The sequence below is a fragment of the Cricetulus griseus genome, chromosome 3 (assembly GCF_003668045.3).
Source record: "Cricetulus griseus strain 17A/GY chromosome 3, alternate assembly CriGri-PICRH-1.0, whole genome shotgun sequence".
NCBI lineage: Eukaryota > Metazoa > Chordata > Mammalia > Rodentia > Cricetidae > Cricetulus > Cricetulus griseus.
The window spans coordinates 258,458,453-258,530,541 of NC_048596.1; positions in this window are offsets into that span (position 1 = coordinate 258,458,453).

The window sequence follows — 72,089 nt, forward strand, 5'->3', positions numbered from 1 at the left end:
TTTTTGACACTATTCAGGATCCCTGTCTAGGGACTTGTACTGCTCATAGTGGGTTGATTCTTCCTATATCAATCAACAACAATGACAATTTCCCACTAAGTCAAGCCAATCTGGATAATTCCTCATTTACTCTCTTGTCACGTGATTCTGGGTTATGTTACATTTGCAGAATTAACCAGAATATTTGGTGTACTATAACATTTAAAGTTATATATATTTTAAAGTTATATATACACTAGTCCCTTGTCTATTGGAACCTAACCATGCAGCAAAATTTTAGATTTTCTGTATTCCAAGTGTCCTTAGTAGGGAGAAGTTATGATTCCATTAGTGTATGCAAATAAATACTAATAAATCATGTTTTTATTAATGTTGATAGTTATAAAATACAGTATAGAAAATCTTTTTATGTTGAAATTTTCCTTGTCTCTAATATTTCTTGACCTTTGAGACAGAGTTAGTATTTACGAAGTGTCACGTCGTTAGTTACTGAGCTCTTGATGTTAGGTATGCAGTGTCTGTCCCATAAGATCAGGCTACATTATCAGTTTAAAATATAATAAACAAAAAGATTATATCTCACTCATGCTATTGGGAACCAATAATTATGAATGAGGTTAAAATGAAAACAAACACAGTTTCAGTTGGCGGTGTCTCGAAGGCCTCCAATGGTATTTTTTTCTTGATTAATATGCCATTATTTGACTTTTATTTTATTATTACATGTATGCTATGATTTGGCAGGGTCAAGACAGGATATATAATTTGTGTTGCAGAATTTAAAGTGAAGATTATGAGTGGTTCCATGACAGTGGAGGTTTAGATGAAGGATGAGGCCCTTCTGCTCATGGTGACTTTTACAAGTTATTCACCCATGAGGTCAGCCCTGGGAGGTAAACTCTGCTCCCTGTGGTCATTCTGAGACCCAGACAGTCTGAACTATCAGGACAGCAATGGTTTCTGTGGCAGGAGTGGCACATGAATTCACCATTTTGCCATTGTTCCAAGTAAGTCACACAGCCACATATAACTTTGGCACAATTTGGGAAATACTTGGTCATTGTTATCTTGGAAGACAAACTGGAATGACTGGTGACCAGTGCTGAGGATCACCCAAATGAGAAGAGTGTTTCCTGGGTGGAGGAGAGTCCAGTCTGGCTCTCTAAAGGAAGGGTAAAGGGAAAGCTGTGTTATATTGTGCTGTGGTAGATGAATTTTGGTGTCCTGCCCTACAGAGATCCCTCAGCACTCAAAGTGACCATCCTTCTTTTTGTGAAGCTGAAGGATGGCTTTCTGCCCCCACACTGGACAGACTGAGAGTGCAGGGTACCCTCAGCCCTGACGGGTGTTTTATAACAAGTGTTCTCCAACTTTAGCATGCTCAACAATGACTGAAGGCTACTAACCCACCTTCCTAGAGATTCCTGAATCAGCAGTAGGTCTGAGGTGTTCTGGTATTTTCCTAGTAATGATAAACACAACAGTGAACATCCCCCACCCACAGTCCCCATCAGCTCATATGATTATATAAGCTGAAAAGCTCCAGCAGCTTCAGCATACCAGCAGGTGACATGAAGAGTCAATGGTGTGTCTGTGATCTTGAGTCAAAAGACCTGAGATCCAGGACAGTGCTGTACTAGGGTATCAAACCAAAGGATTAGTACCAGAAATCTGAGCCTGAAGAGGGAGGCCTGTGGCCATGGATAAAGATCGGCAGACAGAAAGAATCATTTCTTAATCTTTGGTTCTACTCAAGTCTCTTGTGGACAGGGTTAAGTTGGGGGTGGGCTCAATCTGCTTTATCCAGTCTATGGACTCAAATGTTAACCATTATGGTGTAGATATGGAAGTGGTCCTTACCTTCCCCACATGCAAAAAAGAGCTCAAACATTGAAGGTGTGATCCCAGGTAGTGGATCCAATCATTTAGAGGTGTTTAGATCTCAAATGCTCTGCCCAAATCATCAAGTCAGTAAGTAATAAGATGGATGCACATTCTGATGATGCAACGGGGTTGGTGGTGGTGGAGGAAACTTTCTGAGGTGGAGCCTAGTTAGGGGAAGTAGGTCACACAGATGCACCGAGGGGATACCTGTGGGTCCCTTCCTCCTCTGGCTTCTGCTTCAGGTGACATGCACATGAGCAGGAGCTGTGCAGAGTTCCAGCTGGCACAAGGAGGAGTCCAAAAGGAGAAGAAAATCCTAAGCACTTGAGTCACAGCCATTAAGTACCAGGCTGCTTAAAATGTCATTCTGATAAATGGAGTGGTACGGGTGAAATTCCGGCAGGCACTTGCAGTTTAGATCCCATTCCCGAGGGAGTCCCACTCAGGCCTTTTGTAGGATTTATTCTGAGGTTTTCTTCACTTTTTGGATGCTTGAAACTGTTAGGTAAATATATGTCTATGCTCAGAGATGAAGTTTTATCATCTCTAAAGCAACAAGACACTTGCCAGTTCTGACACGGTCTAATGTCTCCAGTGCTGCAGCAGTGCTTTGCACTGTCTTGTTCCTTGTCCCCTGTGTTCCTTGTCTTCTCCTTTGGGCCCTCAAAGCCAATTTTAAATTCTTAAAGTATTCCCCCTTTCCAGTTATGTTATTTTCTGGGAAACGAGGAAACCTGGGTGGATGAGCAGGCAACAGAATCGTTACCCAGATACCTCTTAATAAGAATGGCAGAATGTTTCTCTTCAGGTACAGGCTGGCCACCCATAGATATCACCCAGCCATGGTATATCAGGTTGCAGTGAGACTAGGCACCTCCTCTTCTATTAAGGCTGGATGAAACAATTGGGTAGGATGAATGGGTCCCCAAAGCAGGCAACACAGTCAGAGACAGGCTCTGATCTCAAGATAAACAGTGAATGGGGGGGGGAGAGGAAGGAGAGGAAACTCTTGATTGAGATGTACAAACAAAATAAATAAATAATGAAGAAGAAGGAGAGGAAGAAGAGGAAGAGGAAGAGGAAGAGGAAGAAGAAGAAGAGTAGACTGGTAAGGGTCCCTGTGCTTGGAGGGAAAGAAGGGAAGGAGGAAGGGGAACTGGGAACTCAGACACAGGCTCCTCTTGGGATGGGATGTGTGGTAAATGGAGGAACTGTGCTCAGCTCGCACTTGTACATACCTCCAGGGCTTGCTTCATGGAGGAATCTACTTCTGAAAGTGCCCACGTTTTGATATCCCATAAAAGGGGCTTACATGAAAGAAGAGAGTTGAGCTAGTACTGTGGCTTCCTGTCTGCAGACACCAAGTTTGACAGTGCTGGGTGCAGGGAGCATGAGAATTTTGCCCCTCACAGTGGCTCTGTTTGAAACTCTTTCATCAGATCTACAGGCTGATGAGAGGAAGACACACCCCTCCTCTTTCCTCCTTCCTGCATTTCCCTTTTTTTCTAACCAGAGCACATTATTTTATATGACTGTGACATAAGAACTTATAAAATAATTCAAGGACAGCATATAGTCTTTAATGCAACAGATTGTTGCCAGCATTTCTTTGCATTCTCCTTTTTATTCTTTAAAAAAAGATATTCGCAATCACAGTGAATATTAACTTCTCTTACTTGATTTTCCTGAATTATAACCATGACTGTAACATCTTTTAATACAGAGATGCATTTCTTAATCTTTCCTGTGTATTCCATCTATAAGAGATATAGAAATGAGATACCATAAGATCCACTTCAAATCTCCTCTTTGAAACATTGGCTGGGTTCTTTGTTAGAACACTGAATTAGCCTGGTGCCTTTCAGATAGGATGCTCAAAACTCCAAAGGAACTCTGCACTAAAGCACTCGCTGATGCTTTTTTGAGACTCGATCTGCTTCTAAATTTAAATACAACATTTGATTGTTCTAACCCTAAGATTAATGCTTCCTTGAGCCCCTTCCCAGGGGTTAGCTCCTAAATCCTCTGTGGATGTCAAGTTTCCCCATCACCTACAGGAAATCCTGCTGCATGCCCAGCCTGGACAGATCTGTTTGCAGCTTCTCAGTGAAAAGGTTATGAACCTGTGGCCACACTGGGGGACAACCTATAGAGAAGAAACCCACTGCAGTGCTACAGAGGGGTGGCTTTTGTGGCCTCCAGGTTCCTTGGGGAGAGAAAGACTTGTTTGAGTCCTTTCTCCAGGTCACGGAGCAGTGGTGTGACGTGAAACACATTGACAGATTTTCTCTGTGGGATGTCTCACAGAAGGCCTGTGAGGCTCATAATTGACAGAGGCCTTCCTGGCCCTGCTGTGTTCAGCAATCCTGTAGAAATTAGTCAAGTGGAAAGAGGCAAGAAAAACTGGTGGTCAATGTTTTAAAAATTCAGATGATTCCAGGCATGGTGGCACACATCAATAATGCCAGTTGTTGCCAAGATGAGACTGGAGGATCACAAGTCTGAGGCCAGGGAGACCTTGCACAAAACTTTTAAGAAATTTCACGCCGGGCATTGGTGGCGCATGCCTTTAATCCCAGCACTTGGGAGGCAGAGGCAGGCAGATCTCTGTGAGTTCGAGACCATCCTGGACTACAAGAGCTAGTTCCAGGACAGACTCTAAAGCCACAGAGAAACCCTGTCTCGAAAAAAAATAAAATAAAAAAGAAATTTCAGAAAAAGTTTTGCTTGTTGTCTGCATCGGCCATTACTATTTCTAAGTACCTAATCCCACTTACCAAGACCGGCTGCTGGCCCTGCCTGTCTGGGGGTCATCCCAGCTGCAACCTCATCCTTGTATCCAATATCCATACTGTTTGGTTATTTCTGCCATATACAGCTTCCATATTGATCTACTTCATTTTCTGACTGGGCTATCACATTTCACAGTTTTATCAGTTTTTGGTTGCTGAGTAGATTTCTGTGTCACCATAGCAACCACTCACCTATCCAGCCCATCTCTCTCTCCATCTTCCCAAGTCCTGCCTCAATGCCTCTCACATTGTTCTAATAGGTTGCACCTTAATTCATTTTTCTCAGCATCCTTGTGATCAAGTCACTCATCTTTTTATAGGTCACACTATTTTTAGTGAAGTCTACAATCTGTGGCCTAGTCAACAGAGGGCTGTGGAGTGTGTTGCCTTCTTCCCTTCTTGTCCTGATCAATTATCATACAATATTGAATAGTGGTTCTAGAAGACACATCTTGCAAAGATCTCCACAGTCCCGATACACACAATGATCCATTGGTGATCATTCAGAAGTGGCTGTCCCAGAAGCTCATTAAAATGACATTGGTATCTCATTTCTCTGTGACAAAGTCTCAGGAAAAGATCCATGACAATATATTTCTATGCTAGACCCCCTCTCCAACTAGATTCAAGATGGACTCTTATGATGTCTGATTCTGCATACAAAATTTTGTTTGTAGTTAAGCTATAACATACTAAGAAAGCTGTATATACTAAGCCTCCCTGGGCACTTGACTAGTTATGTTGTGTTATTCCTTTAGCTTAACATGACCTTATATCCAAGTCAGTCTTTTTGAGGGAGAGGGGGAGAGAAAGGAATGTGAGGATAATTCGGTGAGATAGTAAACAAAGGAAGACTTTGTCACAAGATAATATAATGGCATAGCAAAAAGTGTAAATACAGAATGTCCAAGACCTGAGGTTCTGCTTATTATGCATGTTTTCATATAACATGGTGAAGCCATGGGTTTAGTTACTTTTTTATTGCTGTGATAAAAACACCATGACCAAAACAACTAGTAAGAAAAAGCACTTGATTTGGAGCTTACATTCGAGAATTTGTACCTTGATCTGAAAGTAGGAGACATAGAAAAAGACACAACACACTAGTACAGGCATTAGTCTTTTGAAACCTCAAAGCTGACCCCCAGTGACAAGGCCATGCCTTCTAATCCTTCCCAAACAATTTCACCAATTGGGGCCCGAGTATTCAATCATACGACCCTATGGGGGCCATTCTCTTTTAAACACTACAGCCATAAACATTCAGGATATCAGCAAATGGTGTGTGTGTGTTATGCATTTGTAAGAGTATGTGTATATTTATTCATTTGAATGTATGTTGAGACTAGAGGTTGACGTCAGATGTCTTCCTGTTGTTTCTCACTGTATTTTTTTGAGTCAGGGTCTCTCACTGACCCTAGAGCAGCCATTCTCAACCTGTCATGACCCCTGCTGGGGGGTCGAATGCCTCTTTCAAAGGGGTCACCTAAGACCACTGGAAAGCACACATATTTACATTAGGATTCAAAACAGTAGCAAAATTACAGTTACGAAGTAGTAATGAAAATAACTTTATGGCTGGGGGTTCTCACAACATGAGGAATTGTATTAGGAAGATTAAGAACCACTGCCTAGAGCTTGCTGTTTTGTCTGGATTGCCTAGTCAACAAGCCCCTGTGAACCTCCTGTGTGCACCTCACAGTTCTGGGGTTACAGATGAGCAGCTGTGCCCAGCTTTTACACGGGTGCTGAGAAATGCAAACTTGTGTCCTTATGTTTGTGCAGTAGACACATTACCTGCTGAACCAGCTCCTAGCTCCTTTCCATGTTTTTTTTTTTTTTTTTTTTTTTGAGACAATCTTGTTACATTGCCCAAGCTGGGCTCACATTCTTGGGTTCAAGTCAATCTCTTGCTGCAGGAGATTAGAGTCTGTTCTGTGCCACTGTATTCAGCTTCAAAATTATTCATTTTTTAATAATGAAGCACACTGGTATGAAATAAAAGCAACTAGATTGTGCCTATATGAGGATTAAAACCTCCAATATGGTTCATAACTTTATTTTGTCAGTTTAAAAGCATGAGGGCTTTTGTTGCCTTTTATTGTTTTACTTGTAGCTTATTTTGAATGGAAAATGTTTCTTCCCTAATACTAAGAAAATATGCTATCTTGTCTAAAATATGTACTGCAAATTAGCATATTTAAAACATTGAGTCAATGTTGGTTATCTCCAGTATTGATATTATTGATTTGAAAATTATTTTTAAAATTCTCTTTCTGATATTTTCCAAACATATTACTTTTGGAATCATGAAAATGTAAGTTTACCTTTATCATGAGCACTGTTAGGATTTGGACAGAAAGAGAGAAGCACTTAAAGGGTTGAATGGGAGAGGAAAGGAGAGACAGGGGTGTGTGTGTGTGTGTGTGTGTGTGTGTGTGTGTGTGTGTGTGTGTATGTGTGTGTGTGTGTGTGTGTGTAGGCAGCAAGAAGAGACACATTTTTGTGTAAGTCCCTGGGATATATTTTAAGCCTGTGTTTTCAAACCATGGCTTCCGATTGTGAGGAGCCTAGGATTCAATCATAAGGCTATGAAAAGATTTCTCATATAAAATTTCCCAGCATCCTTTAAAGTAAGGTACAGACAATGGCTTCTTTTTAACCATTATACTGAAAATAGCAGTGAATTCCTTACATCACTTTAAAGTAATTTGCATATTGATAAATGAGTCACTAAATGAGGAAGGTCTGGTGTTTTAAGAAAAACATTTCCTTCTCTCTCTGCTTCTCTCATTGTCTGGCGTCCTCTCAAATCATTCAAGGGGATAGGAAGCCTAGTCCCTGTGGACCAGGATGTCCCTTTGTCCCCAGGCATGTCCAGAGCTGAGCTATCCTGGATTAGGCCATGAATATGCACAGAGCAGGACTCCTGACTCTGCCAATGACTGAATTACAATTTCGAAATGGAATGAGTTAGATAGTTATTATCAGTGTAATTATTCATAAATGTGCCTAATTATTCATAATTATTCAGAAGCATATTACTTCCCTGATTGCCGTGAGTGATCCTTGAGCTCAATTACAAGTGGGTTCTGGTCACAGGACTCCATTTCCCCTTCCGACTCAGTGAGTCCGGATCTTCTCTGCATAGTTTTAGGAGCCCTTGGTGTCATCTGGCCCTTTAAATACACATAGCAAATCTGCTGTTTGAAACCCCCATGGCTTCAAAGCCCCCGTTGTCTTTTTTCCCCCCTTTCCAGTCCCACACTCGTCTTATTTGGGTTCAGGCTGTTCCTTTGAGGGCGCACAGTGAGGCTGTTGTTTAATTAGGACTCTTGTTGTCATTCCTGTGTTTGATATCTTAATAACACTGGAGATCACACATAGGAAAACAGGCCAACAAGAAAGGACCCTCATGCTTGGGAGGCAGAAGCCCGGGAGGCTGGGCCATCCCACTAGATCAGCTGCAGGAGCTTCTTGCAGTCAGGCATCAGCTCCCCTGGCAGGTGGGGGAAAGCAACCTTATGCTATTTAACAGGCTGCATTTGTAGCCTGTATACAGCCACCATGCTACTGAGGGCCATTTTGAAACGGCTTTAGCTCAGAAAACATTTCCTGCTCTTTCTGAAGTTCACTGTGTTCTCAACATGGTGCTCCTTGGACATGGGCTCGCTCTTGTGTGAAGCCTCACCAATACGCAAGCTTCCGTGATTGAGCCACAGCTCAATTTTCCCTCCCCTCTCTCCCTGGAAAACATTACAGCAATTACCATATTGTGGGGCGGCATTATGAAGTGCAAATTAGCATATAGATTAGTTCCGGGGGGCAGGGAGGAGAGTGTGTTAAGATCTTCCTAATCATGTATGGTTCTGCTACACAGAGCTCTGGGCAGAACTCTTTCAGGTCCTGGTCGTCCTGTCCTGTGTGGGTGAACGTATTAGGTGGGTCTCAGTGGGCAATTTCTGCGGGGGCAGGGGCACAAAGACAAGTTGGCTCTGATCATGCAGATATAGCCCTCAGACATGGGCAGCACAAGTGGAATGTTCGTTTCCTGCGTGTTGAGGTTTTCACCTGCTCCCCCTCCCATAATACAGTATTCCAGCTTTGGATAACAGCTTTGGTTATCAAGATCCATTGTAACAAGAATCACTACAAAATCAGGTTTTGCATTTGGTCCAAGAAAGGAAAAAGATTCAAGTTTTACTGGCAGGGTAGAAAGGGACAAAGAAAACAAAAAGGTATAACCTAGAACTAAGAAGTTTTTGTTTTTCTTTATTTTTACACATTTGTCAAAAAAGACAATATGTAAAAGGGAGAGGGCCCCTTCCTTGCCACCCACAGTAAACATAGCCTTATTTCCTCTTTACAGGTTTGCAAGCAATCATTTACTTGGTCTAGCAGTTCACGAGTTCCTAATATCCACACAACACTGTGAGTGGAGCAAAGTGTAAGGTACAGCCCTAGTCGTCAAAGTCCCCAAGTAGAATCTTCTGAAGGACTGATGCAGAACATAGCTCTGATGGGTGAGGACTGAGTTCAGAGGAGGAGCGTGAGGACTAGAAGGGCCTCTATTGGACTAGAAGGAAAACCTCTATTGGATTTGGAGGTTGTCTTGTCATAAGAATAAGCCTTTCCTTAAGCATGCATACTTTAGAGAACATACCAAATGTTTCAAAAGTCATCCAGCATCCAGGATGATGCTTGATAGGGTTCAAAGGTCTGAAGTTCTGGGGAATGGCACATTTTAATGGAATAAATACAATTTAGAACAACCCCTGTCTTTATTTATGGCCACCTTCTCAACTGTGGTCACTTCTAGTTAGGGTCACCTACTCAGCTAGGGCCACCTTCTCAGGCTTTGGTTGGGATGTAGGAAAAACTGCCTCAGCAGAATAGAAAATGATCCCCTGGAGTAGATGGACTGAGAAGATAGGTGAGCCAGGGCTGGCCAGAGAAGATTTTGTTCTCCCCAGTGGCCCAAAGGGTCAGAAGTCAAAACACTATAGCTCAAACCTGACAGATGACACAGGAGAGGCTAAGGCACCTCTTTGCTTGCAGGGCACATCCAGGAACAACAGGTATATCGGGTCCCATGAAGATTTACTCAGGGATTTGGTCAAGAGACAGATTGCTGGACAAGATAGGGATGGCTGGATCATAAGAAAGCTATTTGCACATGTATGATTTGGCACCCCATTCCAGGCTCCAGCCCTGACATCGATTACCAATCTATCACCCCCTAGGCCCTAACAAGACATCAGGCTACATTCCTTAGTGCTTCTCCGGCTCATGTCTCCACACGCCCCAGGGTCTTAGAGAAAGGGGTCTGACACAGCATGTGCTTGATAAATATTTGTGGAGAAAATGTTAGATAAAATGTTAAAAACCCATTTATTCAATTTAAACTCCCAGGTCCTGTAGCTTTCATTGACTATACTGATTCCCACCAGTTATTATTGTCATTTCATGAAGCAATTATTACTGGTACTGTAGCTGTTTTTTTCCTAGTAAATCTTATTTTTCATTTATGTATTTAAGCTATAATAGAAAAAATGTTGACATGAATTAAATTTAACAGAAGTTTCCCTTGGGTAAGAAGGTTCTGGAACTAGGCAGCATTCCAGATAGAAGTTGGTTCACAATGCTCCTCTATTCGTAGTCGGAAAAAGGAAGTGACACCCAGAAAGGATCTGATAGGGTATCGTCAGCATTTGCTTTATAAGGACAAGGACTACCAGTTAGCAGCCTGTGATTGGCTGAAGCTTCTCTGCCCTAGATTAGCAGAGACTCAAGTGTCTGTTATGAGAACGTACCCCTACCTAATCTGCAGTTTGTTTGTGTTAAATTGGATTGCAATTCCCAGGTATGGAAGCAGCTTTGAGACAAATTTATCAGTTTACCTTTTGTTCTTATCTCCACCACAGCATTTAGATCCATGCATTACTCAATACAGGTGTGGCTGAGGCCTGACACTGGAGGGTGCACTGACCTGGCAGGATGGGCACTTGAGGAGGAGCAGAAAGTAGGGAGCTGACTGTGTTGATAGACATCATGGGAAGGAATATGCCATAACCTCTTTGAGCCTCCATTTGCTGATATTACAAGTCAAGGATAATTCACATGTTGCTTGTATAACAGAGGCAAATAAGTTCTTTTTGTAAGCATCCCGTAAAGTACCTCATACTAAAGTCTTCCTTCAGTTCTCATTGGTACTGTACATACAATGTAACTTCTGTATTGAGCCATGACCTTTCTGAGGGAAGAATGGAGGTTCAGAAGTACTAATGTGTAGGAAAACACACACACCTCTTGTGATTTGTTTGCAAACTAGAATAGAGAAGGCCAAAGCCAGGACACTTACTTGATTTTCCTCCTGGTATCTTGTGATACATGAGACTGATGTCCAGGACAGACATCCCTGAGCACATGAAGCAAGACATAGAATGAGTCTGGCCCTCACACCTATTTAATTTGAATGAAGGCAGAGATAGACGATTCTTCTGAGGTTATAGGAACATAACCAGCAGGCTAAGTGAACCAGAGCACAGGAAGATCTATAAGGACTGGAGACTCCTGGAAGTGGGGCAGGGAAAGCTGTGGGTGAAGCATTTCTGGTGGTGGAGGTGACACTCAGCCACTGCGATGGAGAATGTATGTCTGGAATCACACAGCTTGCTCAGGACTCATGGGGAGGGGAAGGTTTTCCAATGCGCTTAGGACACAGTTTCCCCTCCATTCTTCATATTTTACTTATGGGTATCTACATCATCAGGTTCAAACACACGCAGAGACACACAGACACACTCACACAGACACACACAGAGATACACATATAGACACAGACACACATACAGATATACACACAGATATAGACAAACACAGACACACTCAGATAATTCTCTCTCTCTCTCTCTCTCTCTCTCTCTCTCACACACACACACACACACACACACACACACACACAAACACGCACGCTGGGGACCTTCTAATTTTCTTGGCAACATGGTTAATGAGTTGTGTTGTATCTGATAATGGGAGGAAAGTGTCCTTTCAGAAAAGACTTGGCTATATGTTCTTATTGCAACCTCACACACAATTCAAATGACAAGCATGACAAATAAGATTTGAAGATTTGATTCACAAAGCCCAATTCAGCCTGCTGTCCCCAGGCAGTCATCAATTTGGAAGGAAAAGCCTCTTGTCATGTTTCTGTGCATTTGTCTATCCGTACATGAGTACTGATGTTTGTGAACTTACGTGGAATGTTCATCTCTTTTGCATTTTCCATCAATAACATTTTTGGCAGTGTCAGGTATTTTTTGTCCACTTCTCAGAGATAGTGAATGTTAGAATTAGGGATTAAGAAGCAGAAAGAACAGGACTACAGACTAGTGCTGTTTCTGGATTTAGAGCCTTAAATAATTATCTATCTATCTATCTATCTATCTATCTATCTATCTATCTATCTATCTATCTTCTATCTTTAGTTAGCCTTATATTTCTTTCCTAGCACCTGACTTCAATATCTTCACTGATCAAAACATTCCCCCCTCTCCCTTGTCCTTTACCTTTACTGAGATAAACTGAACTTTATAATTCTTTCAATTTCTTTTAAAAATCTCCGTAATTGCCTAATACCCCATTGCCAACAGCCCTCACTCATCCATCGACTGCAAAGGCAAGTTGTAATTCTGTCTCTGGTTTGCAAGATTCCCTACTAAACCGAAACCCTTAAGCTATGTTCTTGCAGACTGGGACATTAGCAAGATCTCTCGATTGAATTACAGAATTGCATTCCACCAAGGATTCAGTTTGTAGAGTACTTAACATTGAACTACATGAGGAGGCACAAGAGTAATGGGTCTTTTCAGTAACATCAGCCTTTTTCCCTTCAGTAAATCAAAGGCAGTATTACGAGACTTTCAGTTATATGGCATGAATGGAGTTAAAAGAATACAGGGGTTGGCAATAGCCCCCAAATTAAAGCATTTCTGCCATCTCCTGGAGGCTTATACTTTTCCTTGTAGTTGTTAATATGAATAATTTAAGAATCTTGGAGCTTTTCCATGATTTGAAACTTTTTTTGGGGGGTATATATTCCGAAGCTTCCATTGCCCTGAAAGCTGAAGGAGAAGAAATTGCCTGCCTTGTTTCTTCTTTCTGTGAGGGACCGCTTTGGGGATTTTCTGATGTAATTCTTTACAGCTGGGTGCTTTGCCCTCCAGCCTTGGCACTGAGCTTATGGGGTCACTGCTAGTTGTGATACAGCCTGTGTGCTCTCCTGGCTTTGACACTGACAGACCAATATGATAAAGGGGTCACCATGGAGGCTTTCCCACCTGCAGTCTGTAGAGTCGATTTGGCTTGTTCACAAATCCATGTACCACAGGTTTGATCACTAATTTGGTGTACTATTGGATGGTAGTTATGAGATACAAGCCACTGGAAAGAATTCAGGCCTTTGTGGACATGCTCAATAGGGGGTTTTGATATACTAACTTCCATTTCTGGTTTCTGTATGCCATCAGGTTTGCCATGTGCTCTTGCCATGATGTGCATTAGACCCAAGGGCAATGGAGTCATGTGACCATAGCTGAAAACTCTGAAACTGTGAGCCCAAATAAGCCTTTCTTCTTCTTCCTTTCCCTCCTCTTCATTCTGAGACAGTGTGGTTTCTCGCTAGGTATGTAGCCAAGGATGAACTTTGAATTTGAACTTCTAATCTTCCTGCCTCCATCTCCAAATGCAAGATTGCAGGGACACGCAACCATGCCTAGTTTGTGTGGTGGTAGTGATTAAAGCCAGGGATTTGTACATGCTAGGCAGGCACTCTACCAACTGAGCCACATCCCAGTCACACCTTTCTTTGATAAAAGCTGACTATCTCAGGCATTTTGTCTCGGTAATAGAAAGGTGACTAATATTCTCTGAAGCCTGCAGAGGCAACACCTTGGACCTGAGTGACCTTGTCCGGCTGGGAGTTGCAGCTATAGGCTTCTTTTACTTCTGATCTGGATTTAGCTTTCAAAATGGTTCTGAGTCTGGGAGTCTCACTTGTGTCTTCCATGATTTCAAGAGCAATGTTCATTTTCTGGAAAATGTCTGAAAACATTACTAATTTACAGTTTTAATTTACACCTTCTTCACATGAAGGAGCATGGAGAGAAAAGGGGAAGTGTGAAAACTATAAAACTTGGGGACTAAAATCCTAACAACTTTCTTTTGAGTCGTGGAATGATTCACATCCCTATTGTAGCAGTATTTACACAAAATTTTGAAGTACTTTTAAAAAGAAAAAGATTAACTACAGTAAAAGAAAAGCTCAAACCTGTTCAAGTTCAAAAGTAAAGAAAATCCTGGAAAAAGGAAGGGAATTATCAATACGTGGAAAGTAGTTTGAGGCCAGATATGGTGGCACAGATAAAATCCCAGAACTCAACTGCAGGAAAAAATTTAAGACCCCTCCCTAAAAATAAACAGCAAAAAAGTTTCAAAACAGAGGAGAGGCTACCTTAAATGCCCTCCCCTGATAATGAGATTGATGACTGACGTATATGCCACCCGATAGCCCTCATCCAGCAGCTGGTGGAAGTAGAAGCCGACACCCACAACTTATCACTTAACTGAACTGGAATCCAGATGCAGAGAAGGACGAGTGATGAGCAAAGGGGTCCAGACCAGGCTGGTGAAACCCACAGAAACAGCTGACCTGAACATCGGGGAACTCTTGCTCCCCAGACTGATAGCTGGGATACCAGCATGAGACTGGTCCAGACCCCAGGAACATGGATTTCATTGAAGAAACCTTGGATATCTATAGGACCTCCTGTAGTAGTTCAGTACTTATCCCTAGCATAGGTGTGGACTTTGGGAGCCCATTCCACATAGAGGAATACTCCCTGAGCCAAGACACACGGGGGTGGGCCTAGGCCCTATCCCAAAGGATATGATAGACTCTAGTGACCCCTATGGAAGGCCTCACCATCCGGGGGAGCAGGAAGGATATGTGATAGGTAGGGTTTTAGTTTGGGGTGGTGGTAGGGGAGGACGGGAGGGAGAAGGGAACTGGGATTGTCATGTAAAACAATCTTGTTTCTAATTCAAATAAAAAATCTGAAAGAAATAAAAAAGAGAAAAAATGTTTCAAAAGAACTTAAATGATTCTAAAATGTTTTAAACTCTTTTTATCAATATTGTTGCATGTGACAGGAAGTTGTAAATCATCCAGAATCTTTTACATGTAATATCTCATTTATCTGTATTTTGAGAAACCCTGTAAGCTTTGGGCATGTTTCCTTGCCCCTTCATGTAACTGGATAAAGACCCCTGAATTTAGGGTGTAAGGGAGAGGAAGAGGGGATCGTTGCTAACACAGTGAAGCTGGAAACCCAAGCACCAGCTCCACTCCAGACCTGCACAACCAAAACCCCATGTGAGCAGGTTGGCTATGAGAATCTAGAAACGACAGATTCCTGCTGATGACTGGTGTGAACCAGGAAACACTTCTTCCTCTGAAGGAGGCTGCCTGAACATCACACAGACACACAGACACACATATACACACATCACAAAGTACACACACACACCACACACTCATACACACACTACACACACACACACACACACACACACACACACACACACAACACACACACATCCCATACACTAAATACACACACACATACACACCACACACAAACATATACCATGTACCACACATACACACCACACACATATACATACACTACACAAACACACACACACACCATATATTACACATCCACACCACAGACACATCATATACCACAAACACACATGCATACTATATAGCACACATACTTATACATTACACACCACAGACACATCATACACACATACACCCCATATATCATACATACATACCACATAACACACACACACACACACACACACACACACACACACACCTATTGCTGCATGTGTGAATGAAGCTGTTTTCCTGTCTCTATCTTTAGGGACCTGTCTGGCAAAAGGCGATCAGGCTGAGAATTTTCCAAGGAAGTGCTGCATGAAGCTATTTTTAATAGTCCCACAATGTTTCAGGCATGTTTTCTGCTTCTTCTCTTGAACTTGTCTGAAACTGTCTGCTAGTTAATTTTGGGGAGCAAGCTAAAGTGTGTGAGAGGTATGTAAATTAGTGAGAAGTGCAAAAGTCAATCCGAAGCTCTAGAAAGCTCTGGGTAGTAACATAAACAGGTGCCGGCAGCAGGAAGACTTTTGTTGCCTTGTGATGTTCCATGGGCACAAGCTCTTTCTGTGCAGAGCTGACCTGCTTGCTTGGATGCTCTGCTGTGAGTGAGTCTGGTCCTGGAGCCAGAGGTGGGCCTATGGGAGACTCCCTGGGCATTCTGACTGCCTCTGGCCAAACAGGATTTTCCTTGTGGAGCTCAAGTGTTGGTGAAGAGAGGACATGTGACTTGTCTCTGGATGAATGCTTAGTAGGACAGCAGCTGGTGTTTCCTTAGGGATGGCATGAGTGGGGCCATGCCTTCCTCCAGAGGAAAACTCCCAAGGAAAAATAAGTTCCTACCAACCATGAGACTATTTCCTTCATCTATTGTTTCTAATGAATATTTCATGACCAGTTAACCAACAGTCTGTTGTCCTTCTAATAAAGAAGATATTATAATCAATAAAATGTATTTATTGCCCTCATTTTAAAGTCTTAATTAAGGACCCATCCCTCATGGAAGCCCCTTTGACAATAACATTAAAAGTGTAAGCAAAGAGGTAAGAAGCCTCTGTCCATTAAAAATGCAACTTTATTATCTGAGCCCATTAAGTGTGCTTCTTCAGTCTACTTGTAAAACAATGTAGTAATTAGCTTGTTAGGAAAAGGATAAAGAATATAATCCAGTAAGGAAAATAGGAAAACTGTTCACTCACTGAGAATTCTGCAGACAGAACCCTATGGACAAAATTGCTTCTAAATTTGAGGAATTTAGAAGTTTCTGTGTTGCAACTTCTATGTCAGAGATTCAGTACTGTCAAAACAAGTAGAATATCCCATGAGACGTGGAGTTTAGAATGGTCAGGATCAACTTAAGCAGGCATACCACACAGAGTCCTGCATCAATTAAGAATGAAGATGCACTTGGAGAAATGTGTCATGAGGTGGTTTTGTCACTATGCAAACATCTCAGCATTTCCTAAGTTCTTGCAGAAGATCAGCTATGTCACTTATCACCCAGCCTTGATATCTTAGGAGACCACTGTAGCCTATGCAGATCTTTGTTGACCAGGATGCGGTTATGTGAGTTAGGATTGTATTTCTTTAAAAAATATATATTTATTAACTTACTTTGTATGTGCATGTGTGTACATGTCCACATGCCACAGTGCATGTGGAGAAGCCGGAAGACAATTTTGAGGAGTTAGGTCTCTCCTTCCACTATATGACACTCAAAATCGAATTCAAGTTGTCAGGCTTGGTGGCAAGGGTCTTATCCATTGAGCCATCTCACCAGCCCATGATTATTTCTAAAGCCACAGTTCTCATTCTTTCTTTTATTTTCATTGTTTTAGTTTTTTATTCTTTCACAATCCCATGCTTTGAACTCACGCCCCCTCATCATCCTCTCTTAATCCCCTCCCACCACCCCTGTTGGTTGTCTCCTTCCCTCTTACTTTATTTGTTTATTCTCTTACTGGAAGCTCAAGTTATGAGCTCTAAGTTTTGGAATCGGTCATGCTGTATGCCATTGGAGATTTTCTGTAAGGCAGAGAAGGAGCTAATAAGAAGGTAGTTGAAAAGCAGCCAGAGTAAGTGTATGTATTCCAAAGCAAAGTGACGTTGAGAGGCTTCCTGTGTATTCAGGGCTCTTGGCTCTTCTAACAGGGAAGATGGATGGAACCCCAAGCTGTCCACTAACCGCTTAGCCACTGGAATTGGTGATCATATCATGAGCCTTTCTCCTATGTTGTCTTGAAATAAGTCATTCTTCTTCATGGTATTAAATTCAAATATAAAATAGAGTCTGGCTGAATTTTAGGGAAATTCCACGTTGTTTCATTTGAGAAAAAAAAAGAAGGGAAAATGAATTTAAACAACTGACTCAAGATGGCATGGTGAGGGGACAGAATTTAGGTGGGGATTCACTTCATCCTGCTTGTGGCTTTAGAGGTAGAGGGACCAAAAGTGCCATTTGAGCACTCATTGACCAATAGTTGTTGAAGTTTCAGTTCAAAATGACAGCCACATTATGTATTTCTGGTACTTAGTCAATGGGAACATGCACCCCACTAATCAGAAAGAGACACAAAGAGATCACCCTTTCCAGAAGATTGAAGTCAAAATCAAAATTTAATTTCTATGGCGTCATCACAGTCAATGTCATCCCATCAGTCATTTATCCTACCAAAGGATGAATGGAGAATGTATTAAACTTGGGTTGGCTTTGATTATCTTGGCACTAAAACCATTGGTAAAGTAGCAAGGTAAATCTTACTAATATCTTGACAATGTTCAGGATTGTAATTATGTTTTATGTAGGTTTTCTTTGATTCTACCAAATTCACTGTGGTAATCATTTGTATGAATTTTTAGTAATGTATCTTGTGCACATAAAATGCAGGAGTAGAATATTAAATAGAAGTAATCCTTACTCGATAATTCTGAAAGGTAAAATTATTTCATCAGTTACCTTTTCTTCAATTAAGGAACAACCAATGGATTGCATTTTTTAAATCACTATTTCTGCTCATTGGTATCTTGTCAAAATTTAATGACAGTGAGAACATATTAAAAACAAGAAAGGCACACCTGTATACTCTTATTTTCACACTGGTAAATTAGTTTTGGCAAATAAAATGGACAATAAACTAAGGCCAATGTCTGCCAAGTAACCTTTATTTTTCCTGAAATTAAATGATGTAAAAATATGCATTGCTGTGCCATCTGGTGGTTCCATATGGATCAACATAATTGAGTGTCAAACTTACATCATTCCAGTATTTCTCTAAATATGAATTCTTTATCCTTGAAGAGGTCTACTTTATTACTGCAAGTAACACTCTCCAGGTACTATTATTTTTGAGATTAAAATATAATATTTAAAGTGAAAATATGTCCACTAAGATGGCTTTGTGGCTCATGAGAATGTACACATCTTTGGCATTGACTCCTACTAATGAGGTTTATTTATTTATTTATTTATTTATTTATTTATTTTTGGTTTTTCAAGACAGGGTTTCTCTGTGTAGCTTTGGATGGAGCCTATCCTGGCACTCGCTCTGGAGACCAGGTTGGCCTCGAACTCACAGAGATCTGCCTGCCTCTGCCTCCTGAGTGCTGGGACTAAAGGCATGCGCCACCAACACCTGGCAATGAGTTTGAATTGTATTTAGAAACCACTAAAAATGGTGGTAAAAATGATGTCATGCCCAGCTTTAGACTTGTAAGAGGACATCTATTAAGACACCAGAAGTATTTATATCCTGGCTCATTTCATTTTTTAAAATACTATTTCCATGTAACTTAACATTTCAAGCATTGCTCTCTGCTTATTCAGATGGTGCTTTGATGGTAGACCACATTAGCAGCCAGTGCATTAATTTTTGCAGTTATCTTTGCCTTTCTCAGTCTAGACATAATTTTCCATTGTGGACTATGGTATGGCCATCATTATGACAGGTCCTTCCTACAGCTCTAGCTCAAGAACCCGCTTTTACAGTACTGTTGAATATGCCTTCCTATGGCTAGGATTCTGGGCCACCACACCTGGCCCCTGAGATCCACTTTTAGCTCAAACTTTAGGCAGAAAGTAGGTCTGGTAATCAACAGAGCTTTTCTTTGCCCCTCTGGTAACCAAGGCTCCTCATTGAGTTGATGAGGTCAGCGAAGACTAAGCACTAGAGTGGACAGGGAGAGAGTACAAGTGTCCTGATGGGTGGGCTAGAGGCTTCAATACCATAGTGACGTTTTGAGCAAGGAAGGTTGGCAAGCTGCTTGTGGGATAGCTTACTAAGGGAACACAAACACTTCCCCAAAGATCAATCCTAATCATGATAGCTGAGAGAAAAGCCCAACAGCCATTATTTGGTGGAGAGTCAAGAGCAGGAAGGGCACATTCAGAAAAAGAAGAAAGAAAGAAAAAAAGAGCAAAAGGCAGATGGGGCTCCTCTGAAATATCCCTGTCCCTTGACTTATGATAGGATTATCCACTATGAATTGAAAATGTGGTAAGTTGGTTCCACTTAACCCACTGAGCATTCTGCCTTAGATGCCAGTACCCTGTAGATTGTTGGCTGTTTTCCATTGTGCTCATGAGGATTACTGAGGTCTGTATACTGCTGCCACCAAGTGCTGCTGGAAAGAGTGTGGCCACCATCATGTGCCCAAGAAAAGATCCAAGTCAAAAATCCAACAGCAGTTTCTGCTGACTGCATCTTCCTTTGATATCATGCAATTCTTAATTATAAATCAAGCCCTCATAAATCATGGACAGCATGCATTTGTCACCAAAACAGCCTAGGTGTTAGCAATTGTGCTAGAGTGAGAGCACATAATAGCCCTTAAGCGTCTCATGCGCCCTCTGTAAACTCTACTCACAAGTGTGTTCAAAGTTATATGCAGTTCTCCCTATTATTTTTTATGGGATGAATAGTGCTTCCCTATTTATTCAACAAAGTCTTAATCCCTAGAACTTCAGAGTGTCAGCTGGTATCTAGAGAGAGAGGGGTTCATATTGCAAAGGCAATCAGTTAAAATGAGGTCTTTAGGTAAATCTTAATGGAACATGGCTGGTGTCCTTATTAAAATTTGAACACAGAGACACACTCACTGAGAAAACACCTATGAACATGATTTCAGAGACTGCAGTGCTATGTCTAGAAGCCAAGAAGGCATGCTGAAGATGGCCACCACTTTACCAGACGTAGTAGAAGAAGAAGAAAACTGATTTTTTTCTTAGGAGGAACCAATCTAGTAGACATGGTTGTCTCAGATTTCTAGCCTTCAGAAATTCTGGGAGCTAGAAGTTGTAAGGTCATTGGGTGTGGTTAAAAATATGTAAAATATGTATTAAAAGTTAGCTTAAAACTTGTAACAAAATTGATATAAAAACATCTATACATAGGTAATCATAATTTGCTACAGCATGTTATACGTGATTCATTCTTGTTTAGGGTGTGTGTGTGAGAGAGAGAGACTTGGATTCAATTCTTATTTTTTTAAAAAATAGATCTACTAGGGAATAGATGTATTTAAATACTAGCTATGTGACTTGCTTGCATCTTAGCTGATGACTTCATTAGGATGGAAGCAAACATGTGGGTGGAAGCCATCTTTTACTAATGTTAACGAGTACATGCCATGTGACGTCACCACCATCTTGAGTAAGATTACCATATGGTATAAAGCAACTAGAGCAACAATTAGAAAAGTGCTTAGTCCTACTGAACTCTCTGTGTATCATCATCTCTCTCTTTTAGACTAATGAGACAACTGCAGGTCTCTAAAATATTTTGGATTAGTATGGATTTTTGTATGGCAAATCCCTGAAGTTATAGATGTTTATTCAGAGTAACAAAAGTTGATTTAGAGACTTACATGTAACTACCTATGTCTTTGACAACTGTGTTCAACACCAGGCATCTAGAAAATTTAAGTAACAACATATGTTTGATAAATAAAGTATGTTTAATAAATAAGGTTTATAAATTCCTAAGGTCTATTCAGGTTAACAGTAACTGACTTGAAGATATATGTCTGGCCTCTTTGTCTTTGCTAATTTTGTTAATTTATGTTTTCAAGATTAACCCTAAAGCACGTAACTAAAAACAAATAAGGTTTGTTTAAAATCAGGTATACTTAATACATAATGGTCCTCAAACACTTCAGAGATCTGCTGAATATGGCATTTAAAATGTTTAAAGAAAAAGTTTCCCATGGTAGACAGAAATGCCAGCTCCTAGAGGCAACTTCCAGGTTTCCAAAGAAAACAGATGGTACATCAATGACCAATGATGCCACCTGGATTATGGTAATTAATCACTGATAAAACTGTCCCAGGCCTCCCCTGCTGCCAGGACCCTATAACATGTAGGGACTGGGGGATGCTGGGAGAATCTGGCAACCAGAATCCTCTTTGAAATGTTTGTAGGCACCTCAGTTAGCCCTTTGTCCCAGGTTTGAGAACTAACAGAAGTCTAAGCAAGGATGCAGCAAGGTTGGCTCCCTGGGCACAGATTTGCTCAGCCCTGGACTCTGGGTCCTCATCAGTACCTTTGGAGTTGGCAAAAACAGAGGAGGAGATCTGCTGCCAGGCTTCTGTCCCACGGGGGTCTATTTCTGACTATATGCTGTTTGTTAAGCCTGTTATGCAACTAAGTAGCTCTGTGGCATGTTCAATTATCGGCCATAGTCCGACCTCTGTCTTCTCATTTGTTAAATGAGGGAGCAGACCCATAGGCCCCTTCCAGCTCTTTACGTCCATCATCCGAGAAAATGATTTTTTTCTTAAAGGAACTTTAAAAAGGAGTCTAGCTTGTCAAAGTGTTGGAACATACTTAGCTGTTTTTATGGTAGGGATCAAAAGAATCAAAAAGCTGCTGCCTCTCGGGGAGCTTTATAGCCCCCATTTCTTAGCAGAAGCTGCAGTTTAATATGGTTATGGTACCCCTTAATGAGGATGCCTTAATTCAGGAGGGTGCCTATCATGATGATCGCTACAAAGATCACTGATTTGAGAAATGGTTCTTGGCTTAATGGGTGCTGAGAATGAAGGCTGACTGATTGCCTCTTTCTTGGGCTAGGAGTGTTGATGTTTGCTCTGCTAATTGTACTTAATTTACTGTGAAGCTTTTTCTTTTTTTTTTCTCTCTTTACCCAGACACTCCTGTTGCTGTGTGGGCTGGTGCTATTGGGCAGCACACTGAAATTGGAGACCTTATTACTCCTGCACCATGTGAGACTGTAGTGAATGCCTGACGGTATCTTTAATCTACCAAGGAAGTGAACTGGAGTTCCTCCAACATTTCCCTCTGCTTGCCGCATTGCTGTTTAAACCTGTCAATAACTTTGTCCACTGGGTGTGTAAACTGGTAAACTGGCGGTAGTGACAGTAGTTATCAAAAACAAGGCTAGATTCATTATACTTCTGGATAGTTCTAGAATGTCTAATACTGAGGCTCAGTGGAAGCTTGGGTTAGTAGGAACAAAGGTCAAGAACTACAGTGAGAAGAAATAAAACAATCCTGGGGCAAAAAATACATTAGACCCACAGAGCTTATGGAAAGCTTAACAGAGCAGTGTGTGTCTGTCCAGGACTTTATACATGGGCTGAGGAAGAGATTCAGTCTTGGGTCTCTTCTGGGAGAGCAAGGGTCAGAGGGAGGTGGGTGGCATGTGTCTGAATTGAAGGCTTTTGGTTTAGATGCCCCCCCCTTCCCGCCCCTGCAAACCAGAAGCACACCTCAACACACCCAGAAGTCAAATAAATCCTAATCTTTGCCATAAGCTATTGTGGCTTACAGAAGCTGCTGCTTAGCCCTGTGAGTTGGTTTGTCTTATCTCCTCCATGGTTTATAAGAAGTTTTTAATGACCTCAAATGGAAAGTGTGGGCAGATCTTGTCAGCTTCCTTCTGCTGGGGTTTGCTCCTCATAGACCCACAGGCCTGGTTTCCAGGCTGGTACTGTTGGAAAGCAGTTGAGTTTTTAAGATATGGGGCCCCATGGGAAGAGGTTAGGACGTGATGTTTCCCTTAAAAAGCATGTTGGTGCCTGTTCACTCCTCTTCGATACTCAGATTCCAAAACAGGGATGTTGGTTTCCATCACCACATACTCCCTGCCATGATGTTCTGACACAGACTCAAAAGGAATGGAGCTAAAGGACCACACAAGAAAACCTCAGACATCATAGGCCAAATCAGTATTTTCTCCTAGTTGTTCATCATCTTAGGTGTTTAGTCACAGGATGGACCGCTGAATAACACTATTAACAAATATCAACACCCCCTTCTTTTTTGCTAATGGAACGCTGGCCATGTTGGGACTGGCCGTGTTTTCTTGGATGGGCTGTGATTGGTCTTTCTGTTTGATATCCATGCTTTTTTTATAGCTGTGTCAAGTGGTTAAGCCATGTATCCCAACTGTGGTCAATAGAACAAGAGAAAGTCAGAAATAGGGTCACTTGATTAAAGAAAACACCACCGGCAGATACCAATTGTTATGGTTAATTTTATGGTCAGTATGACAGACCACGGGAGGTTCTCAGATTAAGCATTATTTCTAGGGATGTCTATGGAAAAGACTGCATTTGAACTTGTGAACTCATTAAAATAGATTTCCCTGAGAAGGACAAAAAATGGAGGGAAGAGGAATTTGCTTCTTTGTCCCTTCTTCATTGTTGGAGCTGAGGCATCTTATTTTCCCCCTCAGAGTGAGATTTATACCATTGGCTCTCATGTTTCTCAGGTTTTTAGACTTGATTTCCTGGGATATCAGACGACAGACAACAGGCAGATGACAGGATGCCTTAGGGTTCAGAATCACATGATCCAGTTCCTAGTTGACATCTATCTATCTATCTATCTATCTATCTATCTATCTATCTATCTATCTATCTATCTATTTATCATCACTTGTCTATCAATCCATCCTGTTATTCTCTACAGTGCCCTGACTGGTACCCTACTCTCTCCCTGCACCTTCCTACTTCAAGTTGGGAGATGCTGTCTAAGGCTGTGTGAGGTTACAAGTTATTAGGACCACAGAGAGGAAAGATGACATCTGGATTGTCTGTTTTATTAATGCAAAAGGTTATTCTGAACTCTCCCTACCCCTGGACATTTTGTCATATTGAGTCCTACTCAGCCCTTAACTTTTGGATGTTTCTCTCAGTCAAAACCATCACTGAAACAGAAAGGGGGTGACTTACATACAGAGGCACACCAGTGTGACTTGGGAAAGATTCCACCCTTGGAGATGTATCAGCATTGTGTGGTATTTAATTTTTGTCTCAATTGGCTGTTTCTTAATCAAAGTTGAGCAGGTCTGTGCCCTGAAGGTTTTGCATTCTGTTCATCTTCCCCACTTGATATAGTAGTATATACAGAATCACGTGCTGCAAGCTCTACGAAGGGTAATAAAAATGGTGGAAGTGATTGCACCTATGCATTATACGCACATTTGCAACTGTTTGATTTACATTATATGACATTAGCCACCTCCAGTTCTCCAAGGGAAGCTCAGTTGAAAATCAGTGGTCGCTCTTAGAACTTCAGTTCTGTCTCCCCCCACCTCACCGAAGATGGCTTGAGGACTGAGAACTAGACAATTAACCTCAGGCAGCCAGCTCTGGAAGCCAGGTGTCTCTGGCTCTTCTACTGAGATTGATTGCCCCGTGTGTCAGCCTGAGCATTCCTGAGTAATTAGGATGCACTTTGTTGGCAGAGACAGTCTGACCTCACCTTGTAGAGTCATCTGAAGCATATGAGCAGAGAACTCCCTCCCCCTTCCCCTTCCAAGGCATACCTTTGCAGCAATCTCCTGGCAGATACTTTATGACATGTTGTCATGACATAAGCTCATATGTATGAACTGCTTTGCACTGTCCTGTGCCCCAGGCCACTGGGGGAAATGGTTAAGCACTGGAAGTTCAAGCTAAATAATATACTTTTAATGAGATCTTGTGAGTTGCAGATCAAAAGCATTATCAAAAGGTAAAAAGTTCAAAAAAAGCCCTACACACGAATGCTGAGTTTGACTGATGTGGCTTTCCCTGATCTTCTTGATAGAATCCTTTTTTTTTTTTTAAAAAAAAAAAAAAAGCATTTTTAAGTTTTTGTTACTAAATGTTATGCTCTGACACACTTTTGTTGCTTTTCATTACATGGGAACAAGAGGAATGTAGATGGAAATGAGGACACCTCCATGTGAGAATATAGGTGCACTTGGGGCTGCCATCCACGTAGGGTAGCCCATCAAAGCAGCACCAGGTTAGGAGACCCCAGCTCTGCTCCCTTGCCAAATGCACCCAATGAAACATTCCTGGAAATTTCCTCAGTTAGAATTAAGAGGCGGCAGACAGGAATCAACAAATAGGAGACCCGACACCATTTTTCAGTTGACCCTTTGAGGTAACAGCCATGAATAACATGTGCTTCTTCTAACCTTGATTTTAACCACGAGTGTAGCATTTATCTTAAGGGCCCTTCTGCGAAAGTTCCTTTCTAAATACTGTCTTCACCTTTCAGCTCTGGGAGGTGAGAGCAGAGGGTGGAACATTTATGGACCCACCATGTGCTGTCTCAGCACCAATATCTCATTATGCATGCAGTGTCTAATTTTTGTAAGAACCCTGGAGCTTGGCCTCACTGTGTGCATATTACAGGTAAAGGAGTGGTCAGAGATACCTGGACAACTGTTCAGAGTCTCCCAGCTTATAAGCAGCGCAGCTGAAATTTGACACAGCTCTTCGGGTCTACAGCTACGTTTCTGTACCCTGCTGCCTCGCTCTTTGCCCCTCCTCAGAATGCTTCCTGTGTGTCCCGTGAATGTTTGCGTGTCTGTGATCTTTCTGAGTTTTTATCAAGACATTTTCTAGCCTGCTTCTAACTCTTTGTCACGCAAAGTATGGCTCTAGAGCCAAGATCAGTCACCTGGTCTGGGACCGGGTAGAAAATGTCCATATGTGGATTCCTCTGTAGAAATCTGGGGGAGGAAGAAGATTGAGATGTGTTTTACACACACACACACACACACACACACACACACACACACACACACACACGTATATAGTATATGCATGAAATCAAACTTCTGGACAAACTTAGTCCTTCATAGAGTCACCAGGGATTTGTGATATGGTGGGCACCGTGTGAAGCTCTGGGCCTTCTCGGTGCCTTTCTTCATGCACATGCAGCATTTTATTTGTAGGCAGATCTGTTAAATGGCCATTGTCCCTGCTGATCATGGACACTTATTTGTTCTATTCATCTTTGTAGCCCTGGTGTCTACCACTCTAGAAACTGCTAATTGACCAAATTTAGGGAACTGCTAAGTCCCACGTCATTTTCTTATAGCAAGTAGAGACTGTAGACTGTATTAATCAACTAGACAAGTTTAGAAGATTGAGTCTAATTCCTTTTTTTCATTTTTTTTGTGGAAGATTTTTGCCTAATGAAAAGATTAAGTTAGAGCTGGGGGTAACATGGCAAGAGTCCATGATCAAGTTGACCAGCCAAATTAACTCAAGTCTCAAAGAACCTGTAAAAGGGCCTGTGCAGATTATAAAGAAACAACTTCTTTGTAAGGCAGCCTATGAGGAAAGAATTTATTTTGTGACTGAAAGGGATTAAAAAGGTTTGTTTTGAATACTACTGGAATTCAGTTGTGGAGAGGGAGGAGGGTTGACCAAAGGAGCCAAGGCAGGGCTGGAGAGACCTGCAGAAACAGTGGACCTGATCTGCTGATAGAATGGAGACCCTAGTCATAAAGCTGGGGAAACAGCATTGGACCAAACCAAACCCTCTGAATGTGGGTACCAGCTAGGAGCCCAAGACGGTCTATGGGACCTCTAACAGCAGAGCCAGTCTTTATTCCTAAGCACAAATGGACTTTGGGAGCCCACTCCCTATGGAGGGATACTATTACAGCCCAGACACAGCAAGGAGGGTCTAGGCCCTCTCCCAAATAATATGACAGACTTTGAAGGTTCTTGGTGGAGGGCCTCACTAACCATGGGGAGGAATTGGGGGGTGGGTGGAGGTGGGTTGGGTAGGGAACATGGGAGGATGGGAGGGTGACGGAATGGGGGGAATGGATATGTAAATATGAATAATTAAAAATTAAAAAATAAACAGAAAAAAGGTTTGTTTTTGTGCTCTTGAAGTTTTATTCAGAGTCCCAAGTTTGAAACCTGTCATTGGCAGGCACATTGTCATTCTCGCTCTTTTGCAGAATTCAGAGACAGAGCTGCCCTGAAAGAAGACAAGATGGGAGACTGACAACAAGAGGCAATTTTCAGGGAAGATTCTATTTTGAGGGTTGCTAAAGTGAGGCTTTCAGAGGTCCAGTAACTTGCTCAGAGCTCTGTGGGGACAAGTAGTGGGTCTGTGATGGGGCTGAGGTGTGTCTGATGGAACAGTTATGCTTCTTTCTCCAGGGGCCTAGTTCTCAGAATCCTATTGGACATTTGTATGTATTTTTTCTAAGTGATACTGTAGTCCTGATACATCAGATTTTTTTTTTGGGGGGGAGAATCTAGGAGGATTTGTATTTTTTTTTAAATTCTTAAAATTTGAATGCCGAAAATTTTGATATGCCAAAAGTGGCAAATCTTAATTGCAGGAGCATCTGTGTCCACCTCAGGAAACCTAGTGGGTAACTACTGCTAATTCAGTGGTTTCCAAAGGATGCTCACTACACATCATAGTAATTGTTATCATCATCACTACCACCATCACCATCATCATCACCATCACCACCAGCAACATCATTATCATCACCATTGTCATCATCAGCAGCAGCATCAATATCTAGAACTTGGTTAAAAAACACAAATAGGGTGGCTCCACCCAGAACTACCTAAAGGGAATTCTGGGTCATGCTCAGCAGTCTGAGTTCTGATAGTCTTCCAGGTGATTGTAACGATTGCTAAAATTTGAGAAGCACCTTCTGAGTCCTAGGAATCAGGATTCCCTGATTCCTGTGAAAACACAAATACAGAGAAGGACATGTTTCTAAGCATCACAGCCATTCGTCGCCCAGTGTAGATGAATAATGTTAAGTACCGGCCAGGTGCAGGGAAATGGCACGTGTCAGAACAGCAGAGTTCCAGAGAGAGGAGAAAGGGGAGGTGTGGTAAGGGGAGAGGCAGGTAACCCACAATCTCCCCACTTTTCAATTTTCCCTCAGGCCAGTCCTGCCTGTGTTAGTACCTGCCTTCTAAGAAGTGAATGTCAAAAGTCGTTTTCTTTGAAGGTGACATGGGAATTTAACACCTCAAACAGCTAGAATCCCACTAGACAGCTTTATGATGTGATAATTTACTGCCTACAAGTAACTACACTTTGCACAGGTAGACTTTGTCCAGCTAAATTTAGGTGTCAGCAAGGAATTCTCTTGAATGTATTTCTTTTTCTTTCTTTCTTTGGTTTTTGTTTGTTGCTGAAGGCTAGTGTAATTGGAAAGTTAAGTTTCTTGGAGTTCATTGCATTGCTGAAAAGATGGGCCACTGATTAGTCAAAAAGCCAGAGTGACTAGCGATTCCCACGCTTTAATGGAAACCCTTAGCTTTACTTCTCAAAGAACACAGTGAAAGTTACACTTTTAAAGCTTAACTATTCAAGTAAAATATTCCTTTTTCTGCCATGGATATAGAAATAATGGTCACTTCCCATCAATTATGTGCTAGATGTTGGGAATTCACTGATGGACAAGATGGAATTTTCGTTGGCTGTAGACCATCTAGTCCAGTGGGCAGCTGGCTGTCATAACTGATGCATATATAATAATCTACAGCAGAAATACTTTATCCCAAGTTTAGCTGCCTGGACAACTAGATCTGTCAGCCACACAGCGAGAGAACAATGATCAATGTGGGCTTTAGGGGCTTGGTAAGCTAGGTGACTGAAGAGCTAAGGAGACAGGACATGAGACACTGAGTTTAGCAAGGACCAGAGAGACATGGGAATATGATATTGTTAGACCTCAGAAACTGGCTCACTTTTTGTGCCTAAAACCACAGGGGGAGTGCAAGCTCCTTAAACCATGGGCAGGTGCAGGTGTAGTTAGAGATGCCCACTCCAGTATAGTGAGGTGAGTGCCTGGTTTCTCCTTGCTTGCTAACCTCCTCCCCAGAGGTCCCATGAAACAAATCCAAGTAGAAGCCATCATTTCTGAGGTGCAGAGCAAAGAGACAGAAGGTAGAGAACGGCTCTGAAACAAAGTCCAAAGGAGGGCAAATTCCAGCTGCTATTGGAAGGATTTTAGGTCAGCTAGATCACAGTAAAGAAGCTTCTGGAAGATTTCAGGACCACACCCTGGGGGGAATCAGGAGATGCTACTTCAAGGAGAGCAGCTGAGGTACAGAAGTCATGAACCTGTGTGGTGGGAGCTCTCTTCATCTCCACCAAACATCATACTTGGTTCAATTTTTCTCCATCTTGGAACATTCCACACCTATTTTCTTTATACAGAGAAAGCTGTTCTGGGGGTGAACCCACATGGATACTAGCATGGCTGGCTGGCTTCTGGAAGATGTAATTAGTGGTAGGAAATAGTGCAAACATTGTAGCATTGAAGGCAAACTGATTTGGAGCTGAATGACTCACTTGGACCCTCAGTGCACACCTACCACCAGGACTGTAAAGATCCACATATAGAGGTTTATCTACCTTTAACCAGAACTTTTGTGAGTTAGGTATAGTGGTATCAGCTTGGGACAATTCTTCTCAAGGGCCAGTTTAAATATAATTTAAAACAAAATCCCAATTCATTCTGGATTCATTTCATAGAACACAGGCTACTAAGAAAGAGAATTGCTAGGAAACTCAGTGGAAGGACATAAAAAGCACAGGTTTAATTAAAAAATATTCAATTCAACAGGCACAGTGACTCCATTTCATTGCATTAGAGCCCACAAGTCTTCCTCTGAGCTTTGGTTCCATCTTTGTGGAGACCAGCCCCCACACCCCCAATTTTTTGCACAGTTTTTGGGATGGCACCTGCTTGCTCAGAATGTCCACATGAAAGCAAGAGGGCTATTCTGGGGGAATCTGAGTTATTCCATTTCTGCCCTCTGTGACCTTTGTGTCTCAGGAAGTCATGCCCCAGATGTAAAAACTTTATCTTCGAGTGCCATGCTGCGGAGGTGGATTCTTGGCCACAGGTTCCACCCCACACGCCATCTCAGGCTTGTACTCTGCCTGCTTCACCTTGGCACACCAAGGCCTGCCTGCATCTGTCCAACTGCCTCATTTATATGTTCTTTTCAGGCCAGCAACTTGGAAAAGCAGCACACATAGCTAAAAATGACAGTTATCTTCAGGGAAAGGAAAATGGCCAATATTAGACAAAAAAAAAGTATGAAGTAAATTTTTCACCCTGAAGGGCTGAAGAAATCATTAGAGTTATCTGACAGCCACAGTCTCCAGGCACATGGCTTGGCCCCTGGCGATCTCATTGCTATTTATATGTACTGGGACGTCTGTAGAATAGCCGGGCTGTCATCAGCTTGGGATCTATAAGGACTTACACAGGGCTCAGAGTGAAGGAAGCCAGGCAGCCTTCTATCTATGTAGTTAAAGTCTGGATTTCAAATTATTCATCTGCAGTTTAGAAACCACACTCTCTCTCTCTCTCTCTCTCTCTCTCTCTCTCTCTCTCATCATACCACACACACACACACACACACACACACACACACACACACACACACCACATTCATCTGTAGTTTAGAATTAACATACACACCATACCCTCTCCACTCCAGAACATCAACTCAAACAAATAAAACTCTAGAGGTTAAAAATCATAGTCCCTTCCCCAAATAGCCTTACAGTTTCTGAGTTTTGCGATGAAGTGAAATAGAAGAAGTGGTCCTTTGTGAGGGTTAAGACACTCAGTCTAATAAATGAGAAGTATAAAATCTCTCCCTTACCCTTGACAGTTCATTGAATCTACCAATTTTTGTGTTAAAAAGTTGTTGTGATTGACAAGCTATTAGGATTATACAATGGGAGTTGAATACATACCTATGAAATAGAGTCTGATGCAATTACATAGGGATGCTACATTTATTCCGGTTGAGAAATAGGTTCCCTCCAATGCCCTTTATTAAAGTTTAAAGGAAGTGTTGACTTGGTGGTGGGGGAAGGGCAGCGAATGAGTTCTCTTGCAGCTGACCTTTAGGGGCCAGTGAGCTGCCAGCAGCACTGTCATTAAGTGTAGCACAATGCAGCTATGTTTGCGAACATGATGCAAAACAAAAAACAAAAAAACCCTCCCCCAAACCCTCACCTCCAAATCAGCTTCCAAACACATCTCCCTAGATCCCTCTGTGCTTTGACAGCGTGTTGTGCATGAGGGCTTGATCATCAGTGCACCCACAGCTACGATCCTGAGCCATATGTCAGTGCATTTATCAAAGAAAAGTGTGGCTGTGTATTTCATCCATAGAGTCTAATCACTGGAATCAAAATCTTTTGCAAAAGTCAAAGTTTCTCTGTCTCAGCTTTCAGTATGATTAAAACAAACAAACAAACAAACAATCAAACCCTATTCTATGTTGCACCACACACCTTACCGATGCCAGGGATCTGCTTTCTCTCTGAAGACTGAATCTTCTTATTGACTAGGTTGTGCATTTAAGACCTGAAAATGGTGACCCGGTTGCCTAGCAACCGAGGAACTCAGGCCTCAGCCCTGGTAGGCAAGATGGAAAAAAGGTCAATTAATGTGGCAGGCCTGTCCTTATCAATATGCCACTGTGGCAGCTACTTTTATTTCTTTACAGTAATGTATCATAATAAGTTTTGTAGGTCTTTATACAGTGGCTTCTCCCTTTTGAATAAAGCGTAACTAAGACTTGAGGGGATGTCTGATATAACAGAAAATGTAACCATAAAAAAAAAGAGCCTAGAATAGAAATTGTCTGACTGCTGGGTACCCTGCCGGGCTGCCCGAGGCACTTACACATTTCCATTGAGTTATTTTATGATCAGGCCAGTATGTTATTGAAATATTATCTCTTTAGCCTTTCTCATTCTGATAAGAAATGACAGGCTCTCAGAGCAGTAATACATACAGAGTACAAAATATGGAGCTGCAGACAAAATTCAGCCTGGGTAAAGAGCCTTGGAGAATTTCCATTAAAACCGATCGTCCCTGGCTAGTGTTTTCAAATAAGGCACAGGACACATCCTAATGTCCACTCTAATTGTGATGAGAATTCAGAGCCTCTTGCGATGATTGCATTTAGAACGATTACTGAACAGCATTCAAGAAGAGTCTGCATCGCATTTACAACCTCATTTATGGTTCAATTTCACTGGGACACAGTGAAATGCTGTCACATTTCAGATGCACAGGTAAGAATCACAATCAGGATATGAAGTCTCATATTTAGGAGCGGAAGAGGACATGAAACTAAGACTGTAGAAATCTCAAGCGGAATATTCGGAGGATGGCTTGGTCCAGAACTCTTTCAGAAACAATGCTCAATACATATAGATTTGCTATTTTATTTGTAGACCTCTCAAGGGAGCGCCCTCATCTTTTCACCGTGTGCCTATCGATTTTTTGTTGTTATTTAATATGAAAGTTGTTTCATATGGACAAAATCAATGAGTATGTATTTATAGATGGGTAAGGTAGGCACCTGGTCCCTTGTCTGCTGTCAGGAGACATGAGTGTTCTCTCTCTCTCTCTCTCTCTCTCTCTCTCTCTCTCTCTCTCTCTCCCCTCCCTCCCTCCCTCCTCCCTCCCTCCCTCTCTCTCTCTCTCTCTCTCTCCCTCCCTTCCCTCCCTCCCCCCCAGATCTGTTTCCATTAGCTGTGTGACCTTGGGTAGGCTGGAGTGTCTCAGGGTCTCAGCACTGCCCCCTACAGGGCAGAGAGGTTGAACTTGGTTATGCCCCACCCTTCTTTCCTATGAAGGATGTACCCATGACCAGCCTGCTGCATCTTCCGTCTCATTTTCCTGCCACATACACACAACCACATTTGTGTTATGCAAGTGCAATATCTATGTGATTTTGTATGATCACCGCGTTAAAAGAGCCTTTCCTCTCTGACACATGGAATTCACAGGGACATATGTTTAGGAGTTTTCAATGATCGGCATCCTTTGGGGATGGTGGCAACTGGCTTCCTACATATTCAGAGTTAGCAGTTTTTTTTTTCTTTTTTTCTCTGTGGAGTCCAGTTTCTGCGAACTTAAGAGATTCATGAGAGTTTTACATTTCCCCTTCTTTTCTATCTTTCTTTGCTTTTTTAAATCGCATCAATGTAGGGGCAGATGTTGCCTCCCTCCGTTCACACACTGCACAGTGAATCATCTTAGCCTCTTTGTAAAATTTTAGCTTAATGGAGTCCTGGCATTTCTGATGAGACGACGAACTTAATTTTATAGAACAACCTATTGAACAAGCTGTTCTTGGACATTCCCATCTCAACTAAATGTTAAAAGTATTAAAATTCACATTAGCACCAGAGGAAATTTTGCATGGGTAATCCTTTAATACAGTGTTTTATGGCTCTATTAGCGGCACAGCAGCTGGTGACATGATGAATTTAATCCATTAAAAAATTCAGCAAGAGGTTTAAAAGTCAGCTTTTTAAAACATTATCTTGCTGCAAGGAAAGAGAACTTCTCCTCGGGGCCAGAAATGTGGCGGCTTCATACTGTGGCAGGTATTGGAAATGAACCTGCATGACCAACTTTCACATACTCAGGGTTCTGCACCTGGAGACAGAATCCTGAGCCCCGGACTCAGGATGCACATGCTGGGAACGCTGGAACATCCCCGGTCACACATCTTCATCCTACCCTTGTTTCCTGCAAGAGTTTTACAATGTGCATTAAGCGGTGACATTGTCTATGAGCATATTAATATTTTTTTTATCTGAGCCAATATATGTGTTTGTGTGAAGCCAGAATCGCCTCAAGGTTTCCTTTAGTGGTTCATGAAGACTTAAGCAAGGAAACATTTCTTGTTTTTGATATCAATAATCTTCTGAAAAGTCTTTGGTCTGAGGTTTGGATGACCTCCCCTTGAAGCAATGCTCCTAGTTGGTTCTGTGGGCGCTGGAGTGGATTGGGCGCATAGTGCAACAAGATTGCATCTCAGACGGATTAACAATGGAGGGTCTGTCTAGGAGTTGGTTAAGGGTTTTAACCCTAAGCATTAGATTCTTTAATAATCTTTTCAAATTATGATTTATTTTCTCAAAAAGAAAAGAAATACTTTGTACATTCCCAATATATCTTTGTAAGTTACTGTTTAGAGTTATTGCTCTCATTCTGGAATTTCTTAAAAGGATTTGTTTTTGAATGAGCATGCATTTCCTAGCCAAAGCAGTAGCAAGCAGGTCACCTTGTACCAAAGTGCCCCTTGTCTGTAAAGGTGTTTGTTACTGTATTTCAACCCTTGTGGATTAAAAATCAGGTAGCTTAACTCAGCAGTGGGTTTTGCTAAATAACCCATTTATATAATTCTCGTGCTCTCGTGAAGTCACTCATCTTCTGCCCTCACTTAGCATAGCTCGATGCAAAAGGGGAATTGCCATTTCTTGTGGTACAGCTATTATGCCTGTAAGAGTAGAAATGAAATCTACTACACCTGCTTCCAAGGAGATCTTTAATGGTCCCTACAGTGTAAACACACAACCAGGTTGAAAACAGCTATTGTATTTGGGGTACTAACAATTGGTTTATTTTTCTTCCAGTATGAAAAGCTTCATCTCTCTCAAGGTCCACAGGACACCTGGACAGAAAGCTTCTTTCTGATCCACAGAAACTGAACACTCTAAATTGTGTTCTGCATTTCTGATATCCCCACCCCCATACAAAACATGGTTACTAAAAGGCTTGCTTTCTAGAGAAATGTTTGATGTAGAAAGGAAACAGTTGCATGTGAGAGTTGATAGCATCCACTTGAGTGGAGTCTGTTTTGATAATATCTGACCCTGAGTTTGAAGCTGACTGCCCCATGTGGGGTTTCCCTTGTGTCCTTACAAAGGCTCCTTTTCTGGGTGTGCAGCAATGTGTTTCTTTTCCCATCTACATGGTTCCTCGTGGCTGAGCATGTTGTTAAGAAGGGTAGTGCAGCCTGAGCTCTCAACTAATGGTACTACCTTGAAAAAGAAAAAAAATACTAATACAAACTCTACTAACATGATTTTATTGCTAAAGAAAAAGAACATGCATAATAAATCCAGTCAACAATGTTAGTGGAAACACGGACAGCATTTTTCAGGTAGACACAATTTTTATAAGCAAGAAGGACTCAAGGTGGCATTTAGGCTTTTATAGTGAGACATAATAAGGTGCTAAAAAATAATCAGACCTCTTGGTCAATTGTACGGGATTTGAGAGGGTTGAAGGTGTTAGCTATCTCTACTCTGAGGAAATTTCAATGAACATGATTTATGTTTCTTGGTGGTTTGATTTTCAAATTTCTGCTTCAGGGTAGTCTGACTTAGGCCAAACTAAATGACTTCATGTTCATTTCACTCTTGTTACTACCTTAAAAACAAAACCAAACTAACTTTCTTATTAACTTGAACAGCTTCTGTTCCCTCTACCTCCGCATGGAATATTCTGGAGACTGGCCTCCACCCATCAGTATATAAATGACCCATGATGGCTTCCCTGTGCATTGGCCCTACATATTTAAATGAATTAATCAACTAATTAATTTTTGTGATGCTGGCCATTGAACTCATGGCCTCAAACATTTAAGGTAAATGCTCCATCACTGGCCCACATCATTGGCCTTTCGTTTTCTTTGGGATGAGATCTCACTATGTAGCTAGGGTGATCTCAGGCTCTTTATCCTCCATCTTAGTCTCCTGAGTGCTGGGATCGAAGACATGCACCACTGTACCTGGTTCATTATTTATTTGCTTTGATGTGGTGCTGGGAATTGAACTCAGGTTCCCGTGCATGCTAGGCAAGTCCTCTCCTGCTGAGTCAAATCCCCAGTCCGTGTTTAAAGATGAAGACATTTTTTTCAGCTCAAAAGCCCGATGGTGCTTATTTCAAATATTGCACACCAAGTACTTTAAAAAAGAACTCCAACAAGCACAATTTTAAAGCATTTAGGGAACCATACATTTGCTTTGCACAGCCACAGATTTCATCTAACAGCTGTCACCCACCAATAAGGTAGGACTTTACAGTTACAGGGTTCCAAACTGATGTTTTCCCACCCTTCAACCCAATCTTTATTCACTGTGCTGCTGCACAATTTCACTCAGACACATTGGTCTCTTCCTCCTTCTGGTAAGCTCTATTGCCCTTTCTCCCCTCCTGGTGATGGTTTTCTTCTGCTGCATCCAATGAGACTGCTGCTAGATGTTCAATGCATTCTGTCCTAGTACCACATGTGTAGCATTGCCTCTTGTAGCTGTCTTTTCCCTTGAGCATCCCTGATCCCTTCAACTCCTGATACTTACTCTGACCTGCTCCTCCTCTTCCCATTCCACTCCTCTTTTCCTCCTCCTCCTCCTCCTCTTTCTCCTCCTCCTCCTCCTCCTCCTCCTCCTCCTCCTCCTCCTCTGTGTCCTCTGTGAAGCAGCTTTGACTGCTCTGAGCTAAGCACCTGGGGATGTGTTTCTTTAGAGGTGTAGAAAAGGCTGCCAGAGAATGCTCGGCTATGGCTATGGATGAGCAGAGGAGTACCGTTCCCCTGCAGAGTAGCTCCAATGAGAATCTCCATGTCGGTGCCCAGGACACTGCAGCCCCTGTGCAGGTAGCATAGAGGCCCTCTGAAAAAGATAGCAGACATGAGGTCTGTTCTCTCTCACCTGTGTTCTGATAACCATCAATTAGTCTCTTTGTTTCTCTACCCCTGACATCCATCCATCCATCCTGTACATTTATAAAGGATGTCTGTATGTTTGTGCATGTTTGTATAGAGTTTTGCACGTATGTGGAGGGTGGAGGTCAATGTTGAATGACTTTCTCTTCCTTCCTTCCTTCCTTCCTTCTTCCTTCCTTCATTCCTTCCTTCCTCCTTCCTTCCTTCCTTCCTTCCTTCCTTCCTTCCTTCCTTCCTTCCTTTCTTTGAGACACAGTCTTCCACTGAACCTGGAACTTATTGATTGGGTTAGATGGGTTGGCCAGCAAGTCTCTGGGACTCACCAGTCTCTGACTGCCCAGATCTGGGACTATAACAAACACATGCATGTACCCATGTTTTGATATGGATTCTGGGGTATGGAACACAGCATTTTCCCAGACTGAAACATCTCCCCTGTTCCTATCATGCAGATTTTAACTGATTTCTCCCTCACGTGCAGCATGCTGTAAGTGCTGGGATGTTGGTGAAGAATGAAATTGTATCATATAGATTAGAATGCAGAGAGAATTCCAGGCAGACAGGAAAGTGAGTTAAGAAAAGAGAGGTCTTCCCTCCAGGAGGAGCAGAAAGGATATGTGATAGGTAGGGTTTTAGTTGGGGGCTGGTGGTAGGGGAGAATGGGAAGGAGAAGGGAACTGGGATTGTCATGTAAAACAATCTTGTTTCTAATTCAAATTAAAAAGAAATCTGAGAAAAAAAGGGGTCTTCCCAGCAAAACCCTAAACATGAGTGGCATTTTCCAGTGTTTTATTTTTAGTGTTCAAACCACTGCTTTGAGGTGATTTTTATAATAATAATCAGATTAAGGATTTGCCTCTTTAACCTTGGTCCCAAGCCACACAAAGACACAACTAAGAAAGAGAACTACAGACCAATATCCCTCATGAACATTGATGCAAAAATACTCAATAAAATACTGACAAATCGAGTGCAAGAACACATCAGAGAAATCATCCACCATGATCAAGAAGGCTGCATCCCAGGGATGCAAGGATTGTTCAACATATGAAAATCCATTAATGTAATCCACCATATAAACAGACTGAGAAAGAAAAACTACATGATCATCTCACTAGATGCTGAAAAAGCCTTTGACAAAAATCCAACACCCATTCATGATAAAGGTCTTGAAGAGATCAGGGATAACAGGAACATACCTAAACATAATAAAGTCAATATACAGTAAACCAACAGCCAACATCAAACTAAATGGAGAGAAACTCAATGTGATTCCCCTACAATCAGGAACAAGACAAGACTGTCCACTCTCTCCATACCTCTTCAAAATTGTTCTTGAAGTTCTAGCTAGAGCAATAAGGCAACAAAAGGAGATCAAGGGGATACAAATTGGAAAGGAAGAAGTCAAACTTTCACTATTTGCAGATGATATGATAGTCCACATAAGTGTCCCGAAAAACTATACCAGGAACACTTACAGCTGATAAACACATTCAGCAAAGTGGCAAGATACAAGATTAACTCAAAAAAATCAGTAGCCCTACTATATACAGATGATAAATGCATTGAGAAAGAAATCAGAGAAACAACACCCTTTACAATTGCCACGAGCAACATAAAATACCTTGGGATAATGCTAACCAAAAAAGTGAAAGACCTGTATCATAAGAACTTTGAGTTTTTAAAGAAAGAAATTAAAGAAGATACCAGAACATGGAAGGATCTCCCGTGTTCTTGGATAGGTAGGATCAACATAGTAAAAATGGCAATCTTGCCAAAAAGCAATCTACAGATTCAATGCAATCCCCATCAAAATCCTAGCACAATTCTTCAAAGACATTGAAAGAATAATTGTCAACTTTATATGGAAAAACAAAAGACCCAGGATAGCCAAAGCAACCCTGTACAATAAAGGAACTTCTGGGGCCATCACCATCCCTGATTTCAAGCTCTATTGTAGAGCTATAGTCCTGAAAACAGCTTGGTATTGGCACAAAAATAGACAGGTAGACCAATGGACTTGAGTTGAAAACCCTGATATTAACCCACACACCTATGAACACCTGATTTTTGACAAAAAAGCTAAAGTTATACTATGGAATAAAGAAAGTATCTTCAATAAATGTTGCTGGCATTACTGGATGCTGGCATGTAGAAGACTTCAGATAGATCCATGCCTATCACCTCGAACAAAACTTAAGTCCAAATGGATCAAAGACCTCAACATAAATTCAGACACTCCAAGCCTATTAGAAGAGAAAGTGGGAAATACCCTTGAAAGAATTGGTACAGGAAACTGCTTCCTGAACTTTATACCAGTAGCACAGACATGGAGATTGACAATAAATGGGACCTCCTGAAACTGAGAAGTTTCTCTAAGGCAAAGGACACAGTCAGCAAGACAAAATGGCAGCCCACAGACTGGGAAAAGATATTCACCAACCCCACATCCGACAGAAGGCTGATCTCCAAAATTTACAAAGAACTCAAAAAGCTAGTCTCCAAAATACCAAATAATCCAATTAAAAAGTGGGGTACAGAACTAAATAGACAATTCTCAATAGAGGAATCTAAAATGGCTGAAAGACACATAAAGTATTCAACATCCTTAGCCATCAGGAAAATGCAAATCAAAGCAACTCTAAGATACTGTCTTTCTCCTGTCAGAATGGCTAAAATCAATAATACCAATGACAGCTAATGCTGAAGAGGTGTTGAGAAAGGGGAACACTACTTCACTGCTGGTAGGAGTGCCAACTTGTACAGCCATTTTGGAAATTAGTATGATGATTTCTCAGGAAAATGGGAATCAGTTACCACAGATCCAGCAATTCCACTCTTAGGCATATACCCAAAAGAAGCACATTCATACAACAAGGACATCTGTTCAACTATGTTCATAGCAGCATTATTTGTAATAGCCAGAACCTGGAAGCAACCTAGATGCCCCTCAGTTGAAGAATGGATTGAGAAAATGTGGTACATTTACACAATGGAGTACTACTCAGCGGAAAACAAAACAAAACAAAACAAAATGGAATCTTGAAAGTCGCCAGCAAATGGATGGAACTAGAAGAAACCATTATGAGCGAGGTAACCTAGTCACAAAAAGACAAACAGGGTGTGCACTCATTCATATATGGATTTTAGACTTAGAGCAAAAGATTACCAGCCCACAATCCACACGGCAAGAGAAGCTAAGAAACATGGAGGACTCTAAGAGAGACATACATGATCCTCCAGAGAAGGGGAAAGCGACAAGAGCTCTTGAGCAAATTTGAAGCATGACGGGAGGGGAGAGGGAGCTAGGAGAATGAGAAGGGGAGAAGAGGAGGGGTAAGGAGAACATGATGGAGCAGGAAGTTTGAGTTGGGGGGAGAACTTAGGAGAGCAAGATAAAAGATACCATAACATAGGGAGCCATTTTAGGTTTAAAGAGAAATCAGGCACTAGGGAAATGTCTGTAGATCTACAATGATGACACCAACAGACAATCTAAGCAACAGAGGAGAGGCTACCTTAAATGCCCTACCCTCATAATGAGATTGATGACTAATTATATGCCATCCTAGAGCCTTCATCCAGCAGCTGGTGGAAGTAGAAGATACCCACAGCTAATCACTGAACTGAACTGGAATCCAGTTGCAGAGAAGGAGGAGTGATAAGTAAAGGGATCATGACAAGGCTGGTGAGACCCATAGAAACAGCTGACCTAAACAAGGGGAGACTCTTGGTACCCAGACTGATAGCTGGGAAACCAACATGGGACTGATCCAGACCCCATGAACATAGGTGTCAGTGAGGAGACCTGAGAAATTTATGGGGCCTTTTGTAGTAGATCAGTACTTATCCATAGCATAGGAATGGACTTTGGGACCCCATTCCACATTGAGGGATACTCCCTGAGCCTAGACACATGGGGGAGGGCCTAGGCCCTATGCCAAAGGATATGACAGACTCTGAAGACCCCCTATGGAAGGTCTCACCCTCCCTGGAGAGCAGAAAGGGTATGGGATAGGTAGGATGTTAATTGCGGGGGGGGGGGGGGGGAGGACGGAAGGCAGAGAGAACTGGGATTGACATGTAAAATAATCTTGTTTCTAATTTAAATAAAAAATGGAGAGAGAAAAAAAGGATTTGCCTCTTAAAGACTGGGGTAATCCTCATTTGAGCTGACAAAAATAAATAAATAAACTGCATTTAGAGTTTTCCATTGATTGACTCCTCATTGTAGTTTCCAAAGCTTAACCTGTCTGTCTCTCCCTGTCCCCTCTCACTTCTGTCCTCTCCCCTGCTCTCTCTTTTCTCCCCACTTCTGTTTCTTTGTCCCTATACCCTTCCAATTACAAGGCTCTATCCCATAATACCAGATGACACAACCTGAAAGCAAACAGATGCCCATTAAAATGAATGACTGTCAAAATTTTTCCATGTGTATTTGATATTAACGATTGCAAGTGTGAAGGTGCAATTCAAATAGTTTATTATTGTTATAGGTTTGCAGCAATATATTACACTTTACGCCTTGGCTTGGAAGTTGATTACAAGTTTTATGAGACTGAGTGACTGTTATTGGCAATCTTGATGCTTTCCTTTTCCCCCAAACATGTCACAGACAATTGATTTATAGGCAGCTGATGATTTTTTATATTATATCATTTCAATAAAAAGATGAAAGAAGACAGTGTAGAGTGGGAAATAGACGGAGGATAATGAAGGAGCCATCAGTCGTATGGGGGCATTTTTAGAGTGCATTAATAACCCGCATGTGCCCAGTAGAATCCTTTCAGAGATCATTTGATATTCTACATGAGGCACAAAACCAGAAGTCATCAGAGATTTTTATAAACCCAGGTGGTGCTTATTAACTGAGAAATAAAAAGTTTACACTCCTGATGATTAGTGCCAGCACGTTTTCACAGGCCTCTGCACTTTTGGGAAATGGTTTTTATTTTCCTCCCAATTCTGATGACTTTTATTCTACACGAACAGCTTGAGTGAGTGATGCAATGACTCCGTAAACCATTGCCAACAGATCCAAAGGTGGGGGAGAGTCACCTCTCTTACCGCAGTCATCGTTGTGAAGCATGGCCATCTACGAGGTTTAATAGATGTGGCCACATAGCCTCACTGCTGATTGACAGTGAGGATTGTCACCCAGAAATGACTGGCTGAACGGGGGAAATCGCATTTTCACACATACTCTCTGCTACACCTTGCTTATAAGATTTTTGTCAGCATGGCTTAAACAACCAGTTATTTTGTGAGATTTTAGTGTGTATGAAGAATAACATCCAAGCAACAACCGACAATGAAAAAGTGAGAGGATGAGGATTCTGGATGCCAAAGGGGCAGAGTGACCCAATGCAAAGGCCTGAGCGTCTGCTTTATATATTCTCTTGGAAGAAGAAAATGACTGCAGAAAAAGGTTTTGAGTGAAGAGGCAATAGACAGATTCAGAAGGAAGCATTTGTACTATAGGAGCCATAGGTTAAAGCCTGTGGAGGGCAGGCAAGGCAGGAAATATGCACTGGGCATTTGGGACACTTAGATGGAACATGGTTTGGAGACACGGTTGGATACGGGCCAGTCCTGGTCCAGAGACTGATAAGAGAATTGTGAATTTAATGCTGGTCTTAGTGGCAATGTAAATGATAATCTTCATATGCAACAGTACTTTCTCTATGGGCACAGAACTTTCTTATTAACCTGTTTCAATACTGTGCATCAAGACCATGTCATATTCAGTGGGCTGTAGAAACACTGTACACACATGAAGGGGAGCAGGTAAAATGTTTCCTTGGCTAAGTATGCACATGTAAGTGTGCATTTGCCATCTCTCTCCCTATCATATGTTATCTCTGTACCTCTGAGTCGCCTCCCTTTACCTGTTTCTGTATCTCTACCATCTAATTTCCATCTCTCTCATATACATATTCATATATAATACATCTATTATATATTTCAGTATATAATTATCTTTCTCTTTATATCTATGTATCTGTTTGTCTACCATCTGCCTATCATCATCAATTCATTATAAACTACCTAAGATGATGCCATAGAAGATCACTCAGTATCCATCAGAATGAGATAGTAGCTAGAGAAAATGAATTGCTCAAAATAAACATTTGCATATGGGCAGGGCACCCAGGGTGTAACTGAGATAGACAACTTGGATTATTGGACCTCGTTTTTGGAGGGCACCTGCCAAGGTGGTGTACCCACAGTTAGATAAGCTGAAAGAAGCTATAGTTCACTGTAGAGGTCACCAAGACAAAATGATCGCTTCCTGTCATACATGCTAGGAAAGTTTGAACTCAATATAAGTGGCTCCAAGTTGGATCAAGTCTAAGAAAAATTTCAGTTCTCAATGTCAATGTTTGGGAAGTTCTCTAAGAACTGAAGCTGGTGCACTTGCCTATCTGAGATGAAGGCAAAAAAGAGACCAAAGAACTACAAAGATAACACAGAGGAGACTTTCATGAAGAAGAATAAGAAGTAAGAAAGCTATATTTGTGGTTCAGATAGATTGCTGGGCTTCTCCCTGTGCCCTTCAGATTGCTAGCAGCCCCTGGAGGTTTATAAGATGTCCACAGGAAAGACACAGTTTGTTTCAAGCAAAAAGTGTTGAAACGGTTGAAATTCTTTTATTCCTATGTATGACTCAAAGTTGAAAGAGTTTGACAATAACAAAAATTTCATTTCATTTTAAATAGCAGCTACATCATTCAAAGACAGGATTGCTATATCGAGGCCTATTTGGTTGGTTTGAATAATATTTATGTAATGTGATGAAGCTTTCCTTGGATTATATATGTTGATATTAATTACATTCATAAGTCATACTCACGTTGTAACTGATAAGTTGCTCAATGTCCTTGATCTACAAAAATGTTAAAGAAACATTAAAAGCTATACCAAAAGATGGAACCAATTCCATATTTATAATATTTTAGCTTAGGAGAAAACCCTGGTCATTGCACATATGAACTTGCTAAAATTTAGGAATTCATCTTCTTCTAGGTTTCAGAAACCATTCTTTGGCAGCTGGAAATTAAGATGGAAAGACCTAGGAAGGACAGAACTAAAGGAGAGAAGAAAATTAAAAATCTACACAAGGGGTCATCCTGAATAACCCTGAACAGTTCATTTGGAAAGGGACTTCAAGCAACTCAACCACAGCTAAGAGACTTTAGCCAGTTAGTAACCTGCTTAACAACTACATTTTAGGGAAATAAACATAGTCTATAGATTTATCACTATAGCATTTCTAATCTCCAGGACAGAGTTTAACAGGCCATGCACATGTAGAAGTGATTTATATCCAGGAAAGAAGGAAGTCAACAGAAAGTGGTCTCAGAATGACCCAGGTGTTATCAAACACGATTATCAATACAACTACTGTAATTATTGTTCAGACAGAGGAAAATAGGCTTCAAATGAATGGTTATAAAGGAAATATCATCAGGAAAGCATGAACCATTAAAAAAATCCAAAGGAAGTGTATCAGTAAAGGTACAATACCTAACAATTTGAAATTGCTGCATGTTTTTGTCAGCATAGTAAATTTGATAGAGGAGTTAGTGCAGACAAAGATATAACTATTTCAAGAGACACTTTCATAAACCATCTGAAACCATGGTGAGCACCAATGCTACAAATTACAACTATCTGTAATTTGAGTCTCATTAGGAAAAGAGAAGAAAAAGAAGAAAAGTTGTTTGAAGTAGACATGACATAACAAAAACATCTATAAAATAGCTAGGGAAAGACATTTTGTAAGCAAGAGAAGAATATTTGGGAAAGTCACTGATTTTTCATAAGAAAGTTGGGAGACCAAAAGGGAATGAAGTAACTTCTTTAAAGTTTTGAAATAAGGAACAACTGTCAACCTCAAATTCTATATTTATTAAATTTGTTCCATGTAAATAAGGACAAAGAAAAACATTTTCAAAATAAAAACAATCAGGAGAATTTGTCAACAGCAGCAATTCACTAAAGACACTCATGAAGATCTTTTATGGAAAGTAACTCAGACCAGATGGAAACTTCTATTTTGGGGAAGGAATGAAAGGCATTAGAGATGGCAAATGCACAGGTAAATATGAAATAATTTTAAAAATTTTCTTTGAAACTACATGGGTCTGTTTGTAGTAATTACATAACTTCCCTTTGGGTGAAATGTATAGTAGGTAGATGTAATGCAGATGTAAACTATATAGTACAGAAGATAGGCAGTAGTACAGCAAGGACTGTACAATAATGGAAATTAAGGTGTATATTATAATCAGCATTCAGCATACTTAAACTGTGCAGAGCATAGTAAGTTAAAAGCTGGCAAATTAAAAACTCTGGAAAGATATATGGCAATCTAAAATAAGGCAAGGAAAGAAGATCGGGGAACTGAAATCAAAAGAGGACAGGTAGCAAATAAGAGTAAAACTAGACCAATTGAGAGCATATCAAAGGTGTATTATTAAACATTGGTGACTAGTATAAGGCAGAGATGATCAGAGTGGATGGTAAGACCTAACTATGTATTATTGGAAAAATGTGCATAAAGGCAAAGATGGAACAAAAGGAAATACCACACAATCAGTAACCATAAGAGAAGAATGGATGCCAGGCCTTTAATCCCAGCACTTGGGAGGCAGAGGCAGGCGGATCTCTGTGAATTCAAGGCCAGCCTGGTCTACAGAGCAAGTTCCAGGACAACCTCCAAAACAATACAGAGAAACCCTGTCTCAAAAACAAAACAAAGCAAAACAAAAGAAAGAAAAGAAAAGAATGGAATTAATATCAGATACAATAGACTTTAAGAAAAACAGTGGTGTGAGGGACAAACCCATTTTATGATGATGAAGAGGAAAGAACCTGTCATTTCCAGAAAAGCTTGAAACTGATGCAGGTCTCTCTCAGCACACAATTTATATAAAAAGCAGACAAAAATATTAATAAGCCATGGAGAACCCTTACTGACCATCTTAAACTAAATTATGCTTATAGACCACCATACTCAACAACTCAAGATGTGTATTATTCTCAGTAAACATGGTATGATTGGTAATATAACATGAAGGTTAATGTAAGCTGTATTGTATAAATGTCAAGAAATGTAAAAGAATTTATATTACAAATTTTCTATTATGTCCTCTGATTACGATGTATTTTCTTTAAATAAAAAAGGTCTAGCAGGGCAGTGTTGGCACATGCCTTAAATCCTAGCACTTAGGATGCAGAGGCGGGCGGATCCCTGCGAGTTCAAGGCCAGCCTGGTCTATAAGCAAGTTCCAGGACACAGAGAAGCACTGTCTCAAAAAAAAAAGTTCTTAACAAAAATACTAAATAGTTAGAATGAGTCAACACACTACTAATAATTACAAAAGTCAAATTAATCACAGAGACATTTGAAAATTTATCGACAACATAACATAAATGTTATGGGATATTTACAGCTTAAAATCCTTATGCTAAAATGATACGAAAGTCGTATCATGCTGGGACACACCTGTTATCAAAGCACTTGGGACTCAGTGGCAGGAGGAACAGGAGTTCAAGGTCAATTCTGGGTACACAATAAATATGAGTCCAGTCTGAGCTATATCAGTGGTGAGGAATTCTAGAACACTCTGCTGCACATGGTGACTCAGTTCGAGGTTTCTTCTGTCATCCATCACACTGTGTTCCAGAACACAGCTGGGTTAACATTTTCTGAAATGGGCCAGACAGTTAATATTCTACCTTTTTCTTTTCTCTTCTTTTCTTCCTTCCTTCCTTCCTTCCTTCCTTCCTTCCTTTCTTTTTCTTTCTTTTTTTTTTTTTTTTGGTTTTTCAAGACAGGGTTTCTCTGTGTAGCTTTGGAGTTTATCCTGGCACTTGCTCTGGAGACCAGGCTGGCCTCGAACTCACAGCGATCCGCCTGCCTCTGCCTCCCGAGTGCTGGGATTAAAGGCGTACACCACCAACGCCCGGTATATTCTACCTTTTTCATTGCATATGTCTTCCTCTTTCCCCTCCCTCTTTTTTATTTATAACAATTAAATTAAAATGTAAAATTTTCTTAGCGCATGACTATGCAAAATCCAGCCACAGGCCAGATTTGGCTCACAGCTGTAATTTGCTGACTGTAGCTCTGGAATGTTACTTACTTTGTGGTTAAAGAGAATTCATCTGGAGTCTGCGTTCCAGGACAGAAGCACAGACTCTTCTGTAGGTGGCCGAGTTCGACACATATCCCACCAGAGTCCCTTGGCTGTGGACAGTGGCAAGGCTGGCTGAGAAGTCTGAGCATCCTGTATATAAGAAAAGGGAAAGGGTATATTTGGATGGACAAGTGCATATTTGTCTTATTGGCTAAAATAAGCATTAGAAAAGAGAAAATCACACTTTCTACTAGCAATTTCTCCTTAGAAAATTTAGTGGAAATTATATTTTTTCACTAATGGATCTAGTAACTTCTAGAAAAAGAATTTTAACCAGAAATGTTCAACGTCTACCTAAATTGAATTTAAAAAATGTTTTAAAAAGGTAAAAGCTGATAAATTAGAAGAAAGGCAATCTTTTTGGATGGAGAAACTGAGTATAAAATATGTAAGTACAATATTCTTACATTATGTATTATACTTCATAAAATTTGAGTGAAAATTCCAACAAGAATACTCCATGAACTTGGCAAGACAGTTTCAAATGTGTCTAAAAACGAGAGAGAGAGAGAGAGAGAGAGAGAGAGAGAGAGAGAGAGAGAGAGAGAGGAGAGACAGAGGAGAGACAGAAAGAGAGACAGACAGAGACACAGATTAGACTTCCCAGGAAAGAAACACATGAGAGACTGGAGAGATAACTCAGCACTTGAGAACACTGGCTGCTCTTGCAGAGGGCCTGTACACTGAGGCTCACATCCACCCTTAACTCTAGTACCAGGGGCTCTGATGCTCATCTGACCTTCACTGGCACCAGGCCTGGGTACACATACATGCATCTAGGCAAAACATTCATGCACATAAACTAGATAAATTGTTAAAATATATAAAAGACATACTTGCAGAGCCATAAAAATGATGGGGAACTTGACCTCCCATATATTAGTGGTAGATGCTGTCAGCCACAAGGGGTTTTCCATGAGAGAGAAAATAGTTAGAATAGGGAATCCCATTGTGCTTTTAAAGAGTTTTTAGGTGAGAAGAGTTGGGGAAACAGAAAGCCTTGTTTAACTACTTTCTACCCAGCTTTAGACAAGTTATTTAATCAATGTGAGTACCAATTTCACCATTAAAAAAGCCATTATCCACAGTTAGTGGATATTTTATTAATTGTTAGGGCTTGTTATTCAACACTTCTATGCTCTTCTGTGAATACTGGTAGGAAAAGACTTTTTCTAACTAAACTAATATTGAATTCAGTGCCTCTGGTATATATATGCTCATCACCGCATACTTCAGTGTATACACGGAAGTTGGTAGCTATGAAGGGAGAGAGAAGAAAAATGGGCCTGGTCTGCCCTGGACATCTACATGGGACATTGTTTAAGAAGTTCTTTTTATTTTGGGTAAAGAAATGTGTTCTGAATTTTAGTTAGATTTCTAGCCACTTGTCCTTGGGGATACTCTGTAATTTCTCTGTGCCATTTTGTCATCAGGAAATTCAAACAATGATACTGAACCGTGGTGGTTTGAAAGAAAATGGCCCCCAACAGGGGTGGCACTATTAGGAGGTGTGTCCTTGTTGGAGGAAGTGTGTCACCGTGGGAGTGGGGTTTGAGGTCTCTTTTGCTCAAGCTTGCCTCAGTGTGACAAGTCAGTCAACTTCATGTTGCCTGCAAGATGTAGGACTCTCAGCTCCAGTACCACATCTGCCTGCACGCCGCCATGCTTCCCACCATAATGATAATGGACTGAACCTCTGAGTGAACCACCCCAATTAAATGTTTTCTTTATAAGAATTACCATGGTCAGACGGGCGTTGGTGGCACACGCCTTTGGGAGACAGAGGCAGGCGGATCGCTGTGAGTTCGAGGCCAGCCTGGTCTCCAGAGTGAGTGCCAGGATAGGCTCCAAAGCTACACAGAGAAACCCTGTCTTGAAAAACCAAATAAATAATAATAATAATAATAATAATAATAATAATAATAATAACAACAACAACAACCATGGTCATGGTGTCACTTCACAGCAATGAGAACCCTAAGATATTAATTAAATGGCTGTGATGATGAAGATGATGGTAACCCTCCAGTAACAACTTACTGATTAGTGTTTCCAGCTATAATGTGCTTAAGAGACATTGAGTGAGTTATGTTTTTTTTTTTTAACTCCATTTCAAAGGGGAAGGTACCACCACCATTACCAATGTCACCATCATCAAAAGTGCTGTTTAATTTTACAGATGAGGGAAGAAGAGTTAAAAACCATTTTTATAATCTGCTAGATGCCACGTAGCTATGTTGTGTTGGCATAAGGATCAGAACCCAGTGGTTCTTTAGCATGTCAAGCTAGGGATTCTTCCCTGGTACATATAGGAAGTAACAGCACAGGTGATGAATAATAAATGTGTTACATGTGGAATCACAGAGATCAGATCCCGGCATCTGGGAGCTCCTGTCACAGAGGGAATAAACTGAAGTTGAGTATTTCAGTCCCTCTGGTCTGTTTCGCTGCTCAATCTATTCAAAGAAAGGGCCTGTGGTTTGTTTGGGAAGCATTGAGGAGGACAGTGCTTGGCATATGGTACACAGTCATCAAATGGTCTATCAACATGATGGTCGACCATGTGACCAAAAGGTCTAATCAAGTGCTTCTCTCTTCAAAGACCTATTTCTATTGTTTTTAAGTATGTGTCTGCATGTGTTTATGTGACTATGAGTACAGGTGCCCTTGCAGGCTGAGGTGTCCAATCTCCCAGAGCTGGATTTAAAGATACTTGTGAGCTATCTGACATGGGCGTTGGGAACCAAATTAATGTCCTTTGGAAGATCAGCTAGTGCTCTTCGTCACTGTGACGTTTCTGTCACACCCCTCCTCCAGTACTTAGATATTTGTTGGCCATCAAAGAATATTTATCTACTGAATGAGTACTTTAATATATTTGTGAATATCAAAACTTTTGATATCCCTAAATTTTTCTAGACTTAAGACATTAGGATGATAAAAATTACAGTATAAAATGTCCTACAGTTTTAAAAATTAATGTTTTCTTGTCTATGCTGCATCGAACTGAGTTCGGAGGCCCTGGATTTGTAGAGCAATGAATAAAGGAGGTAGAATTTTAATTTTTTTTATACAACAAGCACTACTTTAGACACAATGGGCTATTTTGCAGATTAACCTAGTTGATATGTCTCATAGATATGCATCATAGCCAGTTTCTCATGATCTAGTAAAAATTACAGCAAAAGTGGTAGATTTCAAAGGTCAAATGCATTTTATTTGTAGTGATTGCAATAGAAGTCATTTCAATTGTGAATCGGATACTTGCATTGATAGTGAGGATTGCAATTCTATTATACTTTTGTGGATCTGGTGATGTTTATTTCAGTTCTTGACTAGAAACTTTTTCATGGTTACACTGTCTGTGATGTGGAAATGTCCCAGAAAAAAATACACCATTTTGTCTACATGGACTGTCTGATTTGCTGGGCAAAAATAATACCACACAAGATGAAGGACTTGTTAAGAAATGTGCTTTATATAGAGTTTGATCTGCTAGGGAAGATAAGCTTATATTTCAGAAGAGTGGGATCTTGCTTTACAGAGCACTGTTGTGCTATTTCAGATTTCTTTATTTACAGGTGCAATGTAGTTTACTAATAACTTAGAAATGGGACGTCTATGAAAGAGACAAGAGATTTGATTTTGTCAAGTCCTAGAGAGATGACTCCTTAAAATGGTGAGAAGGTTGGGATTGGGGAGGAGGAGGAGTGAAGAGGAGAGGGAGAACAAGAAGAGAAAGATTGGAAAGCTAATCCTTCATTTTTTTTTTTTTGTATTAGCTTCCCAAATAGCTGCCTGAGACCTCAATTTATTGAATCTAATGGAGATGAGAGGCTTGATAGTGACATGATGTGTGGCTTTGCTGAGGTCATGGGCTTGGTTAATTCCTTTCCAGAGGGACTGAAGAGAGAAGGAGAGTGGGGAAGGGTGAGTGCAACCCATTTGTCCCTTCACTTTCAAGCTAACTGGGAACTGTCCATAATGAATGTCCCTGCTTTCATCAAGGGCATCGCTTCCATTTAACGAGCACGCAGGACGCAGACATTGCCCATGTATGAGGGTTCAGTTTGCAGCGAGCCACAAATCACATTTCATTTATCAGGCCCTACAGATGACAGGATATCACCGAATCCCTGGAGAGCCATATTCATTAAAAAGAAATCTTAAGTAATTACAACAATTAATTGACTTGAAACAGTTTCTGGTGGATAAGGTTTACATAATTCATTTGCCAGACAAAACAAGCCTGATCAGATTGGAAACATGCTACTTAGGAGCATCCCACTCTCTGAAAATGCACCTTCATGGAAAACTGATTACCAGCAAGAACCCTCCTTTTTTCCTTAAAAGAAAAGAATAACTTGTAAAAGGATAAATGGGAATGGGAAAAGGGTGGACAGGCTGTATTTTGAGTCTATAAAGTGGTTTGGCAGCATCCTTTCCCATTGCCACTAAAATCAATGAATGGAAACGTTGTGGATTGTTTTGTTGACAGCTCTCTGAGTTTGGGGAGCTGTATAGATGAGTTCACGGCAGACATCTTCTAAAAGACTAGTCGATTGTTTCGGGCAAGACTGAAGCCCAGTCCCCAAACCCCATTATCCCCAAATGATGTGCACAAATAGCTCTTGTTCAATTAATACCGTGTCAACATTTTCAGCCATTAGCTGATGAACCTCGAGGCTTAAACATTGCAGAGCTTTTGATTAAATATGGAGTGGGATTTACTTAGAAAAACCACAAAAAATTATTTCTTATGATGTGAAATGAGATTTTTCAACCACCTCTTACCAAGTCACCAGATTGGTATCAGTACCTTCTTTTGGAGAATTAAAGAGGGATCTGTAGAGCAGGCATCTCTCCTTCATCGTCACCCTGATGGATCTCATTGGTAGATGAGGACAATTTTAAGAGAGCAAGAGAAAACACGTTCCACATTATTTTGCGGCTGCTGTGTTTTTCTCTTAGGTTAATATAGTTCATGTTTAATGACACACACCAATGCTATTTTGAGTGTTGTTTTCCCCATTCGGGTTTTTTAAAACTTATTTTTAATTGGCACATAAATACATACAATTATACATATTAACAGAGTAATGGGATATTTGGATATGTTGCTATTATGCATGTTTGAATCAGATTTCTTTGTGGTTCTGGCACATTCCAAATGCTTTTTTCCCCCTAACTTTTGGAAGTGTTTTGTACATTATTGTGATGTCTTTGGGAGGGTTACCAAGTCATCTTGCTCTTAGGCCTCACAGGTTGCACTCCAGAGCGACTGGCTTTCAAGTTTGGTTCTCATGAATCAAGCCACAGAGTGGCTGCTTTTGGCATCCCTTGGGAAACTCCCTAATCATCTGAACACAAGGTGCAGACCCGATACATAAAGCCAGAGCCAATCACTGCCAGTCATTTTTCTCTTCCTTCTGAGACGATACCAGCTAGAAGCAACTTTGAAGGCTTCATTCTGGCTCCTGGTTTCAGAGAATGTAGTCTGCCATGGCAGGGATGGCAGGAACTTCTCCCCATGTGGTAGCTGGCATTTTTGGCTATTGCTTTTCACATCGCAGCTGGGCCAAGTCGCAGAGATCTCGGGTTGCCACCAGCAGCAGACATGACTACCTACCTCTGCTAACAGTTTCACACAACCTTAAACAAAACATCTGGGTGCCACATGTTCAAATCCAATAGCCTGTGCTGGACATTTCAGACCTAACAAATGCTTCTGGAGCTGGGACCCTGCTGCTGTTCAGACACTCACATTGCAGGGACCACTGTCCAAGTTAAAATGTTTGCAAATCCATAGCCAGGAGTTCAGTTTGTTGGTTTTCTCTTTTCTGCTAGAAATTATTCCATCACTATAGTTCAAGATTTCCATTCTCCTTGTTCCACTTGGAAGGTAGCACTTCTGCAATCTGGAACTTTTGGACAAAGGTCTCAGGGTTTCACTCGGCTGACACCTTTGTTGAAAACTGAGCGCTAACGTTACCAAACCAGGTGTTCTTGGATTCCTTGGCAGTTCTGGTGCATGTTTGTAGTGCTTACACTATCTTTTAAGTCCATATTATATTTGACTGACAGAAATAACTTCCATCTCTTTCCCAAGATTTTCTAATTCTCTCTCCTCCCCTTATGTTTTAGAGAATTTCTAATTGGTTGCTGAAGTGGTTTCATGGCAGGTGATGGAAAACCCTTCCAAATGACCCCGTGTTTGTGGAGTGCTGTCGTGAGCTGGCTGTCATGTATCATTCATGTTGTGATTTTCTCTGCATAGCAGGTAATTTCTCTAGTAGCTTGGGTATGCGCGGAGAATGGTATCAGTCTCGTGTAGTGCAACACTCACTCTAAAAGCTAAGTTCTCCGACTTTGCCTAAGGTGGTGGGCTGTGTTTCTGATGGGGATTTGATTTGTGTTCGTTATCTGTTTGGACATACACTAAGCCTGTCACTTATATCTTCTGAGGCTGGCAGAGGGGCGTTCCCTGTTGACCTTTGTTGGGGGTTTTCCATTGGAATCAGGCAGAAGTTTGTGGCCTCTTGTTGCCAGGTAGCTCTAGGACTAAGGAAGGTGAAGCCTGTAGGGTAGGAGGCCATCTCTCAGGTGGCTGAGTGTTGGTAGGTCTCTGGGAGGCAGGCTCCTTCCTCTTTGTAAGGCAGAGAGAGTGGTGATTTTTCTCCCATTGCCTGACTCCTGCTCATCCTGGTGGAGGATCAGGGGCTGTCTGGGCTGTCTGGGCTGTCTTTTGTTGCTCTGATGCAGTCAGCTCAGTGAGGTGCCTGGCTGTATTGAGTAGGGTTTAAGTCACTCTGCCACTTTTGATGTCTCTCATTCTGGGACCCCAAATCACAGACCTCTCATCCTTTTACCTTTTAGTATTCTCCTTTTGAGCCACCTTCAGGATTTATGGTTGTTTTGAATAATAAAAGAGTAATAAAACAGGTCTCTATGTTATTGATACATTTAAAAAACTGACTTCCAGTAGAACATCCCAAGTATCAATTGCTAAAAAAACAATTTCAAAGTAATCTTTTTTTCTTTTGTTGAGGTATATACACATCTAGCCAAAGAGTTTTGAAACTTTAAAAAGATATTTATTTTATAATACTACTTGAATGAAGTAAGATGTGTAATTATTGTTTGCCTATTTGTATTTGAAATTCCACATTAAAATACTATGGGGGTTTAGAAAGCTCTATAATTCTGGAGAGATGGAACAAAGAGGAAATAGTTTAATCTCATTTTCTGCTTATATACCAAAGAAAGTCTCCCATGAATTAGTAGCTGGTTATTTGAGACAGAAAGCATTTTCACAGTTTAGTGTCAAAGCTTTTCTTTCTTTTTTTTTCTAAAAACAAAACAGCAACAAACAAACAAACAAACAAAAACCAAGGCCAGTGGTATGCTAGAGATAATCAATCAAAAGAATGACCAGAGTTTCAAAGCCTCAGCCTTTTTCAGAGGCCCCCACCTTCTGAAAATTCCGAGTATTTGGGGTAAAACCACTGTATATGTTCATTTTTCCAAGACTCCTTAAAAAACTATGGTGCTTGGTCATATTTGGCAGTGATATTAAAACAAGAACTTGGCACATCTCCAAATAGTGATTGGCCCTAGTGGGGAAAACCCCCACCTTCCCCAAGTAATATGGTGTATAGGGACAACCAGAGGGTGTTCTGGGGCTGAATTACACTGATGCACAGCCCTGGCAACGATTTAAGTCAGCCGTTTGAAAAGAGACAATGAAGAAGGAAGCTGCTGAGGAGCAGGACAGGGCTATATACATAGAGAGCACCAGCATGTGGTGGAAGTGGTGGTTTTGATTTAAGGCTTGGTGACAAGAAGCCTGGGGAGAAGGTGATAATTGTCCACAGATATTTAAAAGACTGTCCCGAGGAGGAGTTAGGACCCCACTGTTTGGTGTGGAGGCTTACCACACTCCACAGTGGCTCTGAGTGACAGCTGGGGGCCCCTGGCTGGGAACCTGCATTGGCTTGGCGCAGCTCTATTTGTGGCAAGGGTTCCTCCAGAAGTTCATAGAATGAGCTGTGCCCAAGGATGGAAGCTGCTCAGGAGAGAGGCAGCCAAGACCCGGTGGGGGAGGTGGTGGGGAGCAAGAAGGAAGAAAGGAAGGTGTGAATGAAGAAGGAGCAGGAAGGGGAGGGATAGAAAAATGGTGAGGAGGGATGAGGGAGGGAAAGACGACGGTAGGAAGGAGAAGACAGAAGGGGCCACGGAAGAGGGAATAAAAGGAAGGAGAGAGGAAGAAAAGAAGGGAGGAGGGAAGGAGACAGGATGCTCTGGGGCCACCTCCTGCCTAGGGGAGGTGATGTGGCTTGCCAAGATGCTGCTTAACAATCTGAGGATAAATTGGCAAGGGCAACCACTAACGAGATTAGAATGGGAGAGGCAGGAAGAATTTGGGTTCAAGGGACAAAGGGGATATGGACTATTGTTTATTTTTTGTTTGTTTGTTTGTTTTGTTTTTGTTTTTTGAGACAGGGTTTCTCTGTGGCTTTGGAGGCTGCCCTGGAAATAGCTCTTGTAGACCAGGCTGATCTCAAACTCACAGAGATCTGCCTGCCTCTGCCTCCCGAGTGCTGGGATTAAAGGCGTGGGCCACCAATGCCAGGAGGATGTGGACTAACAGATTGAATGCACAATCTTGGTCACTTGAGAAGGCTGCTAAGCTGGGAGGAGACATTTGACCTAGAATGAGACCAATGAGCAGGGCAGCCCACAGGTGAGGGGGGGGGTGAGTCAATGAGCAGAGAGGAGCGTGCATTTGGAGTACTCAAGTTTTTGAGCTCAGGGTTTTTGTTTTTCTTTTTTTGGTGTGTGTTATTTTTCCCACCAGAGAGGCTCCTAGGTATCTCAGATTGGCCTAAAGTCTCACTGTAGCCAAGGTTGACCTTGAACTTGATTCTTGTACTTCCATCTCCCTCTGAGGTAACAGATCTGTGCTACCACACCTGGCTACTTTTCATGGTCTGTGAGGTGGCAAGAGACCCTACCTAGTGTGGCACAGGGGCCTGGAGACCATGCTTCACCTAGGACAGTGTTTCTGTTTCTCCACTTCCGTGTGTATCAGAGTCACATGGATGCCCAGCCCCCATTAGAGAGGGTGTAACTCAGCAGGTCTGGGTAGGACCTAGAAGCTGGCTTTTATGATTAGCTGCCAGAAGATGCAAACACTGTCATTCTGAGCTCACAGTTTGAGAAATGACAATTTAGGAACTCAAGTCTCCATCAGATTAACATACCTCCAAAGCATGAAGACAAAAGAAATCATAGAGAGTTCTAGAAGGCTGAGTAAGCATGGCCACAGGAGGAGGCCAGCCCTTTTCCCATGGCTGGCTGTGCGGCTAGGTTCCAGGACATTCTCAAATAGCTGTGAAAGTGTGTGGGGATCGTTTACAGGAACCCAGCACTAGTTTTTGAAGACTGGCTGACATCCATGCACATTTCAATTTGTGGATGGCAAAAAGAGTGGCTTGGTCCTCGGTGTCTGAAAGGGATTTTGGTTAGAAGCCAGTGTGGAGTAGACCTGGCACTCTCCCAATAGCCAGGCAACTTGGCAGTGAGGCCTGTGGCAAAGCCCGATGGTATGTGAACTTTCTTCTCCTTATTAATGTAGCAATGGCTGCCCATTATCCTCGAGGAACAACACAGAATTACTGAAATAGTCTGTACTGCTTCCATGGGCTGGGCATCAAGTTTTAGTAAGTGTTTGTGAGTTCTCCCAGAATACTTTATCTCTTGGATTATTAGCTACTGCTACTGAATTTTTTTTTTTTTTTAGTATCAACCTCGCTGTCTCTTCACTTGCTGTTCAAATCATTGCAGCTTTTTCCTGATTTTTGTTTTGTTCTGTACATGTCTCACAGCTGTAATTTCAAGCTTGCTATTTATTTTCCATTTCCTACCCATCATGCTAACACAGCAGGGCTGGACAAAACTTGTCTCGGTTTTCAGGAATTTTCCATTTTAGAAAATCCTCTGAATACCTTAGCCCTAGTGAAAGGAAGGTGAATGGCCATCCTAATATTGTTCACCCCTAGAGCTCTTCTGTGGCTGACTCTTAGTACTTGAGAGGAAGGGCATTCAGATCTCTGAGTTCAAGGCCAACCTGGTCTCTACAGAGAGTTCCAGACCAGCCAGGACTACACAAGGAGGCCCTGATTCAAAGCAAAAACAACACACCCCTCAAAATAATAATAAGTAACACCCCTCTCAAAATAACCCCAAACCCTACAAACAAGCAAAAACAACAATTGCTTTAGGCAAAATTGAGGCATGGCTAAAGGATATAGACAGGAAGTTACTTGTCCCCTTCCCTGGACCCCTCTGATCTCGGTAGCCATTATTGAAAGCCACCAACGAAGATGATTTTTCTTGTCTGGTTCTAATCTTTCATTTTGAAATAGTACATGGGTTTAAGTACATAGACGTGCAGCAAGATCGTGTATAAGTCTGCAGTGTTGAGCTGAGGGTGAGGATGTCCCCATTTCTTCATTCCACAATGAGTACTTTCACGTGCTCATCCTCAAAATCTCTGCTCCTCCACAAGTCCACTGGTAAATTATAGTCACCATTTTGAGGGAGTTTTCCAAAATTACCTAATGGATGCAAATGCCTGGGTAGGAGTTGACCTTAACATCATCTGAGAGTCTGAAGGGGCTTAGAGGATGGCGATGGGCTCCCGCACATAGGGCAGGGCCTAGAGAATAGTGATGGGCTCCAGCACAGAGGACAGGCCTAGAGGATGTCCATGGGCTCCAGCACAGAGGGCGAAGGGCACTGGGATACCAACAACTTCCTGAGTTAGGCTGTGATGACATTCTTCGATGATAGTGTTCCTTCTTCTTCCGCTCCCACGGACATGTGTCTTTCTAACGAAGCGAGTGGCCTGTGCTCATGAAGAAATGAAGTGTGCGTTCCAGGAAACAAAATATCTCCAGTCAAGCCCCAGTAAACAAACGACATTTCATCTAGAAATCCCTTTGTAGTTTTAAACAGACGGTTGAGTGCTTTCAATTGTCTAGGAGTGCTTATTAACACAGTATGTTTTGGGATCAGCATCGGGGACCTCAGTCTCCCAAACAATAAAATCAGAGAGCACAACTTGTTCCCGTGGTGACCGAGGAAGGGCAAAGACTATCAAGAAAAAAGGTCGGATTAGGGTTGGGAAGAACCAATGTGGAGGTAGCTGGTGGTAGGTGGGTATGTGGTCAAGTCCTTCCTGCCCACAAAGCAGAGACTGGAGTGAGGAGAAGAAGGGGGCTGCTGACCTTCTTGTCAGACTCACGATCCCCTGTCCACCCTGAAAGCAGGCCCTTCCTTCAGGTTTTGAGGGTCACATGAAGAAAAGCAGGGAGTGGAAAGTCTGGAGAGGAAATGGGGAAGCAGTTTTCCCCTACTCAGAACCAATTCCAGTCAAAGGTAGTAGCTCCTCTGCCTTCTTTGGGTGTCTTTTCCTCAAGTGTCTCTGATGGAAGGAACTGGAACAGTCAGTCCTCTGAGAATCTAGGCCTGACAGCCAATATGAAGGCAAATGCTCCTCTCACAGTACTAACCTGTTTATAGAGAATGGGATAGAAAACCCAAACTCAAGCATGCTTGTTTCAGTTGGCTGTGTCACACCCCTGCTTACATCAGCCAACATTTTATTATATCTCATGACTTTGTGGATTAGAAATGTGGGCTGGGTTAAGATGAATTGCTCTCCTGCCTAATGCGGCGCTGGCTATGGGTCTTGGTGGTAGATTCCAGTCTATTGCCATAGAAATTAGGGTGCTTGAGTAGTAAGATGATGTGGAGTTTATTAGGAGAAAATAACTTACACAGGAAACAAGTGACTATCACATCGCTTCAGGCCCAAGGATGCAGACCTTGCCACCCTGATGCTCTCTAGGATCTGAAGGGGCTTTCCTTTCCTTTCCTTCCAACTCAATCCTTTTCAGGTCATGTCCACACCTGTGACCACACCCAAAAGGGCATGGTCAATGCTACAGGTGAGGAAGGTGAATATATCACTATACCAGTTTTATCCACAGGTCAGGTCTGTGGAAGGAATGGAAAGCTGAACCATGGTTCCCAAAGATAACATATCTCTGGAGCCTGTGAGTGTTCGCTCACATGGCAAGAGTGAAGATATGATTACTACATTCAGGGAGTGACAAGAGGAGGCCATCTTGTGTTCCTTAGGTATAACTGAAGTGACACAAGAGGAAGGACAAGGAGGATTTAACTCCTCAAAAGAAGACGCTCCATCTCTGGGGTTGGAAATGATTGAAGAGCACAAGGAACCAAGGTTAGTCTAGAAGTCTACTGCTTGGAAAAGGCAAGAAAGAGACCATCTCCTGAACCCCTGGGGTCAGGGAAGACCTGTTGACATCTCTAGGGTTTGAAGAAGGAATGATGGTGACTCTTTTCATACCCCTGCTGAGTTAAGGGATGACTTTCTGTGTTGCTCTCTATGTGGGAACAACATCTTATGTGGATATCCAGCTCTCTTAGCTAAATTCAAGCTTCCTCTGTGAAAGAGGTTTCCAGGGTCCTGGCTGAGATATTATCCTCACCACTTACGTGGCTATAGAATAGGTACATGTTGTACCAGATTCCTTAATTATTATCATTAATTATTATTAAAAGACATGTTTCCTCTAATATCCCTTCCAAGGAAAGTATCTGTAAGTCCCCCCCCCCTTTCATTACAGAGGGCTGTTAAGCACTCATCACAACATAGTGAATTGGATTTAGAGTTATTCTCTTCTATTTTAAATTAACTTTATTAATGCAACTTAAAATTCAGAAATGACTACACAGCTATTGAAATTTAAGCATGAGTGTTAAAACTTTACAAAGTTTTGGTCAATGGACTTGAAGAGGCATAATGGGATTTTTATCTTGCCATTAACTGATGCCTTTGAAAAGATGAAATCCTTTAAGTGTGGGGCATACTGGCATAGCAGGGCATGGGGAAAGTGGGAGTTTGTTTATTAGCACATCACAGAAAACCTAAACCTAGAATAATGTATTGTTCTCTGATTTTACTTCCATGAATGGAGATGTGGGCTAGATGGAGCACTGTGGGCTGGCAGCCCTACAATTATTTAAAGTTAGTGTCTCTCTCTCTCCTCTCTTGATATCCCCTCCCTCCCTCCCTCCCTCCCTCCCTCTCTCCTTCCCTCCCCCAGTCCACTGTACTCATTCAGAAGTTCCCAGGAAGCCTCCCCGAACTTCAACAGTGAGGCTAAAGTTCATCTACCAGGAAGAAGATTAGAGGACAAAAGACACTGTGGCCATGGACCAGCTCTCTATTATGGGGCCTCTGAGAAGCTGTCAGGTACAGCACTACACTTTTTTATGTCTTTACAAAAAGACCCATGATAGAATGGAAGACGCAATCTTTATTCCGGGTGAGCTTGTACTTAGCTAAATATCCCATACTCAGAAGTTGGGGAGTGAGGTCTAGGTCTGAGTAGCTTATCAATGCAGCAAATTTTACTGTTTGAGCAAAAAAGAAAGTCTGGACCAGCTTCAACATCAGGAGAAAGCTAGTTGGACTTAGGTGCACTGCTGAAAGCTGGGTTTAGTTACATTGCTGGAAGCTGATAAACTAGAACAGTTAAACCAACATTGAGGCAAATGAATTTCTGAGTCCCATAAAATCCTCACTGTCTGGTCACCAAATAAGTGACTTGTTCTCAGTGTGCTGTGTTGACTTACTTACTAGAAATAAAACATAGGTGAATCGTGCAGTTTTCCGTACAGTAGGTAACAGAGCTCTTTCCCAAATATGCAGGTCAGAATTAAGATCGCATTTGAAAAGAACCTTGCTAGCATAGTAGGCAGTGTGGCAGGTTCAGATACAGCCTCTGAATCCACTCATACAAAGCCTACTGTAAACTGTACTTGCATTTTCTCTCTTGTAGTTTTGGGTTTTTCTTGTATGGAAACTTCATTGTTTTCCTTGCTCTTTTAGTATATGTATCTTTAGCATTTCTCTATTGATTCTGAAAAATATCTGCCACTCTCCCAGCAATAGCTTTTTGGGAACACAGTGGGGGGAGAGGTCTGGGGTGGGGTCCCGTTGCTTGTTCATTGACTGTTCATCAGCTTCCTACTGATGGACAAAATATCTGGGTCAAATCAAATTTAAAGGAGGAAAATTTAATTATTTCATGGATTCAGTCAACAGTTGGTTGGCTTCCTTGCTTTGGGCCTGGGATGAGGCAGGACAGCACGGTGTGGGGTGCATGGTGGAAGGCAGTTGCTCCCATCATGACAAACTGGACAGGAGGCTGTGGGAGGTACTTGTCTCACGTTTCTCTTCAATGATACCCCACCCCCACCCCAATGACCACATTTGGATCACAACTCCCAAATGATTACCTCACAATAGTGCCTCAGACCAGAGGACAACAAGCATTTAACACATGGGGTCTTTGGGGGAACATTCTAGATCCAAACTATAGTGAAGACATTCCATTTTTAGGATGGTGACATCTTCCCTCCCTGCTGTACCTGTCATATGGAGCTTTATAAAGTGAGTTCAATTATATCAGTGCCATCTGCTCTGGGTAAGATAGCACCCTTGGGCATTTACATGTTGTCAGTGTGGTCGTTTCTTTTGGTGGCCAGCCTGGGGCCAGCCTGCCCTGCCACCTGGAAGTCCCTTGAGGTTTCAGGGTCAGTTGGTAAGCAGAGAGCCAAAGGGCTATCACTGAGTCCAGGCTGACGAAGTGGGAACTTCTCAGGGGTGCAGCAGGTGCTCTGGTGCCACTTCCTGGTTCCCTAGGTCTTTCTGTCCTTCTGCTCTGCACCCGGTATCACTGTGTCCTGCACTGGAGTCTGGAGATGTGTGAGAACTCACCAGAAGAGTCTTGCCCATGTCTGGTTTCATGAGGTTGTATACTTGGTGACACTGGTTTATTACCCTTTAGATGAAACATCAACAAAACCTACTTTCTTCTTTCGTCGTCTTCTCTGAGTTTCTGTAGTGACCTCACTGGATCTGGGAACCAGGATCTGTCCTCTTTCCTCTAGGCAGGTCCTCTGTGAATCACACATCTTCCGTCCATCATCCCCTCACCATCCATGAAGACCTGACCCTGGTAGTTGGGTCTTGGGAGCCAGGCAGGCATTTGCTTTCCACAAGAAACAGCAATGAAAAGAGGATCACATGGAAATGTCCACTCAGGGCAGGCCAAGGAGAGAAGAAAGGTACAGAGGAGAGGTCACTAACCCGCTTTACTAAGTGGGAACAAGCTTTACCACTGTGGTAGCACCTGCAGGGTCCCTTGTCACTCAGCAGCAGAGACCACGAAGACAATCACAGAATTAGAGCCATCTATTCCAAGGCTGTCCTCCTGGGTGGGGTCGGCCACGCTATACAACAGCAGGAAGCAAAACTGGGAAACTGCTGCAGAGTGAGATTTGTAATGGGTAGGCTGACAGCCCTTAAGCAGGCGATGCTAGGAAGGGCCAGGATGATACAGTAAATAAGGTGAATGGGCTCGGCTTATTTCATTTCACAGCTGAGCTGTGTATTGCCAGATAAATCAAATCAGGGTAAACGGCTTCATCTAATAAACTGGGTCAACATATAATGTATTTGTTCAGGTTCGTACTTTCATTGATTCTCATTTGATTTAAGAAGAGATATTTCAGGTCATGTTTGAATGTCTTTTAGTATTCATGCCTCCTTCTGGTGAGGAGAGGCGGGAGGCAGGGCCACACAGCTGGGATTCTTTCTTTAAGAGAAATAAATTAAGTTTTCTGATTCCTGTAAGTTCTGCCTTCCATCTTTAGGCAAGGATGTGTGGGGGGAGGGTGGTGGCAAGACCACTCGGGGAGACAGCCAAGAAGTGGCAGGAGAAGACCCCCCTCCCCCCCCCCCTGTCAGCATCTGAATTCTTCCATAATGTTTTAGTGATGTTTGCTAATGTGTCATTCATTAACCATCAGCCACTATAAAAAACATAATCTATCTCGCAAAGTGGACATTATTATCGCATTAAATCATTTCACGATATACCTGAACCGTTCCACATGAGAGGCCTGGCCTGGCCAGGCTCGGATGCCTCCAGGCAGCTCTTCAGTGGTAATGAGATACGAGGTCTGTTTGTGATGAATACAATATTACTCGTGTCAGCGGCTGTGGACTGCACCCAGAATATTTCTTCTCACAGGTTTTTTTTTCTTTTTTTTTTCTTTTTTTTTTTCTCATAGCAAAGGAACTCAGGCAAAGCACTATTAACCCAGTAAATGAAGCTCTAAAGAGCACAGAGTGTGTCCATTAGGAGACAGGATGGTGACTAATCCAATTTTTCTTGCAGGGAGGGATGGTGTTTTGGTAACATCTGGGCTGCCAGGCCCTGCATTACGGACGGGGTTCTGTGTTCTGTCCTCTGGGTGACTCAGCCTTCTGTCTTGTCTTTCACTGTCTTTGTCTAAGAACAATGATGGTGCTGTCCCCTCCACTCCCTCAACCCATCTCTTGTGAGGAAAGCCACCCTTGGAAGTGATTCAAGTAATGCTAATGGCTGGAGGAACAAACACAAGAGGGGAGAGAGGATGGGTGAAAGAGCCGCACAGAGTCTTTCTGTTTCCACATTTATAGGGCGGTGTATTCTGGGACTCAAGGTTGTGTCTTGAGCAGCCTAGGACCCGTGGGAGATGAGAGAGGTAGGAGATGACGGGACATTTGCTTTTGGCACCTGTTAAAGTCACCGTAAACCATCTTGTTTCTTGGGAAATAGTCTGTATTTTCCTGTCTTACTAGGGATTTCACTTCTATTATTTCTTGGGAAAGTCTTTTCAGGCGCTAGTTTAAAGTGCTGTGGCATCTGGCAGACGAATATCAGTTGCTGACTACAGCCTGCTCCTAAAGACTGCGAGCCCTAGACTTGCTGTGGATGTGAACCAGTCCAGCTGATGTGGACACCCCCTATCTCTGCAACAGAGTCTGCCAACCAGAAGCTCCTGATAGATTCCCCATTGCCTAAATTCCCTGTTTTGCTTTTGACTACCATTTCAGCCTTCTTGGGTCCCTAACTTCGTCCCAAAGTCATCAGGAAGTAACATGGGAAAAACTACGTCGCCCATTTTCCCTGGTTAAAATGCTCAGTCAAAAGAAACTCCCTTACATGGAAAAATGTCAATATCTCTCACTCCCTGATAGAGACGTTTAAAGAGACAACAATTCCATGATTAAAATCTCCAAAAATAAATAAATAAATAAATAAATAAATAAATAAACAAACAAATAAAGTGCTGTGGGAGAAACAGAACATTCCAGATGGATGCTCCATAGGCTGCACAGATGTGGGGTGACTGCTCAGGAGTAAAATACAAACTAAGTGGCGATCCTCTCCTTAACCTCACTCCAGTCTTCCCTTTCTTTTCAGATAAGTATATATTCTGTCTGCACTTTATTCTGTGACCAGGAGAGGACACTTTAATTTCCTGGCATCATCCATCTAGATAAAAAACAGAAAACAAATAAGAAGAAGCAGATTCATCTACCCTGAGCCACAAGAATGCCCCACTTAAAAACTGGCGTATGATTTGTAACTATGTCATATAGAACTGCACGTGATCATTGGTATTTAAAAAAAAAAAAGGGCAACCCTGTATTGCTGCTTCCAAAGAGGGCATTTAAAATATATTTCTATGAAGAAGAGTCCAGAGAATCAGAATAGGTACCCTTCCCTCCCAGGTTTGTTTCTTGCAGTGGACCAACTCAAAAGAATTGCTTTTGTTTTCCACACACTGAAAACTGTAAGTTAGAACACCCCCTTACAGAGCCCGATTCATACTGTTTCGTATTACTCTGGCATATTAGCTCAGACGATGTGGAAAATGTAATTTTGACAACACACTAGCTCAGTGTGAGGCATGAGTTTGTGTCTGGTGGATGTGACCCGGTCACCCTTCTCCTGTTGAAGTGACTGTGATCCTTTCAGGGACATTATTTACAGTGAATCAATCTGTCCCCCTCCCCTGTCTCTGGCCCCTCAAATTTTTCTCCTTTTCACTCTTTGTCTTGTCAGACAGGGCTAACACCATTGATGGAACATTTTTACAGTACCCATAATCCTTCCATCATAAAATCTGTGTTCCCAATATTTTTTTTTGACAGAGTATTCAAAGTCTTTATTATTTATTTAATTTCCCTTCAACGTCAGCGTCTCACAGTGAGCTTTTCTCTTCCTTTTTTTTTTTTTTTAAAGCAAATGATCTGGAAAGGATAACACAATCTAGAAATTTAGAGAGGCTAAATTAGTAGGATATTATTCTGGCTACTTTAAGGGTGGTTATTCACCTTGCCAGACACCCCCAACAAACTGGCTTGACTTGGATTTTGTTATTTTCTTTTTTTAATTTATAATGGTGTGAAAGTGATAGGTATTGAGTAGAAACTATTTTTGGAGTTTTGAGTCTAACCCCCTTAGGTGATATGGGACAGCAGCAGCTCTGGGGTCAAGATGGGAAACAATGGGTCGGGTCCTCAAGTGTTCTTGCTGGGAAGCTGTGTATCTCAGGACATAATAGTATCTCAAGTGAAGGAACACAGAGAGGATTATTATTTATTGATTTTGTGTGTGGTGTGTGTGTAGTTACATGGGTGAGTGTGCGTGCCCATGCATGAGGAAGCATGAGGAAGAGGACATTGAGTGTTTTCTCTATTATTCTCCCCTGTAGTTTTTAAGAGAGGGTCTCTCATTGAATCCGAAGCTCCCAGTACAGCTAGGCTAGCAGGCTGTTGAGCTCCCAGGATTGCCTGGGGATCCACTTACTGACATTGGGATTAATTATAGGTATGCTGTGTCCTGATTTTATGTATTGAGAGACATTATTTCATCAACATCAGTAGAAAACATCACTTGTTCTATTAGTTTAAGTCAAAGCAACAGTTTTTAAAAATGACTGCCTTTTTTCTCCCATGCAGCTAGTCTTTCTGAAATAGACTTTTCTATTCTTGCTCAAATATTTCTTACTCATTAATTCATTTCTTCCCTATTTCTATGAAAAGTCTCTGTTTAATGCTCATTGGAGCGGTCTTAGCTTTTACTGTTGGCTGTGTCTTGGTTGCTTGATGCTGACTGACCATAATATGACCTTCAGCTGCTTCAGGAATGCTTTCCATGGAACAGCCAGTGACACTCTTATTTCTTATTTAAATTCTCAGTGTTTCTTGTTATGGTACTCCTTGATCTGTTCAGAAGATTTCCTGTGGGACATTGCAAAGCTTAAGTGTTAATTGTTACTTCAAACCCCAGTAGCCCAGGTCCTATTATTGTCTGCAGTACCCTGTCCTGAAGGTGGAACTGCCCCCTGTAACTCATCTCATTTATTACCCACTTATCCAAGACTTTGTTAAAACCCTCCTTGGCTCTTTAAGAATCTTCTTTCAACCTGCACTTTGCATTGGCCTTTCTTTTCTACTCTTGTCAAATTTTTATTTTATTGATTTCTCTTAGTATATGTTTGTGGGAGTGGCATGGCATGTGTGTGGTGAGTATGTGCATGTATACCACTTTTTGCATGTGTGTAGGTACACATGTGTGTGGAGACACAAAGTTGACTTTGGGTGTCCTCCTCAGTTGTTCTCCTGAGGCAAAGTCTCTCCCTAAAGCAAAAGATCAACAATTCTGGCTAGTCTAGCTAGCCAGCCTGCCCCAGGGGCCTCCTGTGTCATCCTCCTCCTGAGTGTTGGAATGATAGGTTGCTACCGTGCCTTCTTGGCTTTTTATATGGGTTCTGGGCTTGTTGAATACAAATTCTGGTGCTCCTATTACCATGCAAATGATTTACACACTGAGCCATGCCCCAAACCTATTTTATGATTTATTTCCTTTTAAGAACACTTAATAAGGGATCCACTCTCAACATTGCTTCACAAACAATGTAGTCTTGTTAGCTACCTGCGTGGTGTTGTGCAGCAATCACACTTATTAATCTTGCTTGACTGAAACATTATGATTTTTGACCCCACTTTCTTCTCCTCCCACCATCCTACTCCCTGATTCTTGTGGCTTTGACAATCTTAGAAACCTGTATATAGGGGGCTGGAGAGGTGGCTCAGAGGTTAAAAGCACTGACTGTTCTTCCAGAGGTCCTGAGTTCAATTCCCAGCAACGACATGGTGGCTCACAACCACCCATTATGAGATCTGGTACCGTCTTATGGTGTACATGGAAGCAGAATGTTGTATACATAATAAATAAATGAAATCTTTAAAAAAAGAAACCGGTATATTACTGGAGTCATGCATTATTTTTCTTTGGGTAGCTGGTTCATCTCACTTAGCATAATGTTCCTCACCATCAGGAAATGCAAATCAAACTAATGAGGAGACACCACCTCATGCATCTGCCACAGAATGCCAGGGTGATTCTTATAAAAGAGACAAGAGGTAGATTTGGGTTAGATTGTAGAGAAACCAAGACATGCACTGTTGGTAGTCATGGGAAGTGTTCATGAAAACAGCATTGAAGGGCTTGAAAAAAGAAAAAAAATGAGAAACAGAACAATTATATGACCTGGCAATCCTGCTTTGGATATTTATTCAAAATGTTAACATTGGTGTGCCAAGGGTTTATCTGTGCTTCCTGTATACTGCAGTGAATCGAGAACACATGAAAGTACAATAACCGATTTATTAAGGGGTGTGAGCACGGCAGCACCACTCAGTGTGGAAAAAACACAAGTGTATGTTAATAGAGGGTGCATGAATAGAAGAAAGGCACAGCACTCAGCCCTTAAAAGAAGGGCATTTTGAAATTGTGCCTTCACATGGATGACTCTTGGGGATGCTATGCTAAAGGAATTAGGTGATTGATGTTAATCCTTCCTTATAAGTACGTGAGCCTCGGGGATGCTGAGAGATCTGTAAATGGGTTGGAGCTTATGTCGGGGGAATTAGAGATGTGTACTTGAGCTGACTCCTGCTTCCCAAGGTGGAACTGAGCATGTCACAGACACCTCCTTCAGTCTACTCCCTGTTAAGCAGCTGTCTCTAGCTGCACATTAGAACTTTCCAGAACCTTCCTAACAACCCTGAAGCAAGGACTATTCCCTACGAGATTTATGTCTAGGAGTGAGTTGAGACTGAGAAGCCACACAGTTAGTGGCCTTGGTCTTTCATGTGCTACTCAACTGGTTTTGACCCTCCCATGAGGGTCAAGTCTTCATTTCCTGCATATAATGAGAGCTGTCAGATTCTTGGATAAATCCTAGGTAAATATCCATGAAAAATTTCCCGTCTGCAATTTACCAATGTGATGTAAAAGAAAACAAGACTGTTTGGTATGACTTTATTACAGTGAATTCACACTTTAATGTGGTAAAATGTGCATAACAAATTGTAACCATGTCTAAACGCACAGCTCTGAAGTAATAAATATGTTCGCATTGTTGAGTAACCACCCATTCTCGGAACTTTACATTTCCCAGACTCAATCTCTGTCCTGTCCTTTCACCCAGTTTCCAGCAACCCCTGTCCGAGTAGTCATCCTCAGCCCCTTAGGTGAGAATCACTATTTGCCCTTTTATGACCGGCTTCTTTAGCTGAGCATACTGTTCTCAGTGTTCACTCACGCTTTGTGAAATAACTCATCTCTTTTCATACATGGTCACTTAATTCAGCAACTGAAAATTTCTGTTAGGTGGCATTTTCACACAAAGACAGTAGATGTGATGGCTAGTCTTCATTGTCAACTCGACTGCATCTGGGGTCGACTAAAACACAAGCTGTGGGCACTCCTTTATGTGGGGGATTTTCTTGGTCCAGATTATTTGAAGCAGAAAGACCAACCTTAAATGTGGGTGGCATCTTCTGGTGAGAGCCCAGGTGAAAGAGTATGGAAAAAGGAAACTGCTTTTTGCCTGCTTGTCTTCACTCTTGCTAGCAAGTTCATCTATCCTATAACTGTGGTGTTCATTCTCCTATGTTAGAATAAACATCTTTGGGATTCCAATGTAGACTGAAACCAGCGGCTCTACAGGAATCCTCCAGGCCTTCAGTCTCAGAATGAGACTGAGTCCTGTGGACTGTCACTGTTGGACTACTCAGACAGCATCCTGTAAGCCAATCTAATAAATCATTTCTGTTCCTAAGAGAATCTGTACTAATACAGATGGTGATATCAGAAGTGCTTCTAGAGAAACTGAATTGGGAGAATGAATTTCTCTAGAGGGCTTGGTACCTGGAGCTGGCTCTCTCATTTGCCTTTAGGTATGCCTATGGGATTTCATATTGTTGAGTGTTATTGCTATGATTAGTACCCACTACCATAAATGCTATGTCACCCAAGAGTGCCTTTGAGGCTGTGGTAAAGCAGTAGGAACTTAGGGAAATAGTATTATTTTGATCAGTTAAGCAGTTCTTTGCTCTCTTTGCCTCTTCAAGAGGCTCCTGCTAGCTTTGAAACCACAGTGTCTACTTTGGAGGGATCATGTGAAAAATTAATTATAGAAAGTAAATTAAATGCTGCCTGCACATTGGGAGTTGCCCCTCGGTACCTTTTCTGTTTCTTCCTTGCTGCTCTGTTGTTCGCTGCTTTCCTGTTGTGTGGATTGGCTCCTGACCACTAAAGGCCCAGTTCCCATGGTGTCTTTTCCTTTAGGGATGCACACACAACTCAGCTGAGGACAATAAAACATATGAGTGGGTCTTCTGGCTTAACTGGGCGCTCAAGGAAGGAACCTTTGTATCTCAGAAGAAGTAAAAGGAAAAGATGTTACGATAAATCTTTCCACCAAAGCCGCTTGAGCCCTATCGCTACGTGGATGGTCTCTGCCAGCCGCCGAGTTCTGCCTGCTGCGTGGATGGACAAAATAATATAGAGACATATTAGGTACAAAGCTGCTTGGCCAATGACTAGGATTCCCATCTGTTAGCTCAGTCTCAATTATCATAAATCTATATATTTTATAAGACTTATCTTATCGGACGCCTTATTGGCGTCCCTCGTTGCCAGTGGATCACATTGCACTGCTGGAGGAAGAGCAAAAAAGGGGGACATTTCCTGTTTCCTTTGCTTATATATGAATCTCCTTGCTATGTCACTTGCTGCCTGGATCACCACTTCTCTACTACATTTCCCAGAATCCTCTTTGATTCCTAGTCCCGTCTAACTTGCTGTCTCATTAGCCAAACAGTATTTTATTTAACAATCAATAAGATAAACATACACAGAAGTACTTCCCCCATCAGAAAGATGTCCTTTCAAGGCATTGACATTTCATCAGGCTCCGGTGGCTATTTGGTGACTATGAATGGAACAAGATTATGGGCCAGGAAAGCTCTGGACAGACAGAATGGATACCTTCGGAGTCCAGCAGCTAAGCATTCATGCTTATTTTGTGGTATTTCTCAGTGGCTTCCACAAACTGCATTAGAGACTCTTGGGACACTTGTTACAAAGCTTACAATATTCTTTCTGTCATCTATATTCCAGAGTGGGATTCCTACAGAAGCCCTTTAAGGGCTAAGGGATAACTGTCTGTAGTTGTAGGGTCCATTGTCACATGCCGATATGTTTATACATCACAGAATAACCAAATGAGGGTAGTTAGTATATCTGTCACCTCAAATGTTTGTGTCTTTGTGTTGAGAACAATTGAAATCATCTCCCAGCTGTTTTGAAATCTCTGACCCTTGGTTACTACCTATGCTGTACACTAGAGCATCAATGGGACACTGGCTTAGCCTTTTGATCTACTCATAGACTTGTTTGCCTACTCTGCTTTTCTGACCTCTCACTTCTTCCTGACCCAGGCTGACAGACAGTATTCTGTACTCTAGTATTACAAGTTTGGCTTTTCTGACTTCATCTTACAATTGAGATAACTGCATGTTACTTGTCTCTCTGTGGCTGGCTTATTTCACTTGATATAATGTCCTCTGGGTTCATCTATGTTGTAGCAGGTGATTGAACTTCCTGCTTTTATAAGGCTTAGTATTAGTATTCCATGTTCGTTCTGTCTGTCTGTCTGTCTATCCCATTATTAAAATCCATGCATCTGTTGATGTACAGTCTTGTCTATGTAGCTTTCTTATTATGAATGGTGCTACAAAGCACATGACAGGGAACATGGGAAGATGAGAGGGCAAGGGAATGGAGGGGTGGACATGTAAATATGAGTAATTAAAAATAAAATAATAAAAAATAAAAAAATCACATGGCAATGTAGTCATATCCTTAGCCCACTGATGTCAGCATCTCTAGGCGTTTGCCCAGAATTGGGCCTATTAAGGACATGGTAGTTCCACTTTTATGTTTTTGAGGATACTCCCTATTGTTTTTGAAAATGACTGTCCCAATTTGCTGATTTACTCTCAGTTTTTCCAGCACTTTTTTTTTTTGCTTATCTTTTTGATGATCATTGACTTTTTACATGGTGAAGGGATGTCTTTTTGTGGATTTCCTTTTCAGTTCTTTGATTAGAGATTCTGAGTGTTTTCTCACTTGTTTATCGTTACTTTTCTTTTGAGAAATGTCGGCTCAAGGCCTCTGCCTGCCCCCACACCATTTACTAAAGACAATTTCCTCTCCCCAGTGTGTGGTCTTGATACCTATAGTAGAATTTTGTTCTCCAAGCACAACAACCACCATCCTCATCTGAAAAGCTATGACTACTTGCAAGAACCCTCCCCCACACCCCCA